The following is a 72,089-nucleotide window of genomic DNA, read 5'->3' on the forward strand; positions in this document are numbered from 1 at the left end:
CCTCGTTCTTTCTATCCTGCCTCACACATTCAGAGAAGCTTTCAACCTGCATTAAAGGCACAAATGCGAAACAGTGAAGCATGACCAACTGTGAAATTGTAACAACTCATACTGATCTGAGTATTGAGAGTGACCCAAAGTTGTGCAAGGCTCAGTGCTGACACTTTCTTTTCTCCTCCTGCTCTAATGGTGCCTTTGGGTTTCTTGCTTAAACTTTCACTTTTAAGTTAAAAGGTTCAGCTGTAACAAATACCCCAGGACATCTAGTTATAGACATCTAAACTCAACTTTTAACCAAAGTGTAACCCTCTCACTGTGCTAAAATTATATAAGGTTAATCTTTGTACAACTAAACCCATTTACACAACAGATAAGACATATAGCAATAATCTGCAAGACTGCCATTACCTAAAATAATGCATATTGTCATTAAATGGATAGTTCATCCCAAAATGAAAATTATTTCACTAACAGTGAAAGTGAATGGTGACTGAGGCTGTCAATCATTAACATTCTGCCTAAAATCCTTTCTATTCAACAGAGGTAAGAAAGCCATACAGGTTTGGAATGAGAACTCTCTTTCCGTAGCATTTGCCCCATGTAGGTGCAGGGTCCGCTTCGTGATAGTCTGAATATATAAATATTTGATTTGGCACAAGTTTTACACCGGATGCCCTTTCTGACGCTGGGGGACTCTCACTCACACACATACGGGCAATTTAGAGTCTCCAATACACTTAATGTTTGGAATGACATGAGGGTAAGTAAATTAGGAAGGAGTGAATTAAAAATTTTCTTGGTGAATTAACCTTTTAACATGAAATAAAAACATACAAAACCACCTATAAGTGGCAGTAAAATGAATACATTCCTTAGTTTTATATTGTACATCAGTCTTACAGATTCAGCAAAGGGCTTTGGTGGTTTAAAAAGCCACAGAGTCTTAAAACATTTAGACATTGACATGTCCATTTTGCCTCACTCAGTATTTTTTTAAGATATAGTTCTATATACTCTCGCTTCCCTGGTTCCCTCAGGCTAGTGGCACATAGATAGAAGAAGTTGATTAAAAAGCCATAAACCCAGTGAGAGTAGTGTGACTGCACTGTGATCCCTAGAGCTCAAACATGGCAAATTGAAAGCTGATAAACTCAAGCAGAGCTCCTCCATAACCAGCAAAGGGGGAAAAAAGAGGGTCAGCGGTTATGATGATGCCTGTGTCGTGGTAGATTTCTTCAAAACCGCAGTCGAAGTGCAGTCGAGTCAAAGATCTCTAGAGACGCAAGGTTCTGATTCCAAAACTCTTTATTCATACCACCCGGCCGAGGGAGAAGTCCTGTGGCTTCTGAACCCCTTATTTTATGACAGGCTTATATAGGATGTACTTATGTATAGTTCCTATGTTTATTAATATGCAATTTTCTCCTCAACAGATTTCCATGTGATATCAGCTAAATATATTTTAGGATTAATTTGTATACATTCTATTTTACTCCAAGTTTGTCATATGATCAGACGCATGCTCTTTATAATAAACAGACATTGTCTTTTGCTCAAAAACAGGATGTTCCATTTTAATTTGTGATCACATGCTTTTTCTAGCTGCAAAGTACCTAATAATTATATTTTCTTTTGCACTAGCAAACGCATAACTATTTCAATTCACATGCACAAAACACACTATAATCACTTCATATAGTTATATACTAAATTATTTATTAAAAATATACCATACCTGAAGAAGAATTAAGTCAAAGTCTGGGTGGGTATTTACAGAGGCATACTCATGAGATTCACAGTTCACCTTCCAGCCACAGTTCACCTTCCAGCCACAGTTCACCTTCCTTCTGCAACTGCAAAATGATACTGTAAGCCCAGATTTCAGTGGTCCATTCGACTGCCAGTTTCACCAGAGAGAAATATAAAAACTCTACTGACTGGCTCATAAAAATAATATCAACAAAGTATGTGCTATTGTGGTCAACTACTCAACTAGTCATCCAACAAGTGACTAGTTGATTAGTGGGGTCGACTACTAATGTAAATATTTTTGAGGTGATGGTTTTAACGGGAGATCCAATTCTCAAATTAACTGAGAGATGCAACTTCTTGGAGAGCGTTTTACGTGATTATAACTTGCTGTGCTTAAGTGAATAGTCTGCAGAGTAAAACCGTTTGAAAGAAGTTTAGTCTCTTTAATGCTTTAAGTCCATTTATGCACTGCTTTTGTACATAAGTTATATAGCCTTTTTATTAAATATCTGTTAGTTACTGTAACAAACTGGACATGGAGGCAGCTTTAGAATCCATATGCAGGAAGTTTATTAAACAATAAAAACAAACAAATCCAAATTGCAGAGCAGAGAGGTGTAGTCAATATAACAGGCAGAGATCCAGTAATAGGTAAACAAACCAACAAGGCAAACAAGGCATAAAAGTGATCCAAAGACAATATCCAGATAAACAGGCACAATGGTCATAAAGTGAGGCATAAACATAGGCAATGGTAAACAATTAGTAAGACAGGGGTTAGCTGGCATTCCTTTACGATTAGCAGTGGAAATGCATTGCTATGTATACACATGGCAAACAGGAAATGAGCAGAGAAGGAATGTGTGATGATAAGTATTCGGGAGAGGGCTCCCTCTGGTGGTTGGAAGGATGGGTAACAACCGCAGATGTTACAGTTACCATGTTACAATATAGCCCTCTGAAATGCATCTGATCGGGGTCAAATTAACATAACAGAGCCCAATTATACATTATCCACAACACTGACTAGTCGTTCAACTGTAATACGTGTAGTATTACAAATTACATACATTTTAGTTTTTCACATCCCTAATATCAACCATATGAGGGTAAACATTTACAAAGAACACATATTGAATACCTTGACATCCTAAGTGGAATCAAACACCACAGAAAGGACAGACTCTAGAGGCTATAAAGCCACTTGATGGAATAAAATGCTTTGAATGGAATGCCAGCAACCAAGGGCAAGAGTGTTTACAGCATTACAGGACATTGTTCTGCCCAAATACTTTAAGTGCTTTGGTCTCCAAGCTTAGGCGCCCTTCAATTGAAAAGTGAAAGTTGGAATTAAAGTTTCCAGACTTTAAAGGGACACTGCACTTCTCTTGACAAAAAGTACAAGCACAACGGGTGCCAAATCATTTGGCAAAAAATTGATTTAACATAGGGCTGTGCACTATGAAAGATGACATGTGGAAAGGGACGTGACAGGGCAATAATTCACCATGGACATTGGGCAATCCTGTGTTTACACTCATACACACAAATGGTATACTGTATAAACAGTCTGGCTCTGTTCTAGTCAACTACACCACAAACTAAAGGTATAGAGTATGATGTGTTAAATCTGTGATGTGTTTATTATGGCTAAGGAACAATAATTTGCTCTTGCTAAAATGCATATGTGTTTTTAAACAGTCTCATGTTGTTTGTCAGCAAAGGTACTATGAGACAGTTACTGTTTGTAAGATTTTTTTTTACTTAACCAACATGAGAATGATGGAGGTGAAAACTTATTAATGGACTAAAGTGATGGCTAATTTACCTACTGTGGCATTATCATTATCATAGTTACATGCTAAAAAAAAAAATCTAATTTAGTGATTCTCAGCCATATGTTACATACGTTTTGTACCATGTCACACTTAAGCTCCCACAACATACAGTATGTTATACCATTAAGCAATTAGAGCTATAAGAATAGTCAGTTGGCCATCATAAAATGGTGGTCTTGGTTTCATTATAATAGTCAGCATAAGGCATACTCACAGAGAAGTTCTTCTTCGTTCTTTGCTCAGAGCTAAAAAGAAGTTTGAACAAGCTGAGAAATGTCTTACTGTTTGAGAATATCCAGACACTGACCACGCCATTGGGGGAGACATTAAGAGGAGCGTTTAAAAATTAGGACACACAAGACTACATCTTAACTAATGTGTTATTAAAATGAGTTATAAATGACTTCATGCCTCGTTCTAGGAGTAGAATTCACAAGAGATCAGTAAAAGAAGCTGTTTTTACCACTCAACAATGATTTTAAGTAATATATATATGCAGTAGATAATGTGTAATCTTTTTTGTTTGCATTCTGCAAAAGAATTATGATTGGAATATATTATATTGGGCAGATGTGTGAAGGTCTTTGGGTAGGGATTGGGTCTGCATAATCTGCATATAGGGAGTGCTGGAACTGCATCTCCGCACATACAATATATGGCTCATTACTATAATTCAGCGACATTCTGGCTATAAACCTCTTAACATCCGGCCTCTTTTTGTGCATGAGCTCGAGCACGACATACCCAAAGTAAAACTCTTCCAGTTCTTGAACCATTTGGTCTACAAACACAAACTTGGGCTCTTTTGAAAGTAGACACAAAGACATTTGTTATTAAAGAGTCAAAAATATATTAATTTAGTATAAAAAAAAATTTGTTAGAGCTATTCAAACATTATTTATAAAACATTTTTTTTAAATATGCAATACTATGCGCAGTGCCCTAAAAACCCATCTGATACAAAGCCACATGTGTGATGAAGGTCTGACACAATTTTGAAGTCAAATTCACCAAAACTCTTTGTTCCATAATGATTTATGTAAGTGTACAGTACTTTAAAAAAAGGCCACTTGGAGGCGCCAATGGACCACTTGTAGTAACTACGTAAACCAATGATCAAAGTGGTTCAAAACACACAATTTGCTTATATTTCAATGTAAAAAATACCACACAGACCAAAATGGACATGAAGATATCATTTTTTTATTATTATTATTTGGGAATATATTATAATGCATTCTATATAGATTTATGCATTTTATAAACAATTACAATCAACTTTACAATTTGAAATGTTGCGATGGAAAAAACTTTTATTTACAATAAAGATTCTTCTGTACATTCTTTCCCTATATAAATGTAAATTGCATTAATTTTTCAGAGCTTTTGCTCTGCCATTCACCCAGGGTCTTTAGCCACTGCCTCAAGCTGGGAAACCTCGCGCTACTCAGATTCGATCGCCGTCAGTGAAGCCTAGAGCACACCTGTTCCCAATGCAAATTGAAAAAATTATTAAGTCAATGCATTAGGAGCGTGTGTACTCCAAAGTCTAACTCATGGTGAGCAAAGTCGGGGAGGGTGGCTCATCTCGGCTTGAATGACATGCAAGAGCCCCCCTGGATGTGCAGTTGAACAGGGGCTTTGATTAAAAAATGCAGTCGGGAGGTGTGGTTCCTTCAGGCCCTTGGTGATGGTGACTGAAGCCGAGGAGGGTGGCGCCTCTTGGCTTGAGGTAGAGGCTAAAGACCCTGGGTGAATGGCAAAGCAAAAGCAGTTGAACAAGGGTTTTGATGAGAAAAATGCAGTCAGGAAAACGGTTCCTCCAGGTCCTCGGTGATGGTGACTGTAGTCGAGGAGGGTGGCACCTCATCGGCTTGAGGCAGAGGCTAAAGGCCCTGGGTGAACAGCAAAAAAAAAGCAGTGAACAAATTACAAAGTCAATGCATTGGGAGCGTGTGTGCTCCGGAGTCTAACTCAAGGTGAGCGAAGCAAAGAAGGTGGATCAGATCATGGGTCCAAAAGCTGAGTTCTTTGTCGACAGTACGGCAGTAACACACTATAACTGCACAAACATACACGGTCCATGGTTTTCCACTCTGAACCTTTGCAATTTGGCATCAGGGATATATATACACAACCCTCATATCGTTGTTTTCATCTTTTCTTTAGCTACACGACCCATCAGTCAAAAATGATCGAGCTTTCATTGGCCAGCTTTATCCAGAGACAAACATGGATGACGCAAATCATTACATTACTCTTGTTGACTGTCTTGTTTGGCTATTTTGAGTGACTACCAAACCAAATTGCACAGAACATTTTGAGGGAGGGATAATTTTTTCATAAGACCCTCCCAAATATCATGTTTGGGTGTTTTACTACTGAAACACATACAGAGAATGGACATGAATGATAACGTGTTGAATATGACACGCAACTCTACTTGTCTTTCCAGTCCAACGACACCACAGTGACTGCTCAAATGTCTGCCTGCCTGGCAGATATCTCGGCCTGGATGAAGGAACACCACCTGCAACTTAACCCAGCCAAGACAGAACTATTTGTCTTTCCAGCTACTGTTGAACACAATACAGTATAGCTGTGTGCAACTACAGTAACGCCTTCCAAAACGGTCAGAAAACTTTAGGGGTAACCATCAATAACAAACTAAATTTCACAGACCACATCTCAAAGGCCGCAAGATCATGTAGATTTACAATCTACAGTATCAGGAAGATAAGACCCTTCCTCTCTGAACATGCCACACAACTTCTTGTCCAGTCACTTGTCATAACTAGACTGGACTACTGTAACGCTCTCATTGCATGCCTCCCTGCATGTGCAATTAGACCCTTGCAAATTATCCAGAATGCAGCAGCACGTCTGGTCTTTAATCAACCTAAGAGAGTGCATGTAACACCACTCCTTGTCTCTCTTTACTGGCTGCCGGTTGATGTATCAAGTTCAAGACTCTGATGCTGGCATACAGAACAGTCACTGGGTCTGCTCCAGCATACCTAAATTAATTTCTGCAGAACTACACAACCACTATAAGCCTGCGAGTGGCTAAGGAACGTCACTTTGTTCTACCAACACAAAGAGGCACCAAAACACTTTCCCAGACTTTCGACTTCATCATACCACATTGGTGAAATAACCTTTCCAACTCCATCCGTGAAGCTGAATCACTATCTGTCTTCAAAAAACAGCTAAAAACACATCTTTTCCATGAGCACTTAAAAAGTCACACAAAAAAGCTGCACTTTAATCTGTTTTGAATACTATTCTGATGCTAATGAAACTTTGTAATATGGCACTTTTCGTACCACTGTCTTCTTAAGATGATTCGCTTATGTTTTCCACTTTTGTAAGTCACTTTGGATAAAAGCATCTACCAAATGAATAAATGTATATGTAAAACAAGAACAAAGACAGATTAATCAATATTTCTTCATTTTGTAAATTTTTGGACTACGATCTCTAATGGATTTTATTTATTGGACTCTTGCAATGAAAAGGATACAGAAGTTTGAAGGACTCATCTGTGTTTGGCTTGAATACAATAAAGGTCAGAACGTTCCGTTTCATTTTCCATGTTTTGATTTAAAATCTTGACACTTTTATTAAAATATTATTGTTGTAACTTTGTGATCATCAAAATCTCTTTAAAATATCAAATCTTGAGACCCAGACCTTTCAAGTGATATATTGGATGTCAATATTAGTTTACAATTTCACAGTTTAAACATGCATTAAACATAAATGAAATGTAAATAAATACGTAAAAGGGTCATTATTGAACCACCCGACGTTAAGAGGTTAACTTTTGAAAAATAAATAAAATATCTTTATATTTACAAGATCTGTGACTGATATCTAGCAAAAATATTTGTAAACTTATATTGATTATTTTATTTCTGTTAATGTAAACATTTTTCAATTTTTTTTATTACATTAATTTCCCATACATCTTCCAATATAGATATTATACTTGACAACACATGACTAACACCACAAATAAGGGAAAACAAATAAAACAAAAGAATTTCAAACTTGAAATAACTCAAATAATAACTTTGCTAAATGGCTGATGTCACATCCAGTGTGTATGCTGTCATTTCACAACATATATCTTCAATGAAAGATCATAGTATCATTACATAACAGGGTGGACAATAAATCAAGGGACAAAAAAACTAAACTCCACTTTAAGTGTTAAAATGACACATTTACCACAAATGAATACATGTTCATGAGAGAATGTAATATGAAACTGTATGGGATTAAGATTTCATGATAGAAATCCAATGATTTAGCACTTATTTTAGTCAAAGATGTGGGGACATAAGGAAATGACAATGAAAATTATTAAAATTATTTAAAATGTAACTTTTAAAATCATAATCAGTTGAATTTAAACAATATAAATACCACAACTTGTACTGGGGACATTAATGTCAATGTATTGTAGGAATAACCCATATTTACAGGTGCTCCTGCACAATTTTTCGATTCCTTATTAAAAGGGATGGTTGGCAACTAATTCAGCATAAACAGTGTCTCTTCACTCACTGCCTTGAATTCCCTCAATCGATGACGGTGGTGACATCGGTTGTCAGGAGTGGGGAATGGTAGAATTCAAGTGATAATGCACCAATTACAACAAATAATCAGCCGTTTCACAAATCAGCATGGGATACAGTTAAAGGGGAGCTAACATAACAGTAGATTCTGGACTTTTGAAGCAGAAAACAAGTGGGTTCTCTGAGGGTATACGCAACTATTAATATTGATCTTCAGAATTGTTATACGCAAACAACCCCATGAAACAAATAAGCATACAGCGTACGTGCATATGGCCCCAACTACACCACTGGTGCATAAGGTCAGTATACTGTAGTTAAAAAAGGACATTAATCAGGAGGAGATTCCATATTGAATATACCCACTTTAAGGACCAATTTCTTTAGGGAGTTCTCTTTTATCTGAACACCTTTTTGTTTATATTTTATTCACTCCCTCCAGCCCCTCTCTTTAGATGGGAGCACATGAAAAATAGACCCTCAGCAGAGATGAACAGGTCTTTCATCTGTTTCAGTGGCCAACAATTATGCTAATATATCATTCCTTTAAACTGGAATTGTCCCAGTTTGTGTTACTTTGTAGCTCACAAGCCAAGAAAACTTGCAGCATAGATGTGCCTACAATGAGAATTTACCACATTTGATGAATTTCTGCTCCATAAATTGTACCTAAATTCCACTGTTGTGTGAAATACAGTACCTGCCGAGGAAACACTGACCTCTTTTACAAGGTTTGTTCTCCTAAGCGCAATTAAATTACAACGAGCCCATCTAAAAGCATAATTTACAGTTAATTATTAATCAAAACCAGTAGACACTGGACGTCAGCCTTATCTCATATACATTATGCAAAATTACATTGTGATCATTACATGCATCACAGAGATTCTGAGGTGAAATGTCCAATATGTGGCACTTAAAGCAAGTAAAATGTTCAAGTCAAGTCAAGTGGTTTTTATTGTCGTTTCAACCATATACAGTTAGTACAGTACACAGCGAAACGAGACAACGTTCCTCCAGGACCATGGTGCTACATAAAAACAACATAGGACCACATGAGACTACACAACTAAATAAAATACCTATATAAAATACCTATATATACCTATATAAAGTGCACGTGCAAACGTGCAAAAAGTACGGGACAGTACAATAAATTTCTGACAATGAACAGGACAATAGGCACAGTGAGAGACAGTGCAGCGCCGACCAGTACACAGTAGTGCAAAAAGATGACAGTTTCTAAAAACATAAACATAACATACTATGAGATAGTGTTCTATGCACATAGCAGTTATTGAGGTAGCAGACAGTTATAAAGTGACAGTAATTAAAGTGCAACTCAGGACACGTGTGTGTGTGTGTGTGTGTGTGTGTGTGTGTGTGTGTGTGTGTGAGCGTGTATTTATCACTTTGTGGGGACCAAATGTCCCCATAAGGATAGTAAAACCCGAAATTTTTGACCTTGTGGGGACATTTTGTCGGTCCCCATGAGGAAAACAGCTTATAAATCATACTAAATTATGTTTTTTGAAAATGTAAAAATGCAGAAGGTTTTCTGTGAGGGTTAGGTTTAGGGGTAGGGTTAGGTTTAGGGGATAGAATATAAAGTTTGTACAGTAGAAAAACCATTATGTCTATGGAAAGTCCCCATAAAACATGGAAACACAACGTGTGTGTGTGTGTGTGTGTGTGTGTGTGTGTGTGTGTGTGTGTGTGTGTGTGTGTGTGTGTGTGTGTGTGTGTGTGTGTGTGTGTGTGTCAAACCAGTCTCTGAGTATTGAGGAGTGTGATGGCTTATCTGTTTCTTCTAAACAGATAAGGTTTCTAATGGTAGTGTTTTAAATCAACAAACCCTACCTCCCTACTCTAAACCTTAAAGCTAAATCTAACCAATAGGGTCATTAAAAGCAAATGTGAGATGAAAAACAGATGAGGTTTTTAAGGTTAATGCTCTATCGAGTATGGCACTTACTAAAGTTTGTAAAAGAATCTCAGTCACACAAAACTCTTAAATATATGGCACATAATTTTTTTTGATGTACTGTAGGCTAATAGGTTTATATTGATTATATATTTCCATTGAAATTCTTATACCCTGCTATTGCTGATGCTAAAACAAAACCACAATTAGCCTTTATCATTCTCTTTTACCACCTCTCAAGCAGACACGTGTCTATGGCATGAGTCTGTTGAGTCTGAGGCTGTTTGCTCTTAATTACAGAAAAGAGTGGCCATTAGGGAGGCGCAGCACTGAGCAGGATTTCACAATGGAAGTGATTTGGTCATTATCAGGGATGAGGTTAAATTAGAGAGTTGGATTTTCTAATGAGGTGGTGCTATTACAGAGGAGAGTTGAGGCATTAGCATGCAGTTGATGACTATTGCCTGCCTCACTCTCTCTCTTGTTGATCCTACCTAGAAAACCTATGCAGCCCCAAAGTGATCTCAGAGTGGTGCTATTGTCTTTCCCTGCTGAAAAAATGTTTAACGCCATTTTGTGTGCGAGTGTGTGTGTGTGTGTGTGTGTGTGTGTGTGTGTGTGTGTGTGTGTCATATTTACACCTATGCACAGAAAGCAACCAGTTATTGTAGTGTTAATTGAAAATACCATTCTGTTGTTTAACAAATTGAATGCCACACACAATTCAGCTGCAGTGCTTTCTGCTGGTAGAAGGTTTATCAAAGAGAGCCTTTGGACAGTCAATTTAAAGCTGACAGCAAACTGACTATCAAATCAGTTAATTAGACAAGTTAGAGAAGAAAATAATGAGAACAGAGATGAAACTTTTGTCAATGATTTAGAAAATCTGTCTAAGTTGTTTTTTCAGGGCATCTTCATTTTCCCTCACATACAAACGTGTACATGCAGTGCATTGTGAGCAGTAAAACCAATTACTCAAACTTAGCCGGAGCAGAGCGCCATGTCTAATCTACTAAAAGTGTGTACAATTAGTCAGAACTGACTAATCACCTCCAACAAATGAAACAATTGTATAACAAACAGCTAATCTTCAGTCATTACGTTCAGTGGCAGTGGCCTAATATTACAGGCTGACAGATCATTAGTCTTTGGTGATGAATGAATGCCAGTTATTCATTTTTGTTTTATATTTGCATTTATGTTGGGATATACTAATGAAAGGGTTATCTGAATAGTTAATTCCTGCCAGTGCTGTTTTAAAGCTCTTAAAACTAAAGTAACTCTATGTGATGATTCATTCATGGTTAAATAACTTTTATTTACCTTCAAATACACAAATTAGGCTAGAGCTTAACAGAACGCAGATAGGAGTTTTACTTACTCAAAAATGTTCTGAGGGCAGAAAGGAAAATGATTGGTTTACAGCTTCAACCTATGAAAATGAAGCAAAGGTGGGGTCAAGACGTTTGAATGTACGGAGGGAATCAGTCGGACTCGGGAATACAAGACAATACCTGTCAAGTGGGAGAACGCATTTTTTGCTAGGTTTATAAATTTACTATATATTTTTGTTCAAATGTAACATCCTCTAACTGCAATATGGAGTAACTTTTGTAAAACATGCTTTTCCAATGCTACGTAGCTCGCTGTCTGTGAAGTTGATGCGACAACAGAAGTCGTTCAAATCTCCGTGGCATTTCGGCGGTAAAATTGATAACTGTTATATCTCCCGCCCTAGCGCTGCTCTCAGGGCAGGAATTCTCAATAGGTTCATATCGCTGTGTTATTTTTAGTGAACTACGCGCTACTCTCAGGGCAGGAGTACGCAATAGGTTCATATCACTGTGTTATTGTTAGTGAACTACGCGCTGCTCTCAGGGCAGGAGTTCTCAATAGGTTCATATCGCTGTGTTATTTTTAGTGAACTACGCGCTACTCTCAGGGCAGGAGTACGCAATAGGTTCATATCACTGTGTTATTGTTAGTGAACTACGCGCTGCTCTCAGGGCAGGAGTACTCAATAGGTTCATATCACTGTGTTATTGTTAGTGAACTACGCGCTACTCTCAGGGCAGGAGTACTCAATAGGTTCATATCACTGTGTTATTGTTAGTGAACAACGAGCTGTGTTATTTTTAGTGAACTACGAGCTGCTCTTAGGGCAGGAGTACTCAATAGGTTCATATCACTGTGTTATTGTTAGTGAACTACGAGCTGTGTTATTTTTAGTGAACCACGAGCTGCTCTCAGGGCAGGAGTTCTCAATAGGTTCATATCACTGTGTTATTGTTAGTGAACTACGCGCTGCTCTCAGGGCAGGAGTACTCAATAGGTTCATATCACTGTGTTATTGTTAGTGAACTACGAGCTGCTCTCAGGGCAGGAGTACTCAATAGGTTCATATCACTGTGTTATTGTTAGTGAACTACGAGCTGTGTTATTGTTAGTGAACCACGCGCTGCTCTCAGGGCAGGAGTTCTCAATAGGTTCATATCACTGTGTTATTGTTAGTGAACTACGCGCTGCTCTCAGGGCAGGAGTACTCAATAGGTTCATATCACTGTGTTATTGTTAGTGAACTACGAGCTGCTCTCAGGGCAGGAGTACTCAATAGGTTCATATCACTGTGTTATTGTTAGTGAACTACGAGCTGCTCTCAGGGCAGGAGTACTCAATAGGTTCATATCACTGTGTTATTGTTAGTGAACTACGAGCTGTGTTATTTTTAGTGAACCACGAGCTGCTCTCAGGGCAGGAGTTCTCAATAGGTTCATATCACTGTGTTATTGTTAGTGAACTACGCGCTGCTCTCAGGGCAGGAGTTCTCAATAGGTTCATATCGCTGTGTTATTTTTAGTGAACTACGCGCTACTCTCAGGGCAGGAGTACGCAATAGGTTCATATCACTGTGTTATTGTTAGTGAACTACGAGCTGCTCTCAGGGCAGGAGATACTCAATAGGTTCATATCACTGTGTTATTGTTAGTGAACAACTAGCTGTGTTATTTTTAGTGAACTACGAGCTGCTCTCAGGGCAGGAGTACTCAATAGGTTCATATCACTGTGTTATTGTTAGTGAACTACGTGCTGCTCTCAGGGCAGGAGTACTCAATAGGTTCATATCACTGTGTTATTGTTAGTGAACTACGAGCTGCTCTCAGGGCAGGAGTACTCAATAGGTTCATATCACTGTGTTATTGTTAGTGAACTACGAGCTGTGTTATTTTTAGTGAACCACGAGCTGCTCTCAGGGCAGGAGTTCTCAATAGGTTCATATCACTGTGTTATTGTTAGTGAACTACTGCCAGCTGCTCTCAGGGCAGGAGTACTCAATAGGTTCATATCACTGTGTTATTGTTAGTGAACTACGAGCTGCTCTCAGGGCAGGAGTACTCAATAGGTTCATATCACTGTGTTATTGTTAGTGAACTACGAGCTGCTCTCAGGGCAGGAGTACTCAATAGGTTCATATCACTGTGTTATTGTTAGTGAACTACGAGCTGTGTTATTTTTAGTGAACCACGAGCTGCTCTCAGGGCAGGAGTTCTCAATAGGTTCATATCACTGTGTTATTGTTAGTGAACTACGCGCTGCTCTCAGGGCAGGAGTACTCAATAGGTTCATATCACTGTGTTATTGTTAGTGAACTACGAGCTGCTCTCAGGGCAGGAGTACTCAATAGGTTCATATCACTGTGTTATTGTTAGTGAACTACGAGCTGCTCTCAGGGCAGGAGTACTCAATAGGTTCATATCACTGTGTTATTGTTAGTGAACTACGAGCTGTGTTATTTTTTGTGAACCACGAGCTGCTCTCAGGGCAGGAGTACTCAATAGGTTCATATCACTGTGTTATTGTTAGTGAACTACGCTGTGACAGCTGCTCTCAGGGCAGGAGTTCTCAATAGGTTCATATCACTGTGTCATTGTTAGTGAACTACGAGCTGCTCTCAGGGCAGGAGTACTCAATAGGTTCATATCACTGTGTTATTGTTAGTGAACTACGAGCTGTGTTATTTTTAGTGAACCACGAGCTGCTCTCAGGGCAGGAGTTCTCAATAGGTTCATATCACTGTTATTGTTAGTGAACTACGCACTGCTCTCAGGGCAGGAGTATGCAATAGGTTCATATCACTGTGTTATTGTTAGTGAACTACGAGCTGCTCTTAGGGCAGGAGTACGCAATAGGTTCATATCACTGTGTTATTGTTAGTGAACAACGAGCTGTGTTATTTTTAGTGAACTACGAGCTGCTCTTAGGGCAGGAGTACTCAATAGGTTCATATCACTGTGTTATTGTTAGTGAACTACGAGCTGCTCTTAGGGCAGGAGTACGCAATAGGTTCATATCACTGTGTTATTGTTAGTGAACAACGAGCTGTGTTATTTTTAGTGAACTACGAGCTGCTCTTAGGGCAGGAGTACTCAATAGGTTCATATCACTGTGTTATTGTTAGTGAACTACGAGCTGTGTTATTTTTAGTGAACCACGAGCTGCTCTCAGGGCAGGAGTTCTCAATAGGTTCATATCACTGTGTCATTGTTAGTGAACTACGAGCTGCTCTCAGGGCAGGAGTACTCAATAGGTTCATATCACTGTGTTATTGTTAGTGAACTACGAGCTGTGTTATTTTTAGTGAACCACGAGCTGCTCTCAGGGCAGGAGTTCTCAATAGGTTCATATCACTGTGTTATTGTTAGTGAACTACGAGCTGCTCTCAGGGCAGGAGTACTCAATAGGTTCATATCACTATGTTATTGTTAGTGAACTACGAGCTGCTCTCAGGGCAGGAGTACTCAATAGGTTCATATCACTGTGTTATTGTTAGTGAACTACGAGCTGCTCTCAGGGCAGGAGTACTCAATAGGTTCATATCACTGTGTTATTGTTAGTGAACTACGAGCTGTGTTACTTTTAGTGAACCACGAGCTGCTCTCAGGGCAGGAGTTCTCAATAGGTTCATATCACTGTTATTGTTAGTGAACTACGCACTGCTCTCAGGGTAGGAGTACACAATTGGTTCAAACCGCTTTGGTATTGTTAGTGAACTACGCGCTGCTCTCAGGGCAGGAGTACGCAATAGGTTCATATCACTGTGTTATTGTTAGTGAACTACGAGCTGCTCTTAGGGCAGGAGTACGCAATAGGTTCATATCACTGTGTTATTGTTAGTGAACAACGAGCTGTGTTATTTTTAGTGAACTACGAGCTGCTCTTAGGGCAGGAGTACTCAATAGGTTCATATCACTGTGTTATTGTTAGTGAACTACAAGCTGTGTTATTTTTAGTGAACCACGAGCTGCTCTCAGGGCAGGAGTTCTCAATAGGTTCATATCACTGTGTCATTGTTAGTGAACTACGAGCTGCTCTCAGGGCAGGAGTACTCAATAGGTTCATATCACTGTGTTATTGTTAGTGAACTACGAGCTGTGTTATTTTTAGTGAACCACGAGCTGCTCTCAGGGCAGGAGTTCTCAATAGGTTCATATCACTGTGTTATTGTTAGTGAACTACGCGCTGCTCTCAGGGCAGGAGTACTCAATAGGTTCATATCACTGTGTTATTGTTAGTGAACTACGAGCTGCTCTCAGGGCAGGAGTACTCAATAGGTTCATATCACTGTGTTATTGTTAGTGAACTATGAGCTGCTCTCAGGGCAGGAGTACTCAATAGGTTCATATCACTGTGTTATTGTTAGTGAACTACGAGCTGTGTTATTTTTAGTGAACCACGAGCTGCTCTCAGGGCAGGAGTTCTCAATAGGTTCATATCACTGTGTTATTGTTAGTGAACTACGCACTGCTCTCAGGGTAGGAGTACTCAATAGGTTCATATCACTGTGTTATTGTTAGTGAACTACGAGCTGCTCTCAGGGCAGGAGTACTCAATAGGTTCATATCACTGTGTTATTGTTAGTGAACTACGAGCTGTGTTATTTTTAGTGAACCACGAGCTGCTCTCAGGGCAGGAGTTCTCAATAGGTTCATATCACTGTGTTATTGTTAGTGAACTACGCACTGCTCTCAGGGTAGGAGTACACAATTAGTTCAAACTGCTTTGTTATTGATAGTGAACTACGAGCTGCTCTCAGGGCAGGAGTACTCAATAGGTTCATATCGCTGCTTTTTGTCAGTGTTATTGTTCTGTACAAAGACATGCTTGTATTTATAACTTGAATTTCGTACCTTTACTTTTGCAGGTTAATGGAGAATATTTGGCTTGAAGGGATAAGGCGAAAGGTAAAGAAAGTAAAGGATGCTCGATTCATTCAGGAGGTCATACCTGTTTCTGGGGAGGAGACTGATTTCATGCAGGGTTACATTAAGAAACTGGAAGAGGAAACTAAAAGCATCTTCAGGTCCCCTGTGTCTACTCATAAAGACTACTTTTACTTTGCATGTGAAAGATCAACTAAAGCAAGTGGGAAAAGCAAAGGACATACTTGCTCTCTGCTTGGAAAAGCTTGCAGAACACAACCCTGGATTTCTTCCCAGCTCAGAAGTAAAAAACTTGCATAAAGACAGCAAATTGTAAACTAATTTTACACAAGCTGTTCATTTTGACTAACTACAGATGTAGATCTTAATTCCTTCTCAGTTCCTTATCATGTAGGTCGATAATGATTGACCGTGACTTTAAGGAACTCAATGCTATAAGAAGAGTTTTTCCAACAGCCAAGATTCTTCTTTGCTGGTTTCATGTACTCCATTTAGGTATATCCTACTGGATTTCTTTCCCTTTATCTTGGGCCTTTATTTTAACTCAATACTGCTAATTAAAGGAAATGATCACTTGTCATAGACCTATTCATTTTAAAACTAAAATTTGATTCAAAAGGTCATATAAAAATGTTTTGACTAGCTTTCGAATGTTTTTGTAGGCCGTGCATAGATGGATGGTTAGAAGAGATGGAGGAAACTTGTCAGTGAATCAACGAAATATTGTGATTCAAGCAATGGTGTCAATGAAATCCTGTTTAACGGTAATGTTTGTATGTTATAAATCACTTTATTCTTTAGAAATCATTTCAATAATGAAAATAAATCTTGAATTCTATACTATGGATTTTAATAGGATTGGTCAAGTTTATATTTTGTTTAAATTTGTTGTGTTAAAAGTAAAAAAAAAAAATTGTGGGAACATTATTTTTAAAAGGCAATTTATCACTCTTTACTCATCCTCATGTCATTCCAATTCATTTTATTTATTTTCTTTTGCAGTAGAATGTTTCATTTTTTCCCGCCAATAGTATATGGAAGTCAATGGGGTATAATGTTGTATTGGACTCAATTAAGTTTTATTACATAAAAAAACAAAAACTCAGAAACATTATTCAAAATATATTAATATCGGTCAGAAATCTAGGGGTAACCATTGATGATGAGCTAAATTTCACAGACCACATTTCAAAAACTGCAAGATCTTGTAGATTTACACTCTACAATATCAGGAAGATAAGACCCTTCCTCTCTGTACATGCCACACAACTGCTCGTTCAGTCCCTTGTCATAACTAGACTGGACTACTGTAACGCTCTCATTGCAGGCCTTCCTGCATGTGCTATTAGACCTCTCCAAATGATCCAGAATGCAGCAGCACGCCTGGTCTTTAATGAACCTAAGAGAGCACATGTTACACCACTCTTTGTCTCTCTCCACTGGCTGCCGGTTCATGCCCGTTTTAAATTCAAGGCCCTGATGCTGGCATATTAAACAGTCACTGGGTCTGCTCCAGCATACCTTAAAACATTTATGCAGAGCTACGTTCCCACCAGAAGCCTGCGGTCGGCTAAGGAACGTCGCCTTGTCGTACCAAAACAAAGAGGCACCAAAACACTTTCCCGGACTTTCAGTTTCATCATACCACGGTGGTGGAATGACGTTCCCAACTCAATCCAGGAAGCTAACTCACTCTCTATCTTCAAAAAACGGCTAAAAACACATCTTTTCCAAAAGCACTTTACCGGTCAATAAAAATAAAAAAATAAAATAAAATAAAATATATATATATATATATATATATATATATATATATATATATATATATATATATATATATATATATTTACATTTCTTGTTGCACTTAAATCTGTTTTGTATACTATTATGATGATAGTGAAACTTTGTAATATGGCACTTTTTGTACCACTGTCTCCCTAAGATGATTCGCTGATGTTCTTCCTCTTTTGTAAGTCGCTTTGGATAAAAGCGTCTGCCAAATGAATAAATGTAAATGTAAATATCTTCAAAATATCTATTGTGTTCTACTGCAGAAACAAAGTCATATAGGTTTGGAGTGACATGAGGGTGAGTAAATTATGACATGCGTAACAAAATGACAATTTTCAACTTTGGGTGGACTACCCCTTTAAATGTGTGTAAACATAAGGTGGCATAACTTTACAATGTTGTGTTGTTTTTTTTACATGAAGAAGAGTTTAACAGCATGTCAGCTAGAAAGTGCGAAGAGCTTGATACCTGTCTGGGCAGTTCACATGTATCGACCTACCTCAAGAATCAGTGGATTTGTTTGGGAGATTTGTGGTCCAATTTTGGAAGGACATTCTATCACCACAACAGCGAAACCAAGGCAGAGAGGTCAACTATTAAAATTATAACACCTTGTCCCTCAAATTACTTAATGAATATTTGTAATGAATATCATGTTATTTACGTTATATTTAAGGATGTTCTAAATGTTTTAAATTTTGTACACAGATTTTTTCTCACAATGAAATACCAGTTTCTTAAGGGAAGGATGAATAGCAGGATTCTTCAGCTTCTTCGCTTGCTGTGTGGTGATGTCCAAAAATATTTCAGGTAAATATAACTTAATTTTATTACTTTTGTTATGGTGCTAAATTGTAATTACCGAAATCATGTGACCAAGTTGTGGTACCCTGATTATATATTGCATATATATTACCTCTGGCCACAGCCTGTTGCCATTATCAACTTGTTTGGATATAGGAAGCTCTAGTATAAACATTAGCTATTCTCTATAGCCTTATCATTGTCAATTCCTTTAAAAAGCACACTAATGAAAACATTTAGTAAAAAGGTCTGTCAGCTCCGAGGGCATTGTTGGTTGTTATAAAACTCGATCCCATAAAACACAGTATACAAAGAGTCGTCCACCCCCCCTGCACTCCCTCTATTTAGAATAGTCTTTTCCCCACTGTTTATTTTAATTAGTTTATAGCCTATGAAATCTATACAAATGTCTAAAAAGTCTAAATCATTTGACAAATTGTTCTTTGATTTAATTGTTCAGTTACCTGGATGACCTGACAGACACTGGACGAATAAAAGGAGCGAACACTGAAGAGACCACAAATGCTGCCCACTGCATGATTGCAAAAGGCCTGGATGCAAAAGTGGAGATAAATGAAAATGGAGTGTGTTTGGTTCCACCCGATACAAGCACACAATCTCACAGAGTTGACTTGGTGATGCATAATTGCGATTGCAAAATATTCCACTGTGGATCTGTGTGCAAACACTTAATTTTCTCACAAACCATTGCAGAGAAACAAGGACTTGTAATTCAAGACCTTAGGGCAGAAGCAGCAAGAAAAATTGTTGACAGTGAATCCTATTTCGCAGATAATGAAGACCTTACTGTATATCATTTTGATGGGAGTGTAGGAATTGTACGTCGTAAAGGGGCCAAATTTTGCACATGCATTGCAAATAGCTATGGAGAGGTGTGTGTATGTATCTTAGTTCATAACATTATCTACACAACATCCTGTGAGAACATATCTGAGGATTCACACTGCTCAAAATCCAGTGAGAAAAAAAAAAGTAACACTGCAACACATGCTCACAGATCTTCATGAGTGGAGCCAATCAAAAAAATTTCACGAGGATAAGGAAGTGCACAGTTTAGTACAGAGAGCACACAAATTATTTTTTTCACAGTTTAGCAAACTATCAAGGAAAAGAAAAGTGACTGCACTTCATAATTATCGTAAAAGGGTCAAAAAAGCAAAAGAAGCAGTCACTGTAACTTACACGGTCAAAAACAAGAAAGAACGTGGTTGATCTTGTAGAGAGATAAGAAATGTTTCATTGATGAAACAATAACTATATGCTCTGCCTAGCCAACATGCTTAGTTTTGGTCAATGAGTGTTGTACAGATGCTTTGTATAAGAACAAAATGAAGGAACAAATGGTGATTGTAAATAATTCACAAAATAATGCTTTTATTGAATGGTCTTTTGCTTTAACATTACAATAAAATATTGAATACTTTACTTTTGTATTAAGGAACAAAATTGAATTACAAATTACAAAACAATTTAAAAAACTAATAAAGTGGATTATAGGTATCTATAAAACACAGCAACATATTATTACAACAGAAAGGTATTATTAAACAGCTGTACCTTAACTAGTTAACATCTTTCGTAGAGGAGTCAGTGAACTCGAATGTGCCCACCATTAAACCAGGCCCAAGCCCATGGGTTGCCTGTTCAAATGTCTCCCAGTTTCTCCCTAAAGTCGCCAGAAGTGTTTGTAAGATCTTCCTGCAATTGAAGTACATAAAGCTTTTGGTTTCAATTTACATAGTCATTAAAAACATTCAACATAATAAAATGTACTTTACCTGCAGGCTCCAGTTTTGGAAATTGCATCATGGACATCCTCATTTTCACACAATTCCTGGACCACTTTTCTTTTTGGAGTAAACTTTGCTGCCAGGAACATTACGTCACTGACCAGCTCACTGCATTCATCTGAAATGAAACAATGTAAACAAATAGAATTATAAAAAATATATAGCCTAATACCCAACCTAAAAAGACACTTAATCACTTAAAATGTTTTACCTTCACACAGTTTAGTGCAGAGTGAAGTCAGTTTGGTCCGCTTGGTGGGCTGCACACCCATGCCAGTCAGCTTTTCCTCTATGGTTTTTTCTGTGCCTTTGCTTTTCATAATAACACAGTGATATGAACCTATTGCGTACTCCTGCCCTGAGAGCAGCGTGTAGTTCACTAACAATAACACAGTGATATGAACCTATTGCGTACTCCTGCCCTGAGAGTAGCGCGTAGTTCACTAACAATAACACAGCGATATGAACCTATTGAGTACTCCTGCCCTGAGAGTAGCACGTAGTTCACTAACAATAACACAGTGATATGAACCTATTGCGTACTCCTGCCCTGAGAGCAGCTCGTAGTTCACTAACAATAACACAGTGATATGAACCTATTGAGTACTCCTGCCCTGAGATTAGCGCGTAGTTCACTAACAATAACACAGTGATATGAACCTACTGAGTACTCCTGCCCTGAGAGCAGCGCGTGGTTCACTAACAATAACACAGCGATATGAACCTATTGCGTACTCCTGCCCTGAGAGCAGCGTGTAGTTCACTAACAATAACACAGCGATACGAACCTATTGAGTACTCCTGCCCTGAGAGCAGCTCGTAGTTCACTAACAATAACACAGCGATATGAACCTGAGTACTCCTGCCCTGAGAGTAGCGCGTAGTTCACTAACAATAACACAGTGATATGAACCTGCATCCTGCCTGAGCGCTAGTTCAGTCACTAGCACACGTGATATGAGCCTGAGTACTCTGCCTGAGTGCGAGTTCACTAACAATAACACAGTGATATGAACCTATTGAGTACTCCTGCCCTGAGAGCAGCTCGTAGTTCACTAACAATAACACAGTGATATGAACCTATTGAGTACTCCTGCCCTGAGAGTAGCCCGTAGTTCACTAACAATAACACAGCGATACGAACCTATTGAGTACTCCTGCCCTGAGAGTAGCCCGTAGTTCACTAACAATAACACAGCGATATGAACCTATTGAGAACTCCTGCCCTGAGAGCAGCGCTAGGGCGGGAGATATAACAGTTATCAATTTTACCGTCGAAATGCCACGGAGATTTGAACGACTTCTGTTGTCGCATCAACTTCACAGACAGCGAGCTACGTGGCATTGGAAAAGCATGTTTTACAAAAGTTACTCCATATTGCAGATTTGTACCGGTCGACTGATGAAACAGTCGAATTAAAATGCATACAATACAATATTTAGACCAGGGGTCACCAACACGGTGCCCGCGGGCACCAGGTCGCCCCCAAAGACCACATTAGTCGCCCGCAGGCCTGTTCTAAAAATAGCACAACTCAGCTGCATATAAAATTTTATTTTATTCTGTTGCTATTCATTTTTTTTTTAATCACACTTGCATTTATATAGATTTAAAAAATGAAAATATCTTAAAAATATGTTTCTTATACATGAAGTTTAGATAAGTTTAGGTTGATGTGGAGCGGAGGGAGGCGGGGCCGGTCGGAATATCGCGCGCCCGGTCCCCAATCAGCCTGATGAGGCGCGCGAGGGAAAAGGCCAACACGGTGCGACAGGGAGAGAGAGAGGAGAGAGAGAAAAAGCTCACTCACCGGTTCTCTGATGTACCGTCGCGTGGTCCTCGAACACTCCTCCACACTCAGGCGGACGACAGCCGCTCCAACACCGGGCGAACCGGAGTGAAACCGCCGACCCCCAGCGGGTAGAACGCGCCTCCGCTTTTCTGGCGGCAAATGGGGACACTCCTCCGCCCCTGGCAGCGGCTCTACCGCTCCGGGCGGTCGGAGAGTTTCTTCCCTCCTCCCCTCGCGGACGGCGGTCTTCCCTCGACCCCTCCGCGTCTCTGGGGACGGCAGGGCACTCCTCCGCCCCCGGCAGCGGCTCCCTCGCTCCAGGCGGTCGGGGTATCCAGTCCCCACTTGCCCCGCGGACGACGGCCGTACCCCGCATCCGGGCGGTCGGGCTACTCCGTCCCCCGGCAGATGGCAGCGGCGCTCCCCTGGGTGGACGGCAGTGTCGAGGACTCTGCGACGGGCATCCCTCCTCCTTCCCGGGTTTCAGCACCAATGTAACACAGTTAAAGGATGGGAAAGGAGGAGGCGAGAACCGGCTTGACGATATAAATCATAGTTTAATGGAAAACTTAAAAGACAACACAAACACACATGACGGACATGTCCGTAATTCTCTCTCTCTCGAACAATCGTCACCGGCCGCCTTTATCCCTCGCGCGCCTCATCAGGCTGATTGGGGACCGGGCGCGCGATATTCCGACCGGCCCCGCCCCCCTCCGCTCCACAGTTGAGTACCTAAACTTATGATGACTCCCGTTGTGAAAATCATAAACAATATCCGCTCCAAAGCAAAACAGCACAGGATTTTCAAAGTGCTATTGGAGGAGATGGCAGCTGAATATGGTGACCTGCTACTACACACAGAAATCAGATGGCTCAGCAGAGGATGAGTTTTACTTCGTTTTTTGTCACTTTTGGGTGAAATCAAAGAGTTCATGCAGTCCAAAGGCAAAGACGTCTCACTGCTAGAGGACACAGAGTGGACACTTGACATTGCATTTTTGACGGACATTACTGGGAAACTAAACCAATTAAACTGCGAGCTGCAAGGTAAAGGCAAGACTGTTGTTAATATGATAAGTGCTTTAAATGCATTTAAAGCCAAAATGAACATTTTCTCTGTGGATCTACAGAGAAAAAAGGTGCTGCACTTTCCTTCTGTGCAGTCAGTGCTGAAAGACAATGCTTCTGCATCTGATACATTTGACAAAGTTGCAGACAAGTACTATGAAGTCATAAACAGAATTGGGCAAGAGTTTAAGAATAGGTTTTGTGACCTAGATCAGCTTGAGCCATGTGTATCATTCATTTCCAATACATTCATGAATGTGGACACAACAAGCTTTGCTGAGCAACTAAGTACAACGTTCAACTTGGATGCTGGACAGGTGGAGATTGAAATCATAACACTGCAAAATGACCTCCACCTCAAAGCCTACCAGGCTGCACCAAACTTTTGGTGCCTTGTTGACACAAAGAAGTACAGTGGTGTGTGTGTGTGTGTGTGTGTACAGCAGCTATGAAGGTTGCCAGCCTGTTTGGTTCTACCTATCTATGTGAATCAGCATTTTCTGACATGAACTTCATCAAGAACAAACACAGAACACGCCTCACTGATGCACATCTGAAAGAGTTACTCACAGTTGCAGTGTCAAGTTACACACCAGATTACAATACAATGGTAAACAACATGCAATGCCAGTCTTCCCACTAACAAAGAAAATTATACCAGATGTCAGTGGCAACATGTCAGTGCCATGGCAAAGTTTAATTAAAATATTGAAGAATTGTTCAATTTAAAATGTGTGTTCATAACATGTAACAGTTATTATTTTATTAAAAATACAGCAAATTTGGTCATTAGTTCAAAATGTGACAAGATTTATTTAAAAATATTTAAGATTTTTCACTACATTACAGACATTACAATGTACATAATTGATAACTTTTTGAAACATGGTGCAACATAGTTCATGATTTGTTTAAAAGGTTTGTCAGTGGCTAGTGAAAATGGGACATTTTTCCTAAGAAATGTAATGTAAGTGATCATCTGAACATTTTACAATTACTGAGATAAATAGAAATAAAGTGCTGAATATTGATATCTGTTTCCCACCTTGTCATTGTTGGTAATTATTGTGAGAAATCATTAACGTGATCAGAGTCTTTACATTATTAATAATGTATAAGGCAAACTAAGCAAATTTATAATTTCAGAAGAGTGTATCAAACTGGTAGCGCTTCGTATGACTCAGTACCCATGAAGTAGCTCTCAGTATCAAAAAGGTTGGTGACCCCTGATTTAGACTATGAGTATTAGTTATGTGTGTGTACACTAATTATCTTAGTAAACGTTAGAGGATGTTACATTTTAACAAAAACATATAGTAAATTCACTTACCTAGCAAAAAATGCGTTCTCCCACTTGACAGGTATTGTCTTGTATTCCCGAGTCCGACTGATTCCCTCCGTACATTCAAACGTCTTGACCCCGCCTTTGCTTCATTTTCATTGGTTGAAGCTGTAAATCAATCATTTTCCTTTCTGCCCTCAGAACATTTTTGAGTAAGGAAAACTCCTATCTGCTAAGAACACAACGGAAAGGAATGTATTGTATCTTAGCCAGTATTTTGAATGCTTTTGGAGGTCATTTTTGGTTACATTATGGTTACAGTGGAAGTTAATCATTCAGTTTTAGAGCATACCATAAAAATAAAATCAAAACATTAAAAAAAATATTCAAGATTTCTAAGGCAGAATAACGTCAGTCACTATGCTTCAATATCACGAGTGAACTAATATAAAACATGTTTACTTTACACATTGGACATTCTGGCCAGTGTTGGTCACAAACTTCACTACATTTCCACAGACAAAAAATGACAATAATTACCTTAGTAAAAGCATTGTACCATCAGATAGAATGCTTTCTTCTAAACTTCAACATCATCATGTTTTTTGCTCTAAATTTTGCGCTTTGTTTGCGGATGCGTACCAGGTAACGTTGTTATAAGTAATGTCAAATTAAAAGTCCCACAAATGGCCCAAAATACCTGATACTGTTAAAGGGATAATTCACCTGAAATAAACATTCTTCTATCATATATTCGCCCTCATATTGTTCCAAGACTGTTTGACTTTCTTTCTCCTTTGGAACACAAATTAGATGTTAGGCAGAATGTTAGGAGCTGACTGTACCATTCACTTTCATTGCAATTGTTTTCCACAAAAATGAAAGTGAATGTGAAGGCTGCCAGTCCCTTTAAAATGTCCTTTTGTGTCAGGGAAGAAGGAACGAATTTGCATTTAAAATGAACTACTCCTAATTATGGAACTATCCTGAAAACTGAAAAAAATATATATATATATATATATATATATATATATATATATATATATATATATATATATATATATATATATATATGTCAAGTTGAAGTCTAAAAAATTAGATGGACTAGTTGAAGCATAATAAATAGTAACAAATAACAGACCGGTAGTTGTATTGCCTTTTTTTTTTAAATTTTTTTATTCAACTTACGTAAAAAGCTATACGTGTAGCAAAGCAATGGTGGAAAAGTAATCATCCTAAAGATATTCTTGACGTGGTCACACATCATAGATCTAAATTATTTGCATTATTAGATCAAATTAATAATTTGTATTTGCATCAGGGCTGATTGTACCTGCTATTTGATTGCTATCCTTTCAACACAGAGAAGTAATCCATATACCAATGAAACGCTGTATTGTCTAAGACTAAATCAAAAAGCTCAGGATCAAAGCAAGTGCCTACGTAAATGAACAACAAGGAGAAACTCAAATCAGTCTTGTGGAAACATTGTATAACTCAGTTTTCATAACTGAGTTAATTATTAAAGAGATTACAAAATAGATTTAAACCTCTGTGACCACTTGTATCTGTTCTCAAGCCTAAACGTGAGGTTAAAGCTATATTTTTTGATTTATAATTAATAAAACAAAAATATTGCTAAGATACAATTTGGGAAATCTCAACAAAACAGAGTATACAAAAAGGAGCATTTCACTCACAAAAAGGAGCATTTCACTCTCAAAAGATGCTCATTTTAAAGAAATCTCTCCACTGCCATCTAGTGCCCTTATTTATCAAATCTCTTTTAATGGTCTTTTAATGGAAAAATGTGTGTCAGTTGTAAAATTATTTTAAAAGTGTCATAGATATTACGACCCTATTTGTGAAAATAAAACTTTAAAGCTTGAAGAACAATTCATTCTTAAGATAATAAGGGTTTTAATTTTTTTTTTTTTAGATTTTTCTTGATTAAGAATTGGATGCTTTTTTCATCTTTCTATTAAAGAGAGCAAATTCAGAAATGAGTCATGGATTAATTGTAATTTATGTGTATTTCTAGCATCCTTGAATGACTCTTTTACCTTGATGCTCAGAGTCTCTGGTCTGCAGAATGTTAATCTTTGAATGCTTGGCCCTCTTGCCAAAGCTAATTATTTTCAAGCTATTTAGAATAAAATACAAATACACTGAAGCCATGCTAAAATCTCTGCCTGAGAAGTGCTCCAGAAAGATGAGGATGACACCATTTTTACTTTGCTTTTAATTTGTAACTTTTAATTTTGCTTTTCGCTCAACAATTTCAAAATATGATTTCCTCCTTGAACATAATCACCATCCCTTCATCTGTCACAGAAACACAAAGGGATGTACACATAAACATAATTAATGTTTTAAAAGTATTCTACATAAATAATATTATTTTATAAATATGTGTAATCCACGCAATTTGTACGTACTTAAAATAAATGAACTGACTACAAGTATTTAAATTGTAATGCAATTACAAAAGAATTTACACAACTTTTTTAATTAAAAAGTAATTTCATTACTTTACTATCAAATTACAGCCACCAAAACTGCATATAAATAACATATGGTACAAAGTCAATAAAACAGCATAGACTATATAATCTACAATAAAAGAGTATGCCCTAAATATATATTAATATATATTCTTTGTACCAATGATATACTGTACGTATACCTCACTGCATGTGAAAGTGGCTTGATAAAACAGCAGCTTATAAATTTACCTAATGGCAAATTTGTTCATCCTGATTGCAGCAGGTATAAAAGCAATGAGAATGCAACTGTGCGTGTGAACAGTCAAATGCGCTTCTTGGTCAAAATTTCCCTCTTGAAGTGATATTAATGTACAGCCTTTAATGTATTACGAGAGTGTAAACAGACAGGATAAATTCTTATAGCTCAAAATATCTAATCTGTACAATGTGTAAATGCAGCCTTAATATTATTCAAACAACAATATTAACAAGAAAAATAGAATAGCGCTCACATTCTCTGTCTGGATAACTTGATATAATTTAATATAATTGAGCAGGAAGCAATCAATCTCATTCAATACATTTCAATGACAGGGCTTCTCTGAATCAGTATTACAGTAATGTACAGCCTATCTAATAATCACACAGTAAAGATTTTCAATAATTTAAGTAGTTTTATTTAGAATTAAATTAATATTTGTTTTAATGTGTAATTGCTCCTGTTATTGAAAAACCTAAAACAGTGCACTGTTTACTCTATTCTCTACTTTATCACTGGCTCTTGAATACCTACTTTAAAAGCTCAAAAGTAATGTTTACTTAAGAAACGCTTGAAGGCAACATTTATTTTATAATGGAATAGTTCATCCAAAAATACAAATTCTCTCATAATTTACTCACATTCATGCCATCCCAGATGTGTCTTTCTTCTGCAGAACACAAACAAATATTTTGAATAAAATATCTCAGCTCTGTTGGTCCTTACAAGTGTATGGTGACCAGACCTTTGAAGCTTCATAAATCACATAAAGACTACATAAAAGTAATCCATAAGACTCATATGGTTAAATTCATATCTTTATAATATTATAGGTGTGAGTGAATAACAGATCAATATTTAAGTACTTTTTGTAAGTGAAAGTGGAGATTTATGGTGAAAACGGACATAAATATTTATCTGTTTCTCAACTGCACCTATCAAATCACTTCTGAAGATATGGATTAAACCTCTGGTTTATCTTTTTTTTTTTATTGCTTTAATGTGGCCTTTATGTTATGTTCACATTGCCTATATTTAACAGGTGTTTACACATAGTTTTGTATTAACAGCTGTTTTTGAGGCAAGTTGTATAAAACAAAAATTATTTTAATTATGAAAGCATTAACATGTCAAAGTTTAATTGGGATATCTCATAGGAATATTGTTTATTGTATCACTCAATTAACCTGTAGTGTCTCCCTAATATGTGAAAACATAAGCAAGTCCTGCTGTCTCTTACAAATATATATAATCTTTTAAATAAAACATACTCCACTTTGAAAACCCACTAAATCCAGTTGTTTTTATTTTCTGACTCTTAGCTAACGACAGAACAATGGGCATAACACGTGTTAAATACACAAATTATTAGAGCAATTGGTCTTGTACATAAAATGAGACAAAAATTATATTCATCAAAATGACTAAAGGAGGTAACCGTATTCGCTTTAGGATGTGGCCTCTTTGGAAAAGTTTAACCAAAAGTTACAGAACACCATAACTGTGCAGACGACAAAAAAAAAAAAAAAAACAAGCTAGCTAGGTAATTTAACATAAGCTATAGAAATAACCTTAAAAAAAGTGTAAGTGAATCAAGTCACACATTTTCAGATAGTTACACCATTAGCAGCAAGACAAAGACTAAATATGTGAACTGAAAAGTGTGGTCAAAAACAATTTGCAAAACAGCATCAAGCCCTCATAGAATTTTGAAACATTTTCAATTGTAAGGAATTCCTTCTAACCTGGCCACATAAACTTATAACTGAGCAGCGATAACATTCAATTGTCAGTATAAAAATATATATTCATAAAAGAAATAATGAACAAACCTCCCGTGTATGAATTAAAAATAATATACGTTGTAACAAAGTTAACAAGCTGTAATTTCATAGTTGTGGAGAAAAGAACAAAACAAATACAAACATATTCAAGTCTGAAAAACAATTATAACGAACTTAAAAAAAGAAAAGAAAAAGTAAACAAATCGAAACTTTGAAGTCATTTAAACTGTAAACAGTGTGCGTGTGTGTGTGGGGGGGACTTAGGTGGACACAAAGACTGTCTGAGTTCACACACATGCAAATGTCCTTGAGCTACGAACCAAGTGGTCAAATAAAGAAAAGGTACAAATGAGATGCATGAACGGCAATTATGCTGCTGTAGACAGAAAAACAAATTGTAGATTGCATAGTGAAGTATTAACATAAGCAGTGTTAAATTTGGATTTTTAACTACTGGAAAATATCATCAAATATTCAGGCATGAACTAATGGTACCCCATGATGCAGAGCCCTTTTCCACATGTAGTAGGTGGAGCGAGGAGTAAGAGGAAAGTGGGACCTGAACTCTTTAAATGTGGGAAAGGACTTCTCTTCAAAACGTTGCTGCAAGAACAGCTTTGCTTTAGCCTTGAAATTGGCCAGTGCCACAACATCCATCACAAACATTTGTTCATTACTGGACTTGTCGGGCAGAGAGTATTCAGGCTGTGTAAATTCAGAGGGGCTAAAGGTCTGTCCATTCAGGCAATCAGTGTTTCCATCAAAGGATTTTTTTGTTTTTGTTTTTATCTTCTCAATGACATCTTGTGAGACAGTCAGGCTATGGGATTTCACTGTCTCAGACATCATGATGGGCTTCTCAGTTTTTCTATTCAAAGAATTACTCCATAGCCAGTAGAAAGAGGAGGAAACTGAAGGGAATTTGAGTTTGAATTTGGAAAAGGATATCTTTGACCTCTGGACATGCATTCTGGCTTCTTCTCGTAATATTTTCTTCTGGAGGTAAGCCAGCCTCAGACTTTCATGCTTGCGTCTGTAGATCCTCACTCTAGGTGTACATTTCCGTCTCTCTAACTTAACAGAGGACAGCAAACTTCTTGGATTCTGGGTTTTATCACCATCTGAGCTTTCCTCACTGCTACCCTGGAGCTCTTTGAAAGGACTGAACAACATGGCTTCCCTCCTCCAGTTGTAGTATGTCGACCTAGAGATACCAGGAAACCTTCTTTTAAAAAGTCTGTAGGGGAATGAGGTGTTTGTAAAAATACAGTTCTGCAGGCTCTTCTTGGCCTCTTGCATCAAGGCCACATTTTGAGCCCGGTCACCTTCCCATTTCTCACACCTAAATGCTAACAAACTGGCATACCTCCCAGGGCTTAGTGTTTTCTTGACCTCTGGGGATGACCAGTAGTCCTGCTCAGTGCTGTCACCAGGACTCAGCTCCTCTGTAGAGCCACCAGAGTTGTTCCAAGTAGACACAAGCTCTTGTTTCCATGCATAGTATGTGGATCTTGGAATTTCTGGGAAAAGCTCTTTAAACTGGCCGAGGGGAATGAGTTTCCCTTGCTTGTAGAAGGTCAGGAAAAAACATTTGGCCTCATACCTGGCAACTGACTTCTTGTGGTAGTCAATACTTTGCTTCTTCCACCGGTAAAAGGTGCTCTTTTTGATGTTGAATTTGTCTTTAAGGCTGGAGTAAGTCAGTTGGGATTCCTGACTTAGAAGCTCCTGGGACTTGATGGGTGGCATTCGCTGCTCGCTGTTGGGGCTTCCGATTTTGATGTCACTTGCATGAATCAAGGCCACGAAGTTGTGGGGTTTAAAAACAGAGCCTGCCTCCAGGTCACCTGACCACATGATGTGTAGTGTCAAGGTCTCGGTGTCTTTTGACCATGTCCTTGGGCGAATTAGTCGATTGAAATAGGGCCGAATCTTTAAATTGTACATGGGATAAACAGAATAAATGTTGCCCTGCAGGACAGAAGCTAGCGCATACACGTGCCACATGTTTGCAAATGAGCCAGGGAAACAGGAGGCTTTGACATCTGCATCAAAGATGGCCTCCAGCACCTGAATTGGAAGATTGAGCATATCCTGAGATTCCTCAGCACAGAGGGAAAACCTGGCTGCCTGCAGCATCACCTTCGAGTCGATCATACCACATAGGTAGTATTGCTTCCAAAGCAGCATCTCCACCACAGTTCTTACCTGCAGCTCCAAGCTCAGGCTGGTAGAGCCCACCAGAAGCATGCTAGCAGCATCAAACAGCAAGTTTCCCTCTCCTTTACAAACTAGAGGAAGTAAGCCAGCTGGTGCATCTGCTGGGTAGAGTCTATGAGCTGCAGAGTCAATGCCCAGCCATGAGGAGATCTCAGTGCAGAGTGCTGTAGGAAGATGGAACGGGGCTAGAACCTGCTCCACTTCCACAGCAACCTTAGTGAGGATATCAAGGCCTGCACATTCTGTGGCTTCCTGCAGCTCCTCCAATACAGAGAGCACCACCTCTGCCCTCTGAATCATGCCTACAGGAAAAATATAAAAATAAAACACAGAGGAAGAAACTGTTTAGCATCAGCTGATTTGCACATGAATGGGTTGACAAAATGCTGTAAACTTGAATCAATAATCATGTATAGCCTACCATAAATTAATTTGGTTTATAGAAAGAAGCAACATCCCTTGATAGCACTTGTGCATTACCCAGAACTCTATTTGATGTGTGTTTGTTTACATCTGGAAGAAGTATTTTTTACGTTGTTTGCTCAACTTCAATACGTCCGTATGTTTGTCAATAAGTGTGTCTCGGATGTCAGTAAGACACCAAGTAGATTTCTTTGAGACGCTTATTTAGAATGTTTTACGATGTTTAGCCGATTTTGCATGATGCATTCCAGATTAAACGATCTAAAACCGACATCTTGGAGATACATGTGGTATCTGGGTCAGCAGTGCTATCAGAAAAATTTTATCAAATGTGATGCTGATCTGTCATTTATAATATTAAACATTAATGTTTTGGAATAATTCACACGCAATAGCCTAGTTTTATTTAAATGACATTTAAATTAAGAATTATAATGATAATTGGGAAATATCCCCCTCCTTGCTTAGGAGACCTGGCTGGAGTCACTCAGCACCCTCTGGATTCCAACGGCAACTCCAGGGGTGGTAGTCAGCATCAATACTTGCGGAGTTATCCAGGCCCCGAAAATGTCCCTTTATGCAAAATGGCAATGCTCTTTTGTAAAGAGTTAGATGAGATTGTCACAGTCATGATACTGTAAGCATATATATATATATATATATATATATATATATATATATATATATATATATATATATATATATATATATATATATATATATATATATATATATAATAAAAAAGACCTTTAGGCCTATACAGAGTATGCATCAGAAAATTTTGTAAATCTATCTCTCACAGCCTTGTTTTCATCCGCGTCAATAATCAAATATGGCGCTACTCTGAATAAGATGTACACCATTCCACGAGAACAATATTAACGTTAAAGAAAATAAAGCATCACACTGAACCACATACAAAAAACAAAACACACAATCATTTGATGATTCAGCGACAGTGCGTGTATGTGTATGTAGGCCTATATATAGTTAATGTTAGGCCTACTATACTTTGGCAATGTAAATCTTTTCTTTTACCATGCCAATATAGCTATTTGAATCTTGAATCTCAGTGTATTCTACACGCAACAGCGCTGGGCCTCTTATAAAAACCGGAGAATAATATTTAAAAATTCACAACTTTTCGGCACTTGCGTTAGTTGCAAGCGTTTTCTGTCCGTTTCCTATGGACACGCCAATTGAGTGGACTCAATACATACATGATTTAGCGAGCTCTTTGAAGAGGTTATAAACTAAGTATGTCTCATATCAAGGTTGTAGGGTATTATGATAAACAAACATAAACAGTATAACGCGAAGTAAACAATATTCAAGCAAACAAAATTCTACCGCAAATATCTTACCTCGTTTTTATGTTATGCTCACTTGAAGTTTAATTATAAGTAATAACAAAAATAAAAATATATATGTAATAATAATATTATTAATAATAAAAGTGTTCCGGCAAGACTGTAACCTTCTTACAGCTCCAAGTTTAATCCATTGTGTGAGGTGAAGAGCGTGGTCGTCAAAGGCGAGACATCGAGAGCAATCTAAATCCAAGCAGTAAAAAAAATTCACATGATAAGGGTTGTACCTCCCTCCAGGAAATTGTCAATCACTGGGCCCCACACACACACACACACACACACACACACACACACACACACACACACACACACACACACACACACACACACACACACACAGAGAGGGGTTTAGGTCAAATTCAATGCGAAGTGTGAACAAGGGCTCACTATGCAAAATATCATACAAGACAACATACAGCATGTGTGATACCACCAAATTTGATTTGTTGTATTACTTTATTAAAGTTCTAATTTAAGGGGTTATTGTAGGCTATAACTAGAAATAGCCTAATTGGACATGAAAATACGTTTTTACTATTGTATCTAGCAATAGCAGTCATGCATTTAGACTTATTCGTTGGTCCTTTGTTAATAAAATATTATGACTTTATTTTTAAAATTTTGAGAAATGGCCTAAGCAAAAAGTTTGAGAAAACAAAAAAACACAACAGTTCTTTTTTATGTCTAGCATTGTTTGGCCTCATGCGTTTGCATTTTTATTTCTGCAATGACATTTAAAAAATTATATGATTTTAAGTAGGCAAAAAGTTTGAATTTGGTCTAAGGCCTCCCAAGTAATTGCAGTTAATCGTCACTGCACTTCTTGAGTTAAAAAATTATCATTGAGAAAAGCTGGACCTTTCCATTTCCATAGCTCAAAGTGAACTCCTTTAAACAATACCTTTGAAGTATTTTCTTTCCATGCCAAAGCCTGGGGTCCAGTTTCAATCAGATGTAGATAGATTTTTTTTTTTCTGAAAGTGAGTCAAATACCTGGGGATGGTAAGTGTTTTTATCTCTTTTAACAGATTAAGAAGACCTTGTTTTCCATTCTAAACCCCCAGACAAAAACCTCTATCCAAATTGTACTGTGGTCAGTATTTACAGCATGTATGCCATTAAACAAAGCCTTTTCCCTGTTAGTAAAATTGTAATATGAATTCCCATGTTCTAGTTGCTGTACTAAAAGACAAGTCAGTCCAGTAGTCTGCACATAGTCAAGCGTACTGTTTTGTAGATTGAAGTTCTGTGAGTTGGTAAGAGACAGTGTGTGCAAATGGCAGTGAGAGACAGATATGCAAAGGTGCATATCTGCCTCTTGTTTCTTCAGGGTATCACTTTTAACACCTTTTCCTGTACACCTTTTGTGAGCTTTTCACAGAGCCTTTTGTTTCTCCTCCTTTAGCAAAAGCTTCCCTACCCCACTCCACACAGGCTAAATCTGTATATTTCAACCTACCTACATTTCTCTTCCTGCATTTACCCATCCAGTCCACTGTTTTGAAGGGAGACAGTCTGGTGCCAGGCCTCTGAGATGGAATTTACTGTATATAAATTATGCTTTTATTAATTTGTGATTATCGTTGTTTAATTGTCTTTAATAGCCAGTCCAGGAGACAAAACTCAACCTTTCTCAAAGACCATTCTGCACAATGTGTCTTCGACCTGTGAGATGCTTTTAATTTAAAAACATAAGTGATACTAAGTTCTGTGAGTTAAAACATAAGGGAGGATGTGCTAAAATAATGCACGCTTGCTGTCTTGTCAGTGTGCTAATGAGCTGTTGTATGCTACAACACCTCAAGTATTCTCTTTCCATCCTGTGCTTTAAATGCAAATGGAACAACATGGGTCGGCTCCGGTGGTCTGCCACATGCTGAGGTTGTATGTATGTGCTGGGGTACTGCTGTATGTTGGGGGTTTGAGGGGGGTCGTCAAAGATCTGTCGGACAGAGACTACAGGGTCTTGCAACCTTTTGTTCTTGAGCTTGATAATATGGACTCAGGCACAGTCAAGAGCAGGCCCTTGACACCTATTGGGTCATCTCAACATGGGTTCTGCTTTCACAAAAGCAGAGGCAGTCAGAGTTTTCTTTTAAACAGTGGTTTACTTCATTAACCACCAAATACAAACCAAAAGAACATGGAGATAAGGAAACACATTTCAGATGCCACTTTTCCTTGTTTTCTATCAACAATATGCTATGATGATCTGACATTTTTTCTTTCACGTATCTTATTTCACATTAGTGTTACCACAAGAGTTACCAGTTTATATCCTCATGACTAATTCCTTGTGAGTGATTGTGAAATATTTGTATTGGGGAACAATAGACTTTGAGAAAATCTTGGGCAACAAAAAGTAGTGAACCATTTTAAGATATTACATGCTGGAAAAATGAAAACGGTTCATTCAAATTATCCAGTGTTTCAACTTACTTTGATATCTTTTACATAACACACACATTTTTATTTATTTTAATAAAGTCCTTAGTTTTATTATTATCATTAAGATGTTTGTATGAAAGTGGTCCAACGTCAACAATGCATACACAATTATTTTCTGTCATATGGGTAAATTTTTCATTATACAAATAAATAACAAACAAAATCTCAGTACAAACACACAGATGTGTTTGTTCTTGTAAAATGAGCATTTGTTCTTCATTATGAAATTATGTTTTAGTCTGCAGGTAAAAAAAAAACATATGTAAACAAAAAGTGCATCTCTTTTAAAGCATAAAATGAAAAAAAAAAAAAAAAAAAAAAGTCTTGCTGTGGTTTTTAGGTACGTTTATATATTCAAGCTGAAACTGTCCAACATTTCTGTTATGTGTACTATATATACACTGCACTATGTCCTGTGTATATTGTTGTATTGTCTCAAGACCATAATTGGTTTATTGTATGTCCAATTCCATCAGAACCTGTAAAATGACAATTTTGTTCTCCATGTACACACATGATTGGATGACAATAAAAGCTGAGATGGCTTGACTTAACTTGAATTTTTGTGGAATAAAACTTGTGAATTACTTCAGTGACTACATTGACAGTGTCATATACTTGGGCGTAATTCGCTACCACTCTCATGAGTCACGTACACAATGAAAAATATATGTATATATTATGTTGCAACTTATGGTTTATTTAGCAGGAAATGTTTTGTGAGCTGTTCAGTGAACTGTTGTTTATGGAAATTATGAAAGTTTTATTACAGCATATTCAGTTTTTTGGTATTCTATGTACACTTTCTTTGGTTTCACTGCATTGTGGTTCAACTCAGTGTAGGTCACCAAATCTTCGCCCTGTTCAAGTATTAAGAACAGAATTCATTAAAATGAGTCCATGAACACAATTTATTCAAACCAATAAAGTAGCACTCTTTTAATGTTTCTTTTTACTCACATCATTGTGTTCATTACAAATGTTGTTTCGGTTTACAACTGATATTCTCTCTAAAAACAACAAAAACAAAACAGGGTTGCATGTGAAGTTAAAAGAAATAGCACAGCTCTAGATAAGAAAAAGACAGTTTTGTTACGAATACTTACTTTTTGCTCTCCTGCGATATTTAAGACAAGCAATGACTGTGACCACTGACAAAAGAATGACCATTAGCATTGAGGGGATTACTGTCATCAACAATTTGCCTAAAAAATAAAATAAAAGACAAATAATAAAACTTTGTAGTATTTAAAATCATTGTTGTCGATTGCAACATAACCTAAATCTGTTTGGGGTTGTGGTCATAGTTCTCAGAATCAGTTTTTGTGCCTTTGACAAACAGTTTATCAACTTCATGGTCTTGGAAGTTTGTAAAAGAAAAAAAAAACAATGACAAGAAAGGATGAACATATTATAATAAACATCATATTACTGTTATCATATGAACATTGTAATTCTCTAACAGCTGTTTGTATTTATTCTAATAATAAATAAGATTGTTATATAAGATAATTAGGCGAGATAAGAAATAATGCACCATTGCTGCCCCTATAATAATAATATGGAGGTAAATTACCATTGCTGTTCACGGAAGAATCATCTGAAAAAGGAAAAAAGCTATTTAGCTTTTTAACTGTATATTGATACACAACATTGCATTATTTTAGATTTGTCTAGATTTATTTGTTTTATCTGTCTGCTGTGACCTATACCTTAAATTTGACCCCACATTAAAATGATAAATAACCTGACTGCTAAAGACCACCAAAGTTGAAGTGTCATCACTGCTGCCCCAATAATGTACAATAATATTATGGAGGTAAATTACCATTGTTGGTCATGGAAGAATCATCTGAAACAGGAAAACACATATTTTTAGGAATTTTTCACCTTTCCTCATATATAAATATAAAAAGAAAGGATGATCATATTATTAGAAATATCATATTGCTGTTATCATATGAACATTGTAGTTGTCAAACAGCTGTTTTTATTTATTCTAATAATAAATAAGATTTTTTTATATAAGATAATTAGATGAGAAGAAATAATGCAACTTTTTCTGTCACCATTGCTGCCCCTATAATGTACAATAATAATATAGAGGCAAATTACCATTGTTGGTCACGGAAGAATCTTCTGGGTAAAAAAAAGAAGCTATTTAGGAATTTGCCACTTTTCCTTGTTTTAGATAACAGAGAAACAATGTAAAATGACAGAGGATGTTACTGGCATTAAGATAATACTACCTAAGTTTTTTTCTACCATTTCACATCATTACGGGTTAAATAAGGATTTAGGCTGGAAACTGGCCAATAATTCATTTTATATGCATCATTAAACCTTCAACATTCTTGCCCATATAGAAATTATCTGCACAATTGCTTACGCACCGTTACACAGTGTACATAGCAATTTCCCCTTTTACCTCTTACATTTAAATCCACAAAAATTGACCTGACAATCTGACTCACTAATGTTAATGATTCATCTGATTAAAACAAAACAACATACAACAGACTAGAACAATTGTAATAAGACATTATTACATTGAAGTATATTGTTTCAAACAGTGCAGTTCTTAAAAATATTCACAGGTGTAGTGTAAATATAATTGATATCAGAAATAGTGTCTCCAGTGTTGTTTCTATACAGTATATTGATCATTTGAAAGCAATGGTTCAGAGTTTGGAGGACCAAGCTCCATATTAGGTTAGATACAATTATAAAATTATACTGTAAAGGATGTATTAATGTGATCATATTCAAGAGGAGAGCAAACATGTTTGCCGTCACATGGTTTGATGAATAGGGGCATTGTTGAATATTAAAAAACTTTTAAAAATCAGTCTTGGCATACCTTTATTAATAGACAGACAAATTATGGTATCCTCGTTAAGTTTTTGTCCACCCTCATGTGGAAACTGTTGGCAGGCGTAGCACCCTTCATCTCCAGGTATGATGCCACTGATGCGTAGAGAGCAGTCAGGCATCAAACTCACTCTCTTTGTCCTCTCTGAGCTGTGAGACTTGATCTTACCAAAGATGACCAGTTCAATGGCAGGATTATCATTAGAAAGCCAAGAAGATTTATTGCAGTTTGTTTGTTGGACCTTGTTATTGCACGGAAAAATCACATTCATTCCAACTTTCTTGCTGACTTCCACAAGAGCACCTGTGGTTAATGTGAACAAATGTATAAATATCTTACAATATAAATACTTATTATGATAATAATCATTTCAATTGATGAGAAAAGGTATATTTCCAAGGATGGAAATTTACACAAATAATATGTGACAAATAAATAAGAGGATTACATAATATACCATAGCATTCACTCTATTTATCTATTATAATATCATTAAATAACTATAAGAATAAATGTTTGTAGTCCTCGTATGCAATATTTGTGTAATAATGTCAATAGAGCTCATATTTAAATTAAAAGTTTGTCATGTACCCAGTTGGTAACTCTTACATTTTTTTTTTATTCAATTTAGAAATGGTATTAGTCTTAACTATTTAAATTTATCCACATGCTATATTGTTTTATTTACTCAATTTCTCATGTAATATAGAAATGTGCATTACAAATTTTGACTTTTTTTTAATAATAGTAATAATAATCATAATAATAACAGCAAAAAAATAAATAAATCCAAAGCATTGTATTTACATTCTGACTGCAATCTTTCAGCGATCTATCAGTTTAAATAATTAATTATTACCTGCATTAGAATTAAGAAAGCTGAATAACAATCCAAGACATGTGTACAACTGGACAGTCATTTTTCTTTTTCAGTTTTTTTACAATCTCAGTTCTCACAATCTTTTTGTCTTGTCATTTGGCATCACTTCCTCAGACTGCGCAATACATTTTCCACAAAACCGAACATGTGATTTCTTAAAAACAAGACTTTGAATAATTTAAATTCTCAGATATTGATGTTCAGCATTGCAACTTTTATGTTTCAATGGTAATAAACTAATAATAAACAAATAAAAATAAAGATTAACATAAAAATAATAATAATACTTAACCAATAATTTATTATTGTCATGGACCATGTTTTTTTTATTTTATTTATTTATTTGCCATTTGAATGTGTTTTTTATTAACAATTCATTTATATCATGTTCTGGTAGTAATAAAATAGCCCTAAAATAATGACTGCCATTTAATCAATTGAACATTTGTAGACTTTTTTTAGCCATGCTGAATTAGGGGTGGGAAATGTTTTCAAAAACTATTTTGGCTGACATGAGAGTAAACACTCTCTCTTTAAAAAGAGAAGTTGGCACTTCATAGTAAGTCAGTTTTATGACTCACTTGTTGAGAGGTACTGTAAAGGGTGTTATCCCTGCTTAAAATATTATTATGAAACACAGAAACAGAAATATGTCCCTAGGAAGCTAATTCCAATAAATAAGAAACTGGTTCTAATCACAATATATTCTACTTTTACATGTATGCATTTGTGCATTTATGCATTTATGCCCTTATTACCCCGGTTCAGAGCATCTCTTTTCTCAGCATGGAGTTAGACTCAGTCTCAATGACAGCATGCCTCCCGAGCGAGCACGCGCAGTCAGTGCTCAGGTGCCTCGCTCTCTTCGAGCCCGGCACAGCAGTTCCTCTAAAACAGTTCCAGATGATCCTGGGGCATATGGCATCCTCAGCCACAGTCGCACTGCTCGGGTTGATGCATATGGTAAATGGTCTGCACTTATATAGCGCCTTTTTAACCTTAACAGTATTCAAAGCGCTTTACACTGTGACACATTCACCCATTCATACACACATTCATACACCAATGGTGGCAGAGCTGCCACGAAAGGCGCTAGCCTACCATTGGGAGCAACTTGGGGTTCAGTGTCTTGCCCAAGGACACTTCGGCATGTGGAGTCATGTGGGCCGGGATTCAAACCACCAATCCTGCAATTAGTGGCCGACCCGCTCTACCAACTGAGCCACAGCCGCATATGAGACCGCTTCAGCACTGGATTCAGATGTGAGTCCCAAGATGGGCATGGCACCATGGCACATACCATGTGTTAATCACCCCCTCCTGCCATCAGACTTTCAACCCTTGGACAGACCTCGGTTTTATGCGGACCGGAGTCCCCTTACAGTAGGTGTCCAGATTTGTCGTGGTCACCACAGATGCCACTAAACTGGGTTGGGGTGCCGTGTGCAACGGGCATTCTGCCGCTGGCTCCAGGACAGGGCCCCGGCTGCATTGGCACATCAACTGCCTATAGTTACTGGCTGTATTCCTTGCCCTGCGGAGGTTTCTCCTGCTGATTCGGGACAAGCACATCTTGATCCGTTCAGACAGCACTACGACATTAGCGTACATATATCACCAAGGTGGCATGCACGCTCGTCATATGTCACAACTCGCCCACCATCTCCTCCTTCTGAGTCAACAGTGACTCAGGTTGCTGCACGCCACTCATATCCCTGCTAACCGCAACACGACGGCAGACACGCTGTCGCGACAGGTTTCACCCCAGGTGGTCCAGCTGATTTGGGGCCGATTCAGCATGGCACAGGTAGATCTCTTTGCCTCCCTGGACAGCACTCAATGCCCGCTCTGGTACTCCCTGACAGAAGCCCCTCTCGGGACAGATGCATTGGCACACAGCTGGCCCTGGGGGCTGCGCAAGTACGCATTTCCCCCAGTGAGCCTTCTTGCACTGGTGCTGTGCAAGATTAGGGAGGACGAGGAACAAGTCACCTTTGTGGCTCCTTATTGGCCCACTCGGACTTGGTTCTCAGATCTCACGCTCCTCACGACAGCGCCTCCCTGGCAAATTCCCTTGAGGAAGGAACTTCTTTCTCAGGGACGGGGCACCCTTTGGCACCTGAACCCAGTCTTCTGGAACCTCCACGTCTGGCCCCTGGACGGGACGCAGAAGATCTGAGTGACCTACCACTTGCAGTGATAGACAAGATCAATCAAGCCAGAGCTCCCTCCACTAGGCAACTCTACGCCCTGAAGTGGCGCTTGTTCGCAAATAGGTGTTCTTCCCAAGCCTAAAACCCGCAGAGATGCGCAGTTCGGTCAGTGCTCTCATTCCTGCAAGAGAGGCTGGAGGGAAGCCTGTCCCCCTCCACCTTGAAGGTATATGTAGCCGCTATCACGGCCCACCACGACGCAGTGGACGGCAAGTCCTTGGGTAAGCACGACTTGATTATCAGGTTCCTTAGAGGTGCCCGGAGACAATCCTCCCCCCCGGCCAAGTCTGTTCCCCTCCTGGGATCTCTCAGTCGTCCTTTCTGGCCTTCGGAGACCCCCCTTAGAGCCACTTGACTCAGTTGAGATCAAGGCCCTCTCCTTGAAGATGGCCCTCCTGTTAGCACTAGCTTCCATCAAGAAGGTTGGGGACCTGCAGGCGTTCTCTGTCAGAGACACCTACCTGGAGTTCGGTCTGGCAAATACTCACATTATCCTCTGACTATACATTTTCTTTACATAAATACTTTTTGTAAAGTCTACAAAAGACCTACACTACCATTTAAAAGAAGTCTCTTCTGCTCACCAAGACTGCATTTATTTGATCCAAAATACAGTAAAAACAATGATATTGTGAACACATTTTACAATATAAAAGAAGAGTGCTCTATTTGAATATATTGTAAAATACAATTTGTGATCAAATCAAAATTTTCAGCAGCATTACTTCAGTCTTCAGTGTCACATGATCCTTTAGAAATCATTCTAATATGCAAATTTTCTTTAATGGGCATATTTACATCACATTTGACACATTTACATCCAAACAGATATTTGCAAGCACAAGCCTCGTTGATGATAATGAGGCAGCATAAACACTTGGTAAAATATAATCTAAACATTCATATTTTTATATCATATAACATATCATACCCTGTACACAGGATAAGTGGTTGACGATGGATGGATGGATGGATGGATAACATATCATATTTATATCATACAGCATACAATTTAAATACATGCTTTAGCCAAAACAGCATTTAATTGTAACTTAAACTTGCCTATTAGGACATATTTCAAATTTCCATACTCTGAATCCTGGCTGGCAAGTCTGGAAACAGTCCCACTTGTAAAATATGTACATGTTTATATAAAATAGCATGTCAACTAATATGGAAGTAAAATTAAATGACTTACTCATCTGAAATTGCATCCTTGGCTGGATCAAGTCTTTCTTCAAAATGCAAATGTTCATCGGAGTCCCGCTCTTCTTCTGAGGAAAATGTTAACTCTTCGTCCCTATCCAGGAGTTCCTCACCTGTGTATCATACCATCTTCCAAAAACGCAGAAATGTGAATGAACTTGATGCTTTTTAAGGCACAGTCAGGGGAGTTTACCATTTGCATTGATTGCCTCAGCACATAACTATATCAACAGCGCCCTCTGCCCATGGGTGTGATCACATTATTGATAATTAGATGAGCCAGGAGAAATCGCTTTGTTTCATACAGATTACATTGCAGGACAATATTTGTTTTAAATTTGAATTATTTTATTTAAAAGTATTTTAATCTTATAAAATAAGAATATAAAAACATTTTAAGCTTTCTTTAGACATATGTTTCATGTTTGTGTGATAAGTATTCGTGGAGTTTCAGTTCATTTTTGTAAGCGCACCCTTTTTATTTTCTTAATTTAACAAAAGCACAAGGTTTTGTTGTTTTTGTGAGTGTACAAAAATAAAAGTAGACCCTTTATAGTCTCTAATGATGTCTTAAACTTATCTGTATGCCCAAAAATTACGGAGTATTTTAAGAATAATAAAAAATCCAGCAGGATACGCCGGCACGTCTGTCGATCCCAGAGGGTTAAAGACTGCCCTCCTGACAGTGCTCACCTCCATCAAGAGAGTATGGGACCTGCAGGCGTTCTCTGTCAGCGAACCATGCCTGGAGTTCGGTTCGGCTTACACTCACATCATACATAGACACTGGGCTATGTGCCCACGACCTCTTTTAGGGATCAGGTGGTGAACCTGCAAGTGCTGCCCCAGGAGGAGGCAGCCCCTGAGGATTACTATGGCATACCATGCCCAGCATGTACCGCCCCCTGCTGGCCTGCGAGCCCACTCTACCAGGGGCGTAGTGACTTCTTGGGCATTGTCCCACAGTGCCTCTCTAGCAGACATCTGTAGAGCTGCAGGCTGGGCAACACCTAACACCTTTGTGAGGTTCTATAACCTCAGGATTGAGCCAGTATCATCCCGTGTGTTATCAGGTGACACAAACAGGTACGTTCGGGTCAGCTGGCCAGGTGTACCGCTTGTGCATAGCACCTTTCCCCTCCCTTGAGGTGAAGATGTGCGCTTTTTTTCCCAGTTGCATTCCCCAAAAATTGTGAACCCTGGATGTTCTTCCTTCTTAGCGCATTGGTCGACGAATCTTCAGAGAGACTCGCCGCCCCAGTACGTGCGTCACTTAGACCCCCATACTGAGGTAAGTACTCCAAATGTGCTGGTTGTCTCCTTAGGTAACCCTGTATGATGTATATTCTGCAAAATGTTTTCCCTGCTGGTAATCCTTGTCTTCCTTGTGCAGAGGGCCCTCTGTCCTTGGTCACCATGTTTGTAGTAACTCCTCCCCTCCTTGGGTAGGACATACCCCGGTGCCGCTCCGCACAGCGTGCTTCCACGCCGACCCAGTAAGGCCATGTGTTGTATTCCAATTTGAAGTTCCCCCCCTTCTTGGGGCTGGGTGTGGTCTCCGTGGTGTCCTCCTCTTTGGAGGGGACCCCCCCAACATGGACCTTATATGGCCCCCAGCTGAACGATTTCATTCCTTTTTTCGGAGAGAACAATAGCAAAAGACTGTGGCCGGGCCAGCCAGTCCTTGAACTTCTGAGCAGTTAGCCACTCCCCAAGGTGTAGGGGATTGCTTCTTGCCTGCCAGTGTGTTGGGGTAGTTATGCTACGGATTGCTGCGCTGGCTAAGAGGCACACAGAGTTCTGCCCGTTTCGCTCCGCCAGTCTGTGTAACGGTTCAGCACTTGTGGCGTTTTCCATTGGGACCCCAATTGTCAACTCATCAACAAAACGTCGAGTACTCACTCAGATAGGGAACATCATGGTTACTGATGTAACCTCCATTCCCTGATGGAGAGAATCAGATGTTGTGTCCCTCTTGCCACAACACTGATCCAACCGCTGAAATGGCCGGGTATTTGGCTCGGATCCTCAGTGCGACACCTGAGTGTGTGTTTACAAGCGGCATTCCTTTTATACCCGTATGTCCGGGGGAGTGGCATGCAAATTCCACACGCCAATTCTCATTGACCTTTTCTCAATTTTGACCATCATTTTGACCATCGTTTGTGAAGCAGTCCAAGTTAGCACAAGCGGCTCTAGCGAGGAGATAAGTATGGCAGACTGTTGGGATAACAGGAAAAATATACTTTAAAGCAGTTCAATGGAAAGGAGGAGGCGAGAACCGGCCTGGCGATATAAACAATACTTTAATGATTAACTTAAACAAAAGACAAACACACACACACACACACAATGGACATGTCCATAAATGATCTCTCTCTTGTCGCACCACCGTCCGCAATCGGTCTTTATCCCTCTCGGAGTCTTAATTAGCCTGATAAGGGACGGGGTGTGTATAATCACGACCCACACTGCAAAAAATGATTTTCTAGACAAGTATTTTTGTCTTGTATTCCTGTCAAATTATCTAAACTTTCTTAAAACACGATTTATTTACTTGTCAAGCAAAATGGGATAAGATATTAAGTCTTGTTTTAAGATAACTCTAACTAAATTTAGTGAACTTTAGACTCAAAACAAGAAAAAAATCTGCCAATGGGATAAGCAAAATAAACTTGTTTTCCTTTTAAATTAAGTTTATGTTGCTTACCACATTGGCAGATTTTTTTCTTGTTTTGAGTCTAAAGTTCACTAAATTTAGTCAGATTTATCTTAAAACAAGACTTAATATCTTATCCCATTTTGCTTGACAAGTAAATAAATCGTGTTTTAAGAAAGTTTAGATAATTTGACAGGAATACAAGACAAAAATACTTGTCAAGAAAATCATTTTTTGCAGTGCAGCCCCGCCCTCCGCCCTGTCACATTCCTCCCTCGTTCTCTCAGGCAGGGGAGCCTTTCCCTGGGGGTGCCCTAAGCCCCGTCTGCCGTCAGGTCATCCCTGTCTACCTGGATGAGGGAGGGGACAAGGGGAGGGAAACAGAAATATTAAAAATGGGGGGGGTACTTCCTGTAAAAGTGTAGTACCCCCAAAGAAAACACTGTAAAATTTAAACGAGAGGGAAAAGGCCATGCGGATCAACAGGGAGAGAGAGAGGAGAGAGAGAGATGAAAAAAAAAATAATTACTCGCCAGTTCTCCGATACGCCGTAGCTTGTTGCTCGGCCACTCCTCCACCCTCTAATGGATGACAGCCGCGCCCCTCCGCTTTCTTGGGGAACAGAAGGGGTCTCCCCACCCCTGGCAGCGGTTCTCCCACTCCAGGCGGTCGGCAGAGAGCCCCTCCCCGAGTTAAAAGTGAAAGGAAATATATTAAATGGAGAGATCTAGATTAAGAACCTAAAAGTTGACACAGATGGGAACTGCTTAAAGAAGTAATTATATAATACTAAATGATGATTCTTTGTTTGACTTTTCTGTTTGACTGAAATGTAATAAGCAGGTTATTTTCATTGCAAACATAGTTTAAAACCCAATGACAAACAAGAAACAACAAACAAACGTTCTTGCAGGTGGGAGTGGGACAAAATATTAGACTACATATTTTTTGTGGGAGTGGGAGGGAATCTCTGAATGAGAGGAGCAGGTCTGAAAATACATCCCGCGCAGATCACTACTTTATAATTCAGGTCCATATATTTATAATTATTTCATGAATACCCGCAGCATGATTTTGGAAGCTTTTTTTTTTAATTATTGACAAGAAAACATACAGTACAAAACTCTAGTAGGGGATTGATTTTGGAGAGCTGATGTAGAGGGAGAGGGTGTCAGGGAGTTATTCGATAAGAGGGATCATGTGGTACATTAACAGCAGCCACGTGGTCACTGCACTCCAAGACCGCACCAGGCTTCTTTATGTGCATTAAAACCCTATGCATTGCAAAAAAAAATATCTCTTATTACCATTCTCGCACGCATGATGTCTTGGGTTCTCTGGTTTGCAGCAGCCGCTTCTTGAGTGTGTCATTGCTTTCGGCCAATGATAAAATAGAAACACTACACATTTCCTGTGCTGTTTTGTGATTGGTTGGGCAGTCTACAGCCTAGTTTGCCCAACCTTAATGTTTCCAATGCACAGCCCGCCCCTTTAAAACCAAGTTTCCAAAATGTTTGATTGGGTGGGCAAGACTCATTTAGGTGGGCTCAGTCTACCGCTGCCAATGCCTACATCTGGCCCCAGTACCGACTATATGCAATCCACATATCAATTATATTCTGTCTGTCAAATATAAAGTGTCCATTAAGGAATTAAAGTAAACCAGGAAAGCATGGTATGAACTGAAAAATTACCCATAAATCACTCAATTATCACATGTACCATACATATACAACATAGCAGCAAATACCAATACACAAACAATCAGACTGTGAATATAAACAGGCATGATAATCACATACTTTTCTTCTTTTAAATGAATACCAATTCAAAACAACCCCAAGATATACAATGTGTATAAATTTCACTTACTTATTATATACTGTACGCATAACACCAAAATGAGATGAAAGAACTATACGATTATCTGTTTGGAATTAACTGGCTCCACGCGAAGCCACACGCTCTGCAGATGCTAATCAATACCACCTGCCAGAATTCTTCTTCTTTTTTTTTATTGGCGGCTTGCATTCTAAAATAGAGCAATATCGCCATCTGGTTACGGATCAGAGACTCTTTCCCTTCTCTCCCTTTCAGGACCCGTTATAACAGTCTTGGCCTGTCACATTAGTTTCCCTTTGGTATGTAAGGCTACTACCTGACACTAGGGGGAGGTAGTGTGCTTATTGATCTAGGATATCAGTAAGGCAATGATAGAAGGAAGGGAGATTTGTTTGGGAACAGCATGGTGTCTGCATGCCACTCTTAAGAGTCCAGACTGGGAATCTATGGGATTTTCTGCTCAGTCAATAAGGATTCTTTAGTCCTTACTGATAATATTCAGGAGGATTACACATCAAAAGGACTGTTTAACCCCAGGACACCTTACTTCTATCCTCCTCAGAATCTTCTGGGTCGGTGTACAAGGAGAAAAGTGTAGTTGCTCGCATGGTTTATGATGGATTATATCGAACTGATTCCAGCCATTGCGTTTCCAGACTTTCGTGCACTTAAGAACAACAGAAAGGACTTCGTCATTTCTGCCTATCCAGATAAGAACTTTTGCACTGCTTTTGTAAATAGTGTTGTTGATGTGTGACTTGTTCCTTCTATGTTGAAATGCTTTGACTCTGGCCATGATATGTGTGATTTCCTATCATGTATTTATGGTGGTATGTATTCTTTACCTCTTTCTTTTATAAATACTACTCACTTTTGCATCTATTTCTTGTCTTACTGAGTATTTAGACTAACACAGAGCATAGCCGGCGGTTCCCTCCCTAATATAAATCTTGTGGCAATTAGTCTGGGTGTGAATACTAGACGAATTGTTACATATTGGCACCCGAACAGGGACCTGTAGGCATTTATAATCTCTTGTGTTCAGTGGATATTTCAGATGTTTCAGTATGGCAAGTGAGGCTGCTCTGGGAGAGGATGAATATGGTCCTGAACTGGATTTCTCATCTGAGACATTTATTACCCGAAGAGACCCATTGGGTGAGTTAATGCACACATTCAGCAACGTGTACATTGATGAAGAGGAGGAAAAGGAAAATAGCTTAGATGATGTGCAGGAAAGGTTTCTACCTCCACCCCCACTTGAATGGGAAAGTGAGCATGACCAAGCTACACCAATAACAACAACAATGATAGTAGAGAAGTTATCAGATCGACTAACTGCACTTGAAGGCAGCTGGGAAGAGAACACACAGAGGTTGAGGGAGTGTGTTTCTCAAGAGTTGTTGGAATCCAAGTGTCAAATGCTGAAGGAAAAAATTAACTATCGTTTTGATAGAGAGAGAGATAGAATGAAGGAACAACTGGAACTAGCAATAAGGGACTTAGGGAAATCCATGATTGACTGTTTGAAACGGAGGGATGTCCAAATTGAACAAAAGTTCAAATCATTCAATGCTCGCTTGTATAACTCCGGACAGACTATTCCCAATTGCTCTACTCCTTATACAGCTTCTCAAAATCAAACTTATAATGTACAGAACATTCCCTCAATGTATCCAGAAAGTCACACATCCATGCAGTACAATCCCCCGGTTAAACTTGAGTTCCCTAGCTTCTGTGACGCTCAGAAAGAGGATCCTGTACACTTCATTGAGCAATGTGAAGAGTACTTTGCAGTTCGACCTCTCAGTGATGTGGAAATTATGGCTGCTTTGACTGCTGTACTCAAAGGTACCGCTAAAGACTGGTGGCTGGCAGAACGGCAAAACGTGAGGAGTTGGAAGCAGTTACGAGAAGTCTTCTTGCAGTCCTTCTTAAGTGAAGACTACAAAGACGTAGCTATTAGAAGATTACAAGAAAGGAAACAAGGGGTTAAGTAATGTATTCGGGACTTTGCTTACCGGTATCGAGCATTATGTATGAAATGGAAAAGTGGAATGAGTAAGAGAGACATTATCCAGGCTGTCCTAAGAAACTGTAACCCTCGTCTAGCTAGTCTGTTAAGAGGGACCGTGAAGGATGTTGCTGAACTAGTGAGGATTGGCACACAAATCGAAAGGGATTTTGAAGAGTCTAAGAGGTATTGGAGTCAAGTTAATACAGCTGACCAAAAGAAGAAAGTTCAATCAGCTCGCTGTCTCCAAGTAGGACCTTGTAACATCTGCTCCCTCCAACCAACAGAGGGAGCCCTCACCTGAATACTGACATCACTCAATTTCTTCTACAGTCACTTCCTGTTTGATATATATATATATAGAGCCATGCTTTCCACCAACACTTCGCGAAGTATTGCCAGTTTTTCCTGCCTTACTGAGCGTTCTCTCCATTGCCATTGTTTATGCCTCATGTTATGACCTTTTGCCTGCCTTTTGGATTTCACGCTTTTGGATTACTGTTTTTGCCTTGGTTGCTTTCTTGGACTGCCTATATTTGTTTACTGAACCCAGCCTGCACCTTTGACCATTGCTTTGCCTGTCGTTTTGGATTAACTGCTTCAATAAAACTTCTGCACATGGATTCTCAACAAACGCCCAGTCTGAGTTCATTACAGAATACTTCGCCCGAAATGAATCCAGCAGAGGTATCACAGCTCCAGACGGCCTATGCATACCAGAGTGAGATACTAAAGGATTTTCAAGACCAACTTTCCAACCTACGAGCAGTCAATGAACATTTAACCCATTACATTCAATCTCTTCCGTCAACTAGAGCTGAGCCGGTAAGGTTTTCACTACCAGACAAATTTGATGGTTCCGCTGAAAAGTGCAGAGGCTTTTTACGTCAATGTAGAATTTACTTTTCCAATCAAGTTGAAGCATTTCGTCATGATACTACAAAATGTTCTTTTATGATGACTTTGCTTACTGGAAAGGCATTAGATTGGGCCTCAGCTGTATGGGACAATGACTCCCGGTTACGAACGTCTTTTGACTATTTTGCACAACAACTACAAGATGTATTTCAATATCCTGCAGGAGGACAGGACATCTCTGTACAGTTGTTGCATTTACGTCAAGGTAACCGATCAGCCGCTGATTATGCTATCCAATTCAGAACACTCGCAGCCCAGAGTGGATGGAACGATGTGGCACTTAAAACAGTGTTTCGAGAAGGACTTAACCATGAATTACAAGCAGAATTGGCATGCAGAGATGTAACCACAGACTTGTCTGCGTATATCACCATGGCTATTAAGCTAGATAATCTCATTCGTAACAAACCCCGTTCCAAACAGGTCAAAATGGCGCCTGTTCCAATTGAGGCTGTTACACTCTCCATGCCCCAATCCACAGAACCCATGCAAATTGGCTATACTAGAGTGTCACCAGAGGAACGACATCGCCGTCTGCAGGAGCATCTATGTTTCTACTGTGGCCAACCTAATCATCAGTGCAAAACCTGTCCCAATCGAACCAACAACACCTCAAGGAGAACAGTGAGTATTGAAAATTTCCTTACTGTTCGTCGTCAGAATTTCACCCTATCTGTATCCCTTGAGGTTTCAAATAAGGAACATTATGTTTCAGCGTTAGTGGATTCTGGGGCCGCAGTCAATTTAATCCATGAAGATCTGGTCCAAGAACTAAAAATCCCCACTCTGCCATGCATCCCTTCTATTGATATTACAGCAGTTGACAACAAACCCATTGGACAGGGTATCTCACAGCAGACTTTCCCAATAACTCTAAAAGTTGGACTGTTTCACACTGAAAATATCTCATTCTATGTTATTCCTTCCCCAAGAACCAGATCATTCTCGGTCACCCATGGTTGGTTATCCATGACCCTAGTATTTCCTGGAATCAAGGTGAGATCACCAAATGGTCTCTCCATTGTCAAGAGCATTGTTTCAACTCAAGGATAACCTTCCCATGTCTCACCACGAGTGTGGAAAGCCCAGATACCTCCACAGAGACATTGATTCCATTTGAATACTCAGAATTTTCTGAGGTCTTCAACAAGGCAAATGCAACCCAACTACCTCCCCATCGTCCATGGGATTGTGCCATTGAGCTCCTCCCAAATACTACTCCTCCTAAAAGTAAGGTTTATCCTTTGTCACTCCCAGAAACTCAAGCCATGGAAAACTACATTGAAGAAGCCTTGGCATCAGGTTTTATACGTCCCTCTACCTCTCCAGGAGCTGCAGGGTTCTTCTTTGTAGAGAAAAAAGATGGCGGACTTAGACCATGTATAGATTTTCGAGGTCTCAATGCAATTACATTAAAGAACAGCTATCCACTTCCTCTTGTTCCTTCAGCACTAGAACAACTCAGAGAGGCACATTTCTTCACCAAACTAGATCTTCGTAGTGCCTACAACCTTATTCGAATCAGAGAAGGTGATGAATGGAAGACTGCCTTCGTCACCACTAGGGGGCACTATGAATATCAAGTTATGCCTTTTGGTCTAGTCAATGCCCCCTCTGTCTTCCAGTCCTTTATTAATGAAATCTTCAGAGACCTTTTGAATCACTTTGTCATTGCTTACATTGACGACATCCTAATTTATTCCCAAACAAAGGAGGAGCATATTCAACATGTCAAGACAGTCCTAACTCGGCTCCAACAGAACCAGCTCTACGTCAAAGCTGAAAAATGTGAGTTCCATAGCACTAGTATTAGTTTCTTAGGTTACATAATCAGTCATCACGGTGTGGAGATGGATATATCCAAGATCAAAGCAGTTACTGAATGGCCACAACCTACCACTATCAAGGAACTTCAGCGATTTCTTGGCTTTGCAAATTTCTACAGAAGATTTATTAGGAATTACAGCATCATCGCAGCTCCTCTAACATCATTACTCAAGGGCAAACCCAAGAGACTTCTATGGAACGAATCTGCTAACACTGCTTTCAATACCCTCAAGACTCGCTTCACTACTGCACCCATCCTCAAGCATCCTGATCCAAAATTACCCTTCATCATTGAAGTAGATGCTTCCGATTATGGCATTGGGGCTGTTCTCTCTCAACGGCATGGTATGCCAGGACGGATGTTCCCATGTGCCTTCTATTCTCGTAAACTCACTGCTGCTGAAAGAAATTACGATGTAGGTAACAAGGAACTACTCTCTATGAAAGCTGCTATGGAAGAATGGAGACACTGGTTAGAGGGAGCAGAACATCCATTTCAAGTTATCACAGACCATAAGAACTTGGAGTACATCAAGAGTGCCAAGAGACTCAATCCACGTCAAGCCCGCTGGTCTCTGTTCTTTTCCAGATTCCGATTCACAGTTACCTACCGCCCTGGAAGCAAGAACAGTAAAGCAGACGCTCTGTCTAGAAGGTACGAACCTATGTCTTTTCGAAATAACCAAGATCCTATTCTCCCTCCTTCATTGGTTATAGCCCCCATTCGCTGGGACATCATGGATGAGATCCTACAAGCTCAGCAAACAGATCCTTCCCCACCTTCTTGCCCACCAACCAAGCAGTACGTCCCACGCATTCTCCGACAACGTGTGATCCAATGGGTGCATTCTTCCCTCAGCCTGGACACCCAGGTATTCAACGAACTATAGCCTTATTACGCAACTCATTCTGGTGGTCAGACTTAGTTCAAGATGTTACTTCATATGTCAAGTCATGTCCTGTATGTGCTCAGTCTAAAACCCCCAAGGAACTACCTGCTGGACTACTGGAGTCCCTACCTATTCCCCAGAGACCCTGGTCCCATCTATCAGTAGACTTTCTCACAGATCTACCCAAGTCTAACAATTTCACCACTATTCTGGTAATCATTGACCGCTTTTCTAAAGCTTGTCGTCTTGTCCCACTGAAGGGTCTTCCCACTGCCATGGAAACAGCCACTGCCTTGTTCCATCATGTGTTCCGGATATATGGATTGCCAGAGGACATTGTCATGGACCGGGGGTCCTCAATTCACGTCGAGGGTATGGCAGGAATTTTGTAGACTGTTGGACATTAATGTTAGTTTAACCTCAGGCTACCACCCACAGGTGAATGGTCAAGTGGAGAGATTGAACCAAGAGACTGGACGTTACCTTAGGTCATACTGTAGTCGAGAACAACAGAGATGGAGTGAATTTCTTCCATGGGCTGAATATGCCCAAAATTCACTAACCCACTCTTCTACTGGACTTACCCCCTTTCAATGCGTACTGGGTTATCAACCTCCCATGTTCCCTTGGTCTGGGGAACCCTCTACAGTACCAGGGGTGGATGACTGGTTCAGAAGGAGTGAGCGGGTGTGGGACAGCGCTCATGTGAGGCTTCAACGTGCCATTCGTTCTCAGAGAATCCAAGCGAACCGACGGAGGCGTCCCCACCCTAACTATCAGCCAGGCCAGAGGGTCTGGCTTTCCACACAGACTTGGCGTCTACGGCTACCTTGTAGGAAGCTCAGTCCCAGGTACGTTGGTCCATTCCGTATAATCAGACAGATAAACCCTGTGACCTATAGACTTGAGCTTCCTGCTAATTACCGTATCTCTCCTTCATTTCATGTATCATTGCTAAAACCGGTCCACCCTGCGAGTGGCCCCGAACCCATGGAACCTGAACCTCCACCACCCTTGGAGATTGATGGAGAACCAGCATACTTGGTAAAGGAAATCATTGAGTCAAGGAGAAGAGGAGGCCAGATGCAATATTTGGTGGATTGGGAGGGCTACGGACCAGAGGAGAGATCCTGGGTAGCTGCCAAGGACATTCTGGATCCCTCTCTTATCCATGATTTTCATCGAACTCATCCTGATCACCCAGCACCCAGACCAAGGGGACGCCCCAGTCGAAGAACACCTGGAGGTGTTCATAGAGGGGGGGATTCTGTAACATCTGCTCCCTCCAACCAACAGAGGGAGCCCTCACCTGAATACTGACATCACTCAATTTCTTCTACAGTCACTTCCTGTTTGATATATATATATATAGAGCCATGCTTTCCACCAACACTTCGCGAAGTATTGCCAGTTTTTCCTGCCTTACTGAGCGTTCTCTCCATTGCCATTGTTTATGCCTCATGTTATGACCTTTTGCCTGCCTTTTGGATTTCACGTTTTTGGATTACTGTTTTTGCCTTGGTTGCTTTCTTGGACTGCCTATATTTGTTTACTGAACCCAGCCTGCACCTTTGACCATTGCTTTGCCTGTCGTTTTGGATTAACTGCTTCAATAAAACTTCTGCACATGGATTCTCAACAAACGCCCAGTCTGAGTTCATTACAGACCTTGTCATACCAGTACGACCATAGTCCAAACTTCCCATAATTCAGCCATAACTGGAGTCAAGACTGTCACCATCCCTATTATTTTAAAAGATCGATACTGTACAGCTATGGTAGATACTGGTAGTACACTCTCTCTCATTAAAAAGTCAACCTGGGAACAGATTGGCAAGAACGAGTTATATCAGCCCTGTGGTGGTCAAGCATTTCTTCTCGCCAATGGACAGCAGCAGGCTGCAATTGGAAGAGTGTGTAGCGTGTAGCACACAACGTAACTGATGTGCTACACCCAGTAATGATATTCAATATGAGCCACTATAATCAGAAGTAAGGAACGTCTACTGGAGGGAGTAAATGACGAATGCAGGTGAGTGAATAGTTGAAGACTGTTTCATTTGTGATCAATCACATATGCACATCAATCAATGACATTAAGTAAATAAAAGAAAACACTGTCATCACTCTTCTATTACTTTCTTCTAGGCTGAAAGATTCAACAACTCAACGGCTTCAATTCAATGAGGTTTCATATTTTTCACTCAATGTGTAAATATAGTGGACTCTCAAAACTCAACACTTTGTCTGTCTCTTTCACATTAGCCAAAGAAAATTACAATTATAAAATAAAACATTACATTCAAAATGTACGAAACCCAATGTACAAAAAATGTGATTATACCAATTTGACCCAAAATAAATTCAGATATAGAAGTTCTTCCAATAATTCACTTTTCTTTTCAAAACAAAACGGTAATTGGAAATACAGAACCCAACAATTTGACTCAGCTAAACAAATGATCAAACGACTCAATTGATCGGAGCTTGTGAATCATATGGCTCAGTTCAGAGAGTCATGTAACTCTCTTTCGATGGGCAAAAAAAAAGGGCAAAAATCAAACAAATCCGAGGAAATAGTCTTTCGTGTCCGAAAAAACAAGGAAAATCAGAATTGTACTACCATTTGACGGTCACAAAGCACAGATCAAAATGGAAATGGTCCGAGGGCAGCTAGCTCACCATTTGTGCACGTATAACCATGTCGTTCAACCAGACGATTCCCCTCCAGGAGATTATACTCGGCACAAAAACAGGAATTCTCACAGGAATCACGTTCACATGGATAGAACAGAACTCACAAAAAAAAAAAAAAAAACTCAGCCTTGCAAAAGACAAGGCAATGGAACAATAATTAATCTCAGATTCAAACATTCTTGTAACAAATCATATACATGTCCAAAATAACACATCAATCTAACTTCTTGACATTTATTAAACTCCTCAATGATTATAAATCAATTGCTCACATTTTATGACACAATTTGCATTTTTTTTTTTACTTTACATGTGGTAGCTTTGGCCCACGTGCTACTCAATTCAGCTCACGCATTGCACGCGGCCAGCTCAAACTCAACTTTTATCTTTTAATCATATCTTTTATATGAATCAGATTAATATCTGAATTTTCACTCACCAAAACAAAATAGAATCACTATTTCACAAAAGGGAGTTTATCACATCACTTCACTCTCAAATCCGTTCCATCTATTCTCCTCCGATATCCGCTTCACTTCTCTCTTTTCAACAACACTACTTCAGGCTGATGCATCCAAAATCCAACTTTCCAGGCGCTCTTAATATTTAATGCAAGGAGTTTCTGAAGAAATACTCCACGCTGCTGTTTCGTCTAATCTGTTCTCATCTCCGGTCTTTCTCATCTGCTGAAAAACAGCGCCCGCACAACCTGTGGGCAGGCCTCTAATGGCTGCTACTATTGGCTCACAGAAGTGTCAGTCACTACAGCACGATGTGTGATTGGATACATGTCTTTTCCATCTAGAACACTTTCTCCTTTAACCCTTTACTGGTAACTAATGTTATCTGGGTTACACTCTCCCCGCTTCGAAGATATGCAGGTCCCACTGCATCCTTTGGGTTGTGAAATCACTGTAGAAGAATATCCATCATGTATATCAAGACGGGTTGCTCCAAGGGAATCAGGCTCCTCAAATGATACAGCAAAAGCTGTGCTGAGCCCCTGCAGCAATGACTGTACAACTAGAGAAAGGGGGTTACCTAACCTAGGGTACTGCAGTCTCTTTGGTGGTTCACACAGTCTTTGCGAACGTCTAGGAACATCTGCCAGGCTCTGGCCAGTCCCAACCGGGCTGTCTCGGGAATGAACTGTTCCATCCTGTATCAGTGTATCATCCCTTTTATTCTCTTCACTGAGGCTTCCAGACAAGGGCTCATCCGACTCCCTGTCCTGCTGTTCATCCTGCACAGGTGTGTCACTCAACACATCCACTTCTGTAGGTTTCACAATCTGTGGACCCTTTACTCCAGGAACATCAAGCGAACTCCCAACTCCAGTATCAGGTAAGTTAGGTAAATTCCCTTGTGACTTCTCTAAAACAAGATGCTCAGTGTTTGTACTATTATCAGCTCTCACTTCTGGACACCTTCTTGCAGTCACTTCGCCTCCTGACTGCTCTTCGGGTCTAGAATTGGAGAGAATCCTACTTTCAACACTTGGTAAGTATCTCGGTGCGTAGTAACTTGCAGAGTCATCTTCAGATTCAGAAGAGTTGCTTTCAGACTCTCTTGGACCAGGGTTTGCTCGAGTTCTGGGCTTGCAGGGCTTTTCCGGTCTTACTGACTCAACTCTGTCTTCCTCTTGCAGAAATCCACAGGGTAGTAGCAAATCGCGATGGAGCATACGGAGCGGCCCATCCTTGCACTCGGGTCGAACAGTATAAACTGGTAAGTCACCAGCTCTCTTGACCACGACGTAGATTTCCTTCTCCCACTTATCCGCTAACTTATTCTTCCCTCTCAACCTGACGTTCTTCACTAGAACATGGTCACCAACTTCAAGGGATGAAACAACCACCCGCTCGTCGAATCTCCGCTTGTTTCGCCCTGCTACTTTCACAGCGTTATCTCTTGCTACCCTGTAGCTCTCCTCCAAACGATCCTTCAAATTCCTCACATAGCTCGAATGAGATTGGGGTGGCTCACCAACAGGCAGACCAAAGGCCAGATCAATCGGCAGTCGGGGCTGTCTGCCGAACATCAACTCGTATGGTGAGAATCCCGTTGAGTTGTTGCGGGTGCAATTATAGGCGTGGACTAACGGCTTCACAAAGTCCTTCCAGCAGGTCTTTCTTTTCTCATCCAGGGTCCCTAACATCTGGAGTAGCGTCCTGTTAAAACGCTCCACGGGGTTACCTCTGGGGTGATAAGGCGTTGTTCTCACTTTGCGGATTCCCGCTACGCTGCAGAGCTCCTTGATCAACTTTGACTCAAAGTCAGGCCCCTGATCGCTGTGGAGTTTCTCCGGAAACCCGTAGTGAACGAAAAAGTTATCCCACAGGCTTTTGGCCACGGTTTGAGCCTTCTGGTTCCTGGTAGTTATCGCTACGGCATATCTGGTGAAATGATCGGTCACCACTAAGATATCCTTCCTGTTACTCTGATCAGGTTCAAGCAACAGAAAGTCCATGCAGACTAGCTCAAGGGGTCTGCTCGTCACTATATTCACCAGAGGAGCAGCTCGCTCAGGAGGGGTTTTTCGCCTTACACAGCGATTGCAGGCCTTTATCTTCTCCTCCACGGACTTTGCCATCTTTGGCCAATAAAACCGGGACCTAGCCAGGTCCAGAGTCCTCTCAATCCCTAGATGGCCCATGTCGTCGTGCAGGCTTGTTAAGGCTATCCCCTGGATGTCTACTGGTAATGCCAGTTGATATGACACACTTCCTCAATCCAGTCTCCTCCTATATAGTATGCCATTCTCGAACACCAACCTGTTCCACTCTCTCAGCCACAAGGCTATATTCACAGGCTCAGCCTTCACAACAGGTCTCTTCCCAGACTCCAGGTACTTGATGACTACTTTAAGCTCTGGATCAGCTCTTTGTTGCTCCTTCAGCTCCTCTTCAGACAGTCGAGGAAGAACCGGAAGACCATGCCCGTTCTCATGCTGGAACTCTTGGGGTATCGCACCAAGACAAAGAGACAAAGACTCAAACAATGTAGGTTGGAAGCATGAAAAGTCAGAATCATCACAGCCCTGATACACTTGGTGTCTCTCACAGAGGGCTTTCACCGCTGCAGGCAGAATTGTTGGTTGTTCCGATTCTGCTAAATGGTGGAGGGTGAATTGCTTGATTCTTTCCCGCTCTTTTTGTGACATGAAATCATCCAAGGGTCTGTCATGAGGACATCTCGAGAGTCTGTCTGCATCTTGGTTTTGCTTGCCAGCACGATATTGGATCTTGAAATTAAATGTCGACAGGCTGGACAACCACCTATAGCTGGTCGCATTGAGCTTTGCAGATGTCAAGATATAGGTAAGCGGGTTGCTGTCCGTTACTACAGTGAAGTCTACTCCGTACAGGTAATCACTGAACTTCGCAGTAACAGCCCACTTAAGCGCTAGGAACTCCAACTTGTGTGCTGGATATTTAATCTCACTTTTTGTTAGTCCTCTGCTTGCGAATGCAACCACTCTCATTCGTCCCTCTTGCTCTTGATATAGGGCGGCCCCAAGGCCGGTGGTACTAGCATCTGTGGTAAGCAAGTAAGGAAGGCTGGGGTCGGCAAACCCAAGGACTGGAGCTGAAGTCAGCTTTTCAATGATGGTGTCGAATGCTCGCTGACACTCTTGGGTCCACCGGTCCCCAAACGGTTCTTTAGGGTTCCGGTACTGCATGGTGTTCTTCGGGTCTCGCTTCTGGTTTTTCTGCGCGGGGGGATATCCTACAGTAAGGTCATTAATGGGTCTAGTAATCTTGGAAAAGTCTTGGACAAACCTTCTGTAATACCCAGCGAATCCAAGAAAAGATTTGAGCTCTTTAAGGTTTCCAGGTCTTGGCCAGGTCTTAAGGGCTTCAATCTTAGCCGGATCTGTCTCGACTCCATCTTGGGACACTATATGGCCCAAGTATCTGACCGAGGTTTGGAAAAACTTGCACTTGTTAGGAGAGAGTTTCAGTCCGTATTCCCTCAGTCGTTTCAAAACTTGCTGCAGCCGAGCCTCATGTTCTTCTAGAGTCTTAGAGAAGACTATAATATCATCAATGAAGACCAATACTTCTCTTCTATTAAGATCCCCCATGCATCGCTCCATGAGTCGCTGAAATGTACTTGGTGCATTTGTGACCCATTGTGGCATACGGTTGAACTCCCAGAATCCCAAAGGGCACACAAACGCTGTTTTCTGTTTGTCAGCCTCTTCCATTTCAATCTGATAAAACCCTGATTTTAAGTCGAGGACTGAAAACCATTTGGAACCAGTTAGGACTGAGAAAGCTTCCTCCAAGTTTGGCAGAGCATATGCATCCTTAATGGTCTGGGAATTCAACTTCCTGAAGTCAATGCACAGGCGCACCTCATTGTTCTTCTTCCTCACTACCACTATAGGAGAAGCAAAGGGAGATTCCGATTCCCTGATGACACCTGCGTCTAGGAGTTCCTTGAGGTGTCTCCTTACGGCATCGACGTCTTGGGGATGGATAGGCCTAGCCCTCTGCTTGAAAGGCGTGTTGTCACTGAGGTTGATGCGATGTTTTACCTTAGCATTGTGGCCGTAATCCAAATCATGTAGAGCGAAAACAGTCACAAGGTAGAGGGGAATCACCAAAGTCAATGGGGATCTCGGCTCTCTCAGGATTCATGTCCTTACACAAGGTCGTATGCATGGGATCCCCTCCCTCAACTACATTTTGTACAGTGTGTACTTCAGCTAGCACTGCCCCTGGAGGAATCATTAAATCAGTCTGTGTCTCATTCTTCAACACTACCGGTATCTGGACTTTACGCTTTGGTGGCAGGGAGTGCAGACAACTTGCCACTAACAGTCCACCAGGTAAGGGAGACAACGCTGATGGCTCTACTGTTGCCCAGGTCTCTGTCAGTGGTCCGACGATGTTGACATACCCATCGAGAACTACTGTACTTCCAGCCAAAACCACTTCATGCAGGCTTCCTTTTACCTTTACTTGTCCCAAGACACTTGTTCCCGCTCTTCATCGTCTTACTTCCAGGACTCTTATTACAGCTTTGTACCCATGATAGCGTGAACTAAACCTGGGTATGACTCCTTGCACATGATTGGCATACAAGACATCCAGGGTATTGGTGCCAATGAGGATTTGAGGCACATGTGTCAAGTCCGGGACTACTAAAGCCAACGTTGGAACTTCTGCCTCCACTCCTAGAAACTCCCGAGGGAACTTCAGAGTCAACTTAACATATCCCAGATAGGGAACAGCCTGTCCATTTGCTCCTTCAACTTCCAACAGATGATTCAATGGCTGCATAGTATGTTGTGACAGGTGATTTTTGTAGAAAGACAGAGGAATTGTCGTAACCTGTGATCCTGTGTCTAGCAGGCAGTTCACCTCCTTCCCTTCGACTTTAACTCGAGCAGTGCATCTCATTCCAACTAGTCCAGCTGGTAGCTTCAAAGAGTTTCCGGTGTTAGCATGACTGTTAAACACTTGTCGATGTTTTGGGCTTTGTTTCTTTCTCCCAGTCCCTGTCTGCCCAGCGACAGAGACCACTTTTAATTTAAAGGCACCGTGGTGGTTCCATTTTGGAGGTCCCACTCAGCTTGTCTTTCTTTCAATTTACGTCTTTTCTCTTCAACTCTAGACGGGTTCGGGGGATTTTCACAGCTGACCACTTAGTGACCATCTTCTCCACAGCGAAAGCAATACCATGGACGAGCCCGGTTGGTGCTTGCTTCCATATACTTTGGCCTCTACTCTGACATTGGATCTACTCTGATGGTCTCTCCAATGAGGGGATCTCTCAGATTGGTTCCTCTGCATGCCAGATGTAGCGACTTGGGTTTTCAGTTCCGCTATCTGCCCTTTTAACTCCTGAAGTTCACTTTCTTGAGCTCGCCCTCTCACATCTTGATTAGCAGCTGCTCTGATGGCCACAACCTGGCTTTGGAGAGCAGCAATCTCCTTCTTCAGAGTGTTAACCTCGAATGTTTCAGGGCATTGAGCTTTACTATTCTGCTTAGGGGCTTTTTGCTTAAGGGTGGCGGGGGCTGGAGGGTCCTTAGCGTCCTCCAATGCACTACAGTGATGAGCAGACTGCTGGTGTGCTGCTGCTCGCAGTTTGAACGGGGTCGATGGGTGCTTGCTTGTACTCAAGTGCTTCCTCATTCTTTCCTCCTTTGATGTCTGCTTATCCTCAGCTGTACGGATAAGTATTGCTAGTTCAGAAAAATGGGGTGGATCTGCCTTTCTCCTTTCGAGCTGCAGGTCGGCTATCAAAGCATTGTCCCAGCAGCCACGGCAGAACTGCCTCAACAGACAATGGTCTCATTCACTCTCTGCAACACCACACCATCTGATGGTAGCGCTGAGGATTACGTGCAATCTGTGGAGGTAGGTGGATGACTTTTCACCAGGGTTCTGCAGGGTACTTATGAATTTAGCTAATAATTCGTCTCCATCCTCCACCTATTCATAGACTGACACTAGCAACCTAAGGCACTCTGACGATGGAGCGTTCAAGTTCACATGCTTGATAATATCTGAAGCAGGCGGCAACAAGCTATCCAGAATTTTCCGTGTCTTATGCAACTCAGGAAGGGACGGATCAGTTAACAGGTAATCAACACTTGCTCGCCAGGTGTCGAAGTCAGACTCGTTACACGGGCGGGGCTCCTTCCAGAGAAAGCTTTTAGGTGAAATGGGGCACCCTGTGAGGATGTGGAGTCACTTGTTCTCACAATGTGTTCCATCACCACCCTCTGAATTCCTGGAGGGTGCATAGCAGACATGGGAAATTTCACAGATATCGTCTCGGCAGAATCGGCATCAGCATCATTTGAACAGTGAGGCGGCACTGCGCCTATATTAGCTTTAACTGGGTTTTCAGTCTCTACTCTCAAGAAAGAGGGTGTCTTGAACCCCTCCGACCGCGGGGAGTGCTAGTTGCACATGTCAAGAGGTTTGTTTCTAGAGGGGGGTGCTCTAGCCCAAGCTCTGTTCTAGGGGGCGCATCATCTATGGTCCTTACTCCACCCATTTTGGTTAGTTCTCGTTGGAGTACGTCTCGCAGGCATTCTCCATTGGCATTAGCTATCTCTTGCAATCTCTCCAAGCATTCTGCGGTGGCACGCTTGACAGTGGGGGTGTAAACACTACTCAGAGTGCGCACACGAAACACAGTGTCTGCATCAGTGGGACTTACTATGGTTAGCGGCAGCTGAGGCTCAAGGTCACACATGGCAGAGTTGTGTGTGAACTCCACTACTGCATTTCGATGAAACTCAGAGCGTGGATCATCAATTAATAAATTGCGCCGTATGGAGCCGAATTTCATAAGGTATGCTTCTAGAACTTGATCCAATTCAGTCAGCGTTATACCACTGACAATCACTGCATTTTGCACATTAACGTCTTCACCTTCCAGAATGTCCATTTTGCCAAGTTCACTAGAAACGATTTTCTCAGTTATTGTTCACCTCAATCACTGTCGCTACCTCCCTCCTGGCTGGCTCGCCAAGTTATAGCATGTAGCGCACAACGTAACTGATGTGCTACACCCAGTAATGATATTCAATATGGACCACTATAATCAGAAGTAAGGAACGTCTACTGGAGGGAGGAAATGACGAATGCAGGTGAGTGAATAGTTGAATATTGAGTTGAATAGTTTGCTCTCTTTGTATTTTGTTTCATTTGTGATCAATCACATATGCACATCAATCAATGACATTAAGTAAATAAAAGAAAACACTGTCATCACTCTTCTATTACTTTCTTCTAGGCTGAAAGATTCAACAACTCAACAGCTTCAATTCAATGATGTTTCATATTTTTCACTCAATGTGTAAATAAAGTGGACTCTCAAAACTCAACACTTTGTCTGTCTCTTTCACATTAGCCAAAGTAAATTACAATAATAAAATAAAACATTACATTCAAAATGTATGAAACCCAATGTACAAAAAATGTGATTATACCAATTTGACCCAAAATAAATTCAGATATAGAAGTTCTTCCAATAATTCACTTTTCTTTTCAAAACAAAACGGTAATTGGAAATACAGAACCCAACAATTTGACTCAGCTAAATAAATGATCAAACGACTCAATTGATCGGAGCTTGCGACTCATATGGCTCAGTTCAGATAGTCATGTAACTCTCTTTCGATTGGTTTGAGTTCCAAAAAATAAAGTCTCTCCTTTCAAGGGCAAAAATCAAACAAATCCGAGGAAATAGTCTTTCGTGTCCGAATAAACAAGGAAAATCAGAATTGTCCTACCATTTGACGGTCACAAAGCACAGATCAAAATGGAAATGGTCCGAGGGCAGCTAGCTCGCCATTTGTGCACGTATAACCATGTCGTTCAACCAGACGATTCCCCTCCAGGAGATTATACTCGGCACAAAACAGGAATTCTCACAGGAATCACGTTCACATGGATAGAACAGAACTCACAAAAAAAAAAAAAAAAAAAAAAACCCAGCCTTGCAAAAGACAAGGCAATGGAACAATAATTAATCTCAGATTCAAACGTTCTTGAAACAAATCATATACATGTCCAAAATAACACATCAATCTAACTTCTTGACATTTATTAAACTCCTCAGTGCTTATAAATCAATCGCTCACATTTTATGACACAATTTGCATTTTTTTTTTACTTTACATGTGGTAGCTTTGGCCCACGTGCTACTCAATTCAGCTCACGCATTGCACGCGGCCAGCTCAAACTCAACTTTTATCTTTTAATCATATCTTTTATATGAATCAGATTAATATCTGAATTTTCACTCACCAAAACAAAATAGAATCACTATTTCACAAAAGGGAGTTTATCACATCACTTCACTCTCAAATCCGTTCCATCTATTCTCCTCCGATATCCGCTTCACTTCTCTCTTTTCAACAACACTACTTCAGGCTGATGCATCCAAAATCCAACTTTCCAGGCGCTCTTAATATTTAATGCAAGGAGTTTCTGAAGAAATACTCCACGCTGCTGTTTCGTCTAATCTGTTCTCATCTCCGGTCTTTCTCATCTGCTGAAAAACAGCGCCCGCGCGACCTGTGGGCAGGCCTCTAATGGCTGCTACTATTGGCTCACAGAAGTGTCAGTCACTACAGCACGATGTGTGATTGGATACATGTCTTTTCCATCTAGAACACTTTCTCCTTTAACCCTTTACTGGTAACTAATGTTATCTGGGTTACAAGTGACTTGGAAGTGTGAAATCCAAGGATGTAAGATGGAGCTAACGTTATACATAATGAGTGATGCGGATTTGACTGTGCCAATCATCCTAGGGATGTACTTTCTGATGGATTCTGGATTGACTTTAGACTTTCATAGATCACAATACATCATACCAGCCAGAGAAGGAAGAGCTGAAGAAACTTTCCCTTTTTTGCCACATGGATCCCAAGCGACAGTACATTTTTATATAGCCGTACCCATCCCTCCTACATCCAACGAAACACAATTGTCCATCCAAAAACTGGTTCAACAGGCTAATACTAGTGTTCAGGTCAGAACCCAATTGGAAAAGTTAATGTTGCAATGGCCTGCAGTATGCACTCACGAAATAGGACATTCCAACCTGGTAAAACACCAAATCCTCACAACTGATGAAGTTCCAGTCAGAAAACACCCATATAAAGTGTCTCTAGACAAGCAGCAGTTCATTGAATCTGAAATCAATAATCTACTAACCAAGAAGATTGTCAGGCCATCAGCTTCTCCATGGGCAGCACCTGTCGTAGTAGTGCCTAAGAAGGATGGTAGTTCAAGATTGTGTGTGGACTATCGTGGTTTGAATGCTAAAACTCACCTCGATGCATACCCTATGCCACAGATCCAAGATATTCTTGAATCCTTGCATGGTGCCACAATATTCAGTACACTTGACCTAAAAAGCAGATACTGGAAGGCCTTTGTCACTTTGTCTGGGCTATACAAATTTTTTCATCTTCCTTTCGGGCTTAAAAATGCTGCTGCAACTTTCCAGAGACTAATGAAACAGGCTCTTAGAGAAATCAAGGGTAAGTGCTGTTTCATTTACATCTTTGCCACCTGCAGCACATTTTCCATTGTCTCCATAAAGCTGGTCTAACCCTTAACCTGAACAAGTGTAACTTCATGCAACAGACTCTCACCTTCTTAGGGCACATTGTGTCAAGCAGTGGAATAAAAACAGATCCTGCAAAAGTGGATGCAGTCGCTTCTTTTCCAACCCCTCAGTCAATCAAAGACGTGCAACGATTCCTAGGACTCGCTGGTTGGTACCACCGCTATATTTCTCATTTCTCTGAGAAAGCTGCCCCACTTCATGCACTGAAACAAAAAAATTCCACTTGGCTATGGTCAGAACAATATCAACATGCATACGACACTATAAAACAGGATTTAACTCAAGCACCAGTGTTGACACCCCCAGATTTCAATAACCCTTTCACAGTGCAAACAGATGCTAGTGAGGTTGGGTTAGGTGCGGTGCTTACTCAGGAAACAGCAGGTGAAGAAAAGGTCATCGCCTATGCCTCACGTTTATTACGAGGAGCAGAGAAGGCATACTCTGTTTCTGAAAAGGAATGTTTAGCTGTAATCTGGGCTGTAGAAAAGTGGAGGCCATATTTGGAGGGTCGACCATTTACAGTTATAACGGACCATACAGCGCTAACATGGGTCTTTCAGCACCCAAAGCCTTCATCACGCCTCACCCGCTGGACATTGAGATTACAAGGTTTTCACTTCACAATAAAGTATCGTAAAGGTCAATGCAATGTAGTGCCTGACATATTGTCCAGAGTGCATAACAACCATACTCCTCAGGAAATGATTGCAGTAATCAAAGCCAACGATGTATTACCAAGCAACTTGCAAGTAGATCTAATACAAATTGCCACGGATCAACAAAACGACCCAGAGTTACAAGAACTGATTCACAAGGCACAGTGCAATGAAGTTGCTGATCCTACCCGCATCCACAACGTGATGAAGAATGGTTTTCTGTTTCGTAGTCTACCAAAAGGACAACAAGGACAAAAACTCCAACTGATGATCCCATCCAGTCAACGTGAAGCTATGTTACACTACACACATGACAGTCCCATTAGTGGACATCTGGGGAGATTGAAAACTCTATTAAAATTAATTGATATTGCATATTGGCCTAATGTGAGAAATGATGTGCAAAAATACAAACCCGCAATAACCAAGCTGACTGGCCATCTCCAATCAACTCCTGTCGTCGAACCTGGGTATTTGTTAGGAGTGGACTTAATGGGACCTTTCCCTAAGAGCAGTAAACAAAATGAATACCTCCTCGTGGTTGTTGACTATTGCTCTAAATGGGAAGAAATGTTTCCATTGCGCACAGCCAGGACACCACAAATAGCTCGGATTCTTGTGGAGGAGATTTTAACCAGATGGGGTACACCTACATACTTGGTATCAGATAGAGGGGTACAATTCACATCTCAATTACTCAGTTCAGTCTGCAAGCAATGGGGGGTTATTCAGAAATTAACAACCGCTTACCACCCACAAACCAACCTTACCGAAAGGGTTAATCGCAACCTCAAAACAATGATTGCTTCTTATGTCGGTGATCAACATCGACTATGGGACAAATGGATAGCAGAGTTTCGGTTTGCTCTTAACACTGCATGGCATGAGAGCACAGGTTTCACCCCTGCAGAGGTTGCATTGGGACGAAAATTGAAAGGACCCATAGAAAGAGCCATCCACAAACCCCCTGATCCAGATAACCCTGCATATGTTCTTCTCGACAGACAACGGCAACTCATCAACTTGGTGAAAGCTAACGTTGAACGAGCCCAAGAAAAACAGCAAAGGTACTATAATCAGTGGCATAAACCAGTGCAGTTTTTGGTGGGAGATGTGGTTTGGGTCCGAACCCATCCTCTTTCCAGAGCAGACGAAGGGTTTATGGCTAAGTTGGCAGCAAAATGGAAAGGCCCTGCCAAGGTGGTAAAAGTACTTGGACCTGTTAATTGTTCTTTGAGGTACATTGATAATCCTGATATTGTGGAAACTTTACATGTTCAAAATCTGAAGCCATGTTATGGTTATAGCCAGTCTTCTTCTGAGGGGGAGGGTATGTAACAGTCTTGGCCTGTCACATTAGTTTCCCTTTGGTATGTAAGGCTACTACCTGACACTAGGGGGAGGTAGTGTGCTTATTGATCTAGGATATCAGTAAGGCAATGATAGAAGGAAGGGAGATTTGTTTGGGAACAGCATGGTGTCTGCATGCCACTCTTAAGAGTCCAGACTGAGAATCTATGGGATTTTCTGCTCAGTCAGTAAGGATTCTTTAGTCCTTACTGATAATATTCAGGAGGATCACACATCAAAAGGACTGTTTAACCCCAGGACACCTTACTTCTATCCTCCTCAGAATCTTCTGTGTACAAGGAGAAAAGTGTAGTTGCTCGCATGGTTTATGACGGATTTTATCGAACTGATTCCAGCCATTGCGTTTCCAGACTTTCGTGCACTTAAGTACAGCAGAAAGGACTTCGTCATTTCTGCCTATCCAGATAAGAACTTTTGCACTGCTTTTGTAAATAGTGTTGTTGATGTGTGACTTGTTCCTTCAGAGTCTGCTTTGACTCTGGCCATGATATGTGTGATTTCCTATCATGTATTGATGGTGGTATGTATTCTTTACCTCTTTCTTTTGTAAATACTACTCACTTTTGCATCTATTTCTTGTCTTACTGAGTATTTAGACTAACACAGAGCATAGCCGGCGGTTCCCTCCCTAATATAAATCTTGTGGCAATTAGTCTGTGTGTGAATACTAGACGAATTGTTGCATGTTCAGCTCCTCATTTCAGCCCCAAGTCCCTCACTGCCCAGCGAGAGTAGGGGGTGGGGGGAGGCTTTTATGGCCTAGCTATAGTCTTTCAATTAACCGAGTTCTAATCAGAAATTGTATTAATAGACTATCCCCTCTTACTGCATTTAAAAGCTTCTTTGAGGTTAATTGTTGTTCTCCTTTCTTCTGTAATTCATCTGTTAGTTTATTTCTTTCCTCTGTATATCTGTTACACTGTATGCATACATGTTCCACTGTTTCTCTAACTCCACACCAATCACATAATCCTGTAAGATGTTTTCCTATTATAAACATTGTTGAGTTAAGTCCTGTATGTCCCAGTCTGAGTCTAGATAAAATGCAATCTTCTTTTATCCTCCCACCTGAATTCCTTCCTCTTCCTACTAATGGTTGTATTAAATGTAGATGTCTCCCCTTTTGTTCATTATCCCAATACAATTGCCATATTTGATTTAACTCCTTTTTTATTATTGATTTGATTTCTGATTTACTATACATTATGCATGTATATGCATTTTTGTTTGCCATTACTTGTTTTGTCAATTTATCTGCTTCCTCATTCCCTGATACTCCAATATGCGCATGAACCCATAAAACTATTTGTCTGCTGCATTATACATAAAATCTGAAGAAACTCCACCAATATATCTTGTCTAATTTCAGACTGTTGAGCTTCCAGACATAACAGGATTGAGCTTGATTCTGAACATATGAGAGTTTCGTTTAATCCCATATCTTTTATTTTGTTAATTGCTAGAAAAAATGCTAGTAATTCTCCTGTAAACACCGAAACTTGATCCGATACCATTTTTCCTTCTGCCACTTTCAATCTTGGGATGATGTATGCTACCCCCACCTGACCTTTCCATGGATCTTTAGATGCATCTGTAAAAACCTGTATTTAACATTCATACTTAGTCCATATATACTCCCTTGTTAATTCTGCCATTTTGACCCTTGCTTCCAATAGGAATAAATCAACATTTGGCTGTGGTAAGATCCATAGAGGTATTGATGGTAATATGCACTGGGATAACATTATACTAGTTTAATCTCATATCCTGCACTAAATCCTTATTAATCCGGCCAAATTATTAATTTATAACTATTAATTTTCCCTTTCCCATGTTCCCAACATGCCTCTAGTACCTTTTTTGCTGGGTGATTATCCTTCTGACCTTTTAAGTTTGCCCAGTCTATCAATATCAGTTACTTCCTTCTTAAGTGGATTGGCATCTCTCCCATCTCCACCTGTAAAGCTGGTACTGCAGAAGAATGATAAGCTCCAAAAAGCACAACAAATTCGTAATGCTTTTGGCTGAATTCTCTCTAATTTTCCTAATTGTGATTTAGATGCTGATCCATAAGATATACATCCATAGTCTAGTATTGCTCTTATCATTGCGGAATAAGTGGTTTTCAATGCCATTCTATCAGCCCCCAATTCACGACCTGAAACACACCTCATTACATTTAAAACCTTACATTTCTCTTCCATCTTATTTATGTGAGTACTCCATGTAATTTTTGTGTCAAACCACATTCCAAGAAATCTTATCACTTTAACTTGTTCTAATTCCTTATTATATAATTTTAGATTTATATCTCTACTTACATTTTTATTTGTAAATAAAATATATTTAGTTTTCTCCACAGATAATTAAAATCCCCATTTATAAGACCATTTCCCAACATTATTTAAAGTTGATTGCATTTTATCCACAATATAATCCACATTTCTTCCTCTAATCCAAAGAGCTCCATCATCTGGAAACATTGATTTTCCTATATTAATATCTATTGTTGCAATTACATCATTAATCATAATAGTAAATAACAATGGACTTATGACACTACCCTGTGGGGTCCCATTCTCAATCAGACATTTTCTGGCTGATTCTTAGCACAAGTCTCAGGTGCAAATCAATGCAAATCAATGTAAAAAAAAAAAACAGAAAAAACCCAGCTGTGATGCAGTGGCGGAACTAGAGTTTTATATTTGGGGTGACCAGGGGGTGGCCACTGCTACTTTCGGGGGTCCACACACAATGTTGGTTTTCCATGTTTTATGGGGAATTTCCATAATGATTTTTATATTGTACAAACTGTATTTTCTATCCCCTAAACCTATCCATCACTTAAATATATAAATGTAAAAAAATGTGGTCTGTATAATTTACAAGCTGTTTTTCTGGTATTGATAGTAATAAAACACACACACACACTCACACACACACACACGCTCCGCCTCTGCTGTGATGTATTTTTTAAGTCTTCACTTTTGACTGCACACAGTAACTAAGCAATTTGCATAAAAACATTCGATTGAATAAGATGCACAAAAAATCAATCATCTTAAAGTTGCTGGTTTGTGTTTTGGAGAGCAGTGCAACTGAAGTATGCCGACAAGCTTAACCCTTGAACTGTGTTCCTCATTAGCTTCTCCTCCTGTTCCTGGGTCAAAATAACCGACCCATTTAAATGGTTTATGAATCTCATATAATCCATCTATTTTCACAAAAGTTTGCATTAGATTGCATTTTTTTATTACTATTTATTTTTAGTTAGTTATTTCTAGAAACTAGAAACCTCTTTTGGAGAATTTATTGACAATAGGCCTACATTTTCTGAGCTAATGCAACTACATGTTTGTGTTAAAAGGTGGATATTTTTACTATATAAAATATCATTCATACAACTTTCTGTCCTGTTTATCCCACTACTTTGTTTTAATGTTTAACCAGAAATAATTTTTTAACTCTTTAATTTTGTTAAAAAATTCAGGTCACACTCCATCAAAAATGACGGCCCATAAAATGTATATAAATCTCTCATTATGACAGTATCTCCACTAGATATTGCATTAGATATTTTTGTTAACTTGATTTCTAGTAATTAGAACAAGTTTTGTACTACTTTTTGGAACATATTGATAGTAGGCTTTATTGACATGACCTTGTCCTATTTATTACACAATTATTATTTTATATTGTTTTAATATTTAACAAAGAAGTTTGCTATGACACACTTTAATTTTCAAAACAAAATAGCACATATGTGTAGAGTTCAAATAGTCAAAAATTATGACACAAGAATTTACATAGACCTAAGCCAGATTACAGATTTATCGTTCAGAAGTTGCCTGGGATATTAAAGTGTGTGTGTGTGTGTGTGTGTGTGTGTGTGTGTGAGAAAGTTCCCAAAATATATTGTCATAATATTTTTTCCAACGTTCTTTTGTTCCTATGGAGTCAAAAAAGGTTCATAAGTTGCCATGTTTATGGTCGAAGAGTGCACACATACACACATGTAAGGCGGTCTCAAGTAAAGTGTGGGGCCTATGGCAAAGTGGAACATGCAGGGCC

General features: G+C 39.8%; 2 protein-coding genes across 3 annotated transcripts; both read right to left on the reverse strand.

Annotated features, from left to right (window-relative positions):
* Positions 1-29,870: 29,870 nt before the first annotated feature.
* Positions 29,871-31,916, reverse strand: LOC127622195 (vertnin-like). The gene has a single exon (XM_052096199.1). It carries the CDS (start codon positions 31,914-31,916, stop codon positions 29,871-29,873), a length of 2,046 nt encoding a protein of 681 aa, XP_051952159.1.
* A 4,041-nt stretch (positions 31,917-35,957) lies between these two features.
* Positions 35,958-39,669, reverse strand: LOC127622203 (uncharacterized). Of its 2 annotated transcripts, none has more exons than XM_052096212.1 (8): positions 39,589-39,669; positions 38,718-39,032; positions 37,973-37,993; positions 37,686-37,709; positions 37,434-37,457; positions 36,964-37,062; positions 36,818-36,867; positions 35,958-36,717 (listed from the first exon to the last, which is right to left on the reverse strand). In XM_052096212.1, exons 1-8 carry the CDS (start codon positions 39,647-39,649, stop codon positions 36,610-36,612), a joined length of 702 nt encoding a protein of 233 aa, XP_051952172.1. In that variant the 5' UTR covers positions 39,650-39,669; the 3' UTR covers positions 35,958-36,609. The 2 variants fall into 2 exon arrangements, with proteins under 2 accessions (XP_051952172.1, XP_051952171.1); XM_052096211.1 differs by having other exon boundaries at positions 37,973-37,996.
* Between the last annotated feature and the right edge of the window lie 32,420 nt (positions 39,670-72,089).

Source organism: Xyrauchen texanus, chromosome 28 (genome assembly GCF_025860055.1).
Source record: "Xyrauchen texanus isolate HMW12.3.18 chromosome 28, RBS_HiC_50CHRs, whole genome shotgun sequence".
Lineage (NCBI taxonomy): Eukaryota > Metazoa > Chordata > Actinopteri > Cypriniformes > Catostomidae > Xyrauchen > Xyrauchen texanus.

Excerpts from the sequence above, each read along its gene's own strand:
- LOC127622195 (XM_052096199.1), bottom strand. The coding sequence starts at position 31,916 with ATGATTCAGAGGGCAGAGGTGGTGCTCTCTGTATTGGAGGAGCTGCAG.
- LOC127622203 (XM_052096211.1), bottom strand. The coding sequence starts at position 39,649 with ATGACTGTCCAGTTGTACACATGTCTTGGATTGTTATTCAGCTTTCTT. Across the intron at positions 36,868-36,963 it reads ATATCGCAGGAGAGCAAAAA|AGAGAATATCAGTTGTAAAC; the intron begins GTAAGTATTCGT and ends TGTTGTTTTTAG. Across the intron at positions 36,718-36,817 it reads TTTGTAATGAACACAATGAT|GGCGAAGATTTGGTGACCTA; the intron begins GTGAGTAAAAAG and ends ATACTTGAACAG.